Below are 71,853 nucleotides of genomic sequence, written 5' to 3'. Positions count from 1 at the left end.
TCCTGTCCTGCTGGGGCCAAGCTGCCCTTCCCCACCCCCAGCTCTTCTTGGACAGAGATGCAGCAACTGACCCTGTAGGCTTTCATGCCCAACTTCAAGGGGGCTGTGGGGCTCAAGCCCTTCTCAGATTCCCCTGGGGGGCTTATCTGGGCCCCACAGGCAGCAGCACCAGGCAGTGCCTGGCAAACACACAGGCTCACTTGAGGGGCTCAGTTGCAACCGTGTTATCCTACACTAGGTTCCAGCATGGGGTGGGTGGGTGTTTATGGAGAATAGGGAGCCTGGCTCCAAGGGCCCCTTGCCCTCACAAAGGGCCTCCCCCTGAGCCCTGAGGGAAGAGAGGTGAGTTTCAGCAAGACCCAAGGAAGCCTGGAAGACTCCAGGCTTCCTTGAGGCCTCCGGAGCAGACTGGCAAAACAGGGCTTATATACACTTCCGCCCACCCCCTGTCGACACCCACTGAGGGCAGGATTGGCTGCTTTGCACTAGGCAGCCAATCATAAGGCAGGCTTCAGAAGTCTGTCCTGCCTTGTGATGCGGACTCAGCTGAGAGCAGGAGACCCCAAGGAGCAGACAGAAGACCTGACACCCCCCCTTTCCTGGGAGCAAGCGACTGCAAGGCCTCTGCGTTGCCCCACAGACAAGGGCCAAGGTCTGAAGGCGGCTGGACTGGCCCAGTCAAGGGATTCCCTGATAGGAAATAGAAATAACAAGAAATTCTGCTTCTCTTCCTCATGGAGCTTTGCCTCCAACATCCTAACGGGGTTCGCATAACCTCTCACCCCCCTGAGAGCTCCAATATGGGAAGGTTCTGGTGCTTTAATGCCCAGGGAATGGCAGGTGGGGATGAGGATTTCTTAAATTTGTATGCCACCCTTCATGCTGGCCATTTCAGGGACAGAACCCTCGAGGGAAGAAGGCCTCCATTGTAGAGGTGGAAAGGAGCCCAGAGACCCCTTAGACCAGGGGTAGGCAACCTAAGGCTCATTGGCCGGATGCGGCCCAATCGCCTTCTCCTCCCTCAGAGGATCTGTGAATCAGTGTGTTTTTACATGCGTAGAATGTCCTTTTATTTAAAATGCATCTCTGGGTTATTTGTGGGACATAGGAACTCGTTCATTTTTCTCTCCAAAACATAGTCCGGCCCACTACATGGTCTGAGGGTCGGTGGACAGGCCCACGGCTGGAAGCGGTTGCTGACCCCTGCCTTAGACCCCTAGCGAGAGGCCGAGGGAGACGGAGCTTTGCAAGCAGAGGCTGCTGCTCCAGGAAAAGTCTGGCTGCTTCTCTGGGAGCCATTGGCAGCTGCTCCGCCCACCCTCGAGCAGCCTGCTGGCTGACGAGCTCTATTGGCTAGCCTGGAGCGTCAATCAGCCAGCTAGTGAGGGCGGGCTCATCTTGCGAGGTGCCTAGCCAGGTAGGCTGCACAAGACAAGCAGGTTAGGGTGAGGAAAAAACTTTTACATTTTATTTCTTATGCAGGGACTCTATGCCCCCGAAAGGGAACCGATCCGTCTTTGGAAGGCCAGGTGGCCACCCCAGCTGGGGCTTTGCTCCTGGTTGAGGCCCTTCTGGCTCCCAGGACTGTCTTGACGGTCAGGGAGCCTCTCTCAGCCGGCTCCGTCCAGCCAGGCCTTGGGCAGCCCCTGATTCCCAAGGAGGACCTCCGGGCTCCCTGGCCCTTCTGGCCTTCTTCTGGGCTGACATCGATTCTTCCTCTGGCCTAGACTCTCCAAGTGTCCCTCTTTCCCAGGGACTGTCCAGGATTTACAGAAGCCGCCTCGGTTCCGGATTTGACCCCAGAATGTCCCACCTTTTTTTAGAACGTCCCTATTTTCATCAGAGAAATGTTAGAGGGTATGGAATTATGTGACCCATAGCTGCCAAGTCTCCTGTATTCCCCGGGTAACCCCCCGTTTTCCCAGCTGTCCCCAGCCCGGTTTATTCTGGCGTGGCAGCCATTTTGGAACTGGGCAGAGCATGCTCAGAAGTGACTTTTTTTTTTTTTTGCTCAGCGCGACCTCTGGTGCAGCGGCCATTTTGGAACTGGGCACAGCAGCATCAAAAGTCACTTCTGAGCATGCTCCGCCCAGTTCCAAAATGGCGACAGCGCTACTTCCGGTATGCTACTTCCAGTCTGATCCCTTATGTCAGGGGTCCCCAGACTTACCGGCGTTTGGGCCGGTTCCCACCGCGCCGATCGCGCGGCGGGCCGGAGGGCGAGGGAGTGCGTGCCTGTGCGGGCCGGCGGGCGGGGGAGTGCGCGCCGGCGCGCTTCCAGGGTGGGAAAAGCGCCGCAAATCCTTTGTTCGCATGCGCGTGGGCCTCCCCCGACCCGGAAGTGCACCAGAAATGACTTCTTCCGGGTCGGGAGAGGCCCATATGCATGCGCACAAAGGATTTTCGGCACTTTTTCCCCAACCCGGAAGAGCGCTGCCGCGCTGCGCACCGTAAGAGCAGGCGGCGGGCGGCGGGGGTCGTCGCGGGCCGGATTGGCAGGCTTATTGGGCCGCATCCGGCCCCCGGGCCGTAGTCTGGGGACCCCTGCCTTATGTTGTGACCCCTGAGCCAAGGAGCAAAGTAACTATACAGTCTTTAGAAGTAATTTGATGGCAGCCCTGTATAGGGAAGTTGTTTAGTGTTTTATTATGTTTTTCTATATGTTCAAAGCAGCCCAGAGTGGCCCGGGGGAACCCAGTCAGATGGGCGGAGTATAAATAGTATAATAATAATAATAATAATAATAATAATAATAATAATAATAATAATAGGATGTCAATATTTCCAACAGAGAAATGTTGAATGTTGGAGGATATGTAATCAGCCGAGATGGAAATACACAAGGGGAATAACGTTTGTGTGTGAGGAGGAGGAGGAGAAAGAGGCATGAAGGAATATTTGGGCCCTTTCTTGGAGCACTGGCCCAACTTGTTGCTGTGCAAATGTGGAGCCCCAGATCTCTACTTTTGGAGAGAGGGTGGTATGGGGTTGGGGGCATATGACATGGAGCTGCTTGGCAGTGTGTGTTTTGAATGCAAGCTCACCTTCCCTTCAATTCCCATTACCCACCGTCACTTACTAGAGTCTTGGGGTTAGGGTTAAATCCACTATGGGTCCGAGAAAGATGAACAGAGGCAGGAACCAGTCAAAACAAGGCAGATCTTAATTTTATTGTTTCTCACCATACATGTTGCATGGAGGTGAGGACCCAGGACAAGTGTGTGTAACAACTCAAGACTTGAGAAATTTCCAATAATAATAATAATAATAATAATAATAATAATAATAATTTATTTTTTTATACCCTGCCCATCTGGCTGGGTTTCCCTTAGCCCAGAGGTTGGCAACCTTTTTGAGTCCATGGGTCCCTTGAGCAACCACAATCTTTCTGTGGCAGCCCTGTGAGGCTCAAGACCCCAGCTATGTCACCCCTTGCCAGCAGAGCTGGGAACCTCTCTTCTTTTTTCAGACACCTTCCTTTGTGGAGTGTTCCCTCTTCTCTTCTCTTCTGCTCTCCCCTCTTCTTCAGAGTCCTCTGGACATCCGCAGCTGCTGCCCCTTCCCTATAGAGAGGTTCCTCCTCACGCTGCCCCACAGGGGCCTTGGAAGCACCCCCTGGCCAGCTCCAGAGGAACCATTCGCCTGGGGAGCTTGTAGCCAGAACTGCTGCAACAAACAGCTGTGCAAGCCTTTGGGAGGCAGAGATGCAAGAAGGCATTGGGGGGGGGGGGGGAAGAGGGACAGAGGCCAGTGTTGCTCGCAGCACCCTTGACCATCATTCAAGGAACCAAAGGGTGCCACAGCACCCTTGTTGAAAACAACTGCCCACCCATCAAGCATCATACATACATCACAGAAAGAGGCAGTCTTGTCTCTTGTCATGATACCTGACAATGCTTGCTGGTTGCCCTTTCCTGGCCAGTTTGAGCCATTCCCATAGCTGTCAAGTTCTCCCTTTTTTAAAAGGGAAATTGCCTTATGCGGAATAGGCTTCCTCGCGAGAAAAGGGAAAACTTGCAAGCTATGGATTCCCTTGAAACGGCAAAAACCTCAGTTCTTGAATCGATTGTCGCAGATCTACCCCTATTTATGTGAGAGGTTTATAGCTTTTGAAGGATCAGTAAGTGAAAAGAACTATTGGGAAAGGTATTTCTTCAACTGCAGAGTAAATATCTGGGGTCATTAAGATGGTCCAGATGGCTTAGGGGTTGCTCTGTGAACTCAAAGAAAGTGTCTCTTTTTTCAGGGAATATTTTATCATTTTTGAATGGTGAAGGATTGGTTTCTCTCTAGGGTGTGTGTCTGCTATGTGTGCACCTGTGTAACACTCATGCCACCTTGTGTTGCCCAGCGCCTGCAAACCCCCTACTGTGACATCATAGAATGCTTGCAGTTTTTTAAAATAAACCCCACCAGCAACTGCTCATTGGGAGCAGAAGGGAGCAGCTTCTGTGAGTGAAGTGAAGGGCTGTTTCTCAGAGGAGGAAGCCCTGGGAGAGATCAGGGTTCAAATACCTCCTTACTCAGTTATGCAGCTCACTGGGCGACCTGGGGCCAGGTTGTGGGGATTTAATGAGAAGGCGAGAACTATGTATGGCAGCTTGGAGAAAAAGATGGGATATCAATTCAGATGTCCTCAGAAGGTGGTGGACTCTCCTTCTTTGGAGGTTTTTTATACAGTACACAGAGATTGGGTGGCCATTTGCAATGCATTCTTGAATTGGATTCCTGTTTTGCAGGAGATTGGACTAGATGCCCCTTGGGGTTCTTTCCAAATCAACAATTCTATAATTTTGTTTTATTGATTAGATTGGAAACCGCTTCGGGACTACTCTGTGATGCCAAGTTGGATATAAGCGCTGTAAATAAGAAAAGAGAGAGACACGGCGTCCTGTGATTGACCCCAGGCAGCTGGCAGAATGCACACCTTTCCAATGAGCCAGACTGTCTTACGTGAGGATATCCACCCCAGGGAAGAGCCACCTGCATGGAATCTTGAATGGATAAATCATCTAAAAGGAGGTGAGCAAATCTCCCCATGGGGAATCTGGTTGGTTTGGCCCCTTTTGCTTTTTTGGGCTCACCTGTAGCCTAGTAAAAGATCCCTCAGCATGTGGTGGTGGACAGGGGAGACATTAATCCTAAGCACCTCAGTTAAGAAGGCAACTGAAAGTGACATTGCTGAATTACTTTCCTGTTGTTACTTGATGGCGGGTCATAAATCATGCTGCTGAGTTTATAGAGACTTTATATATCCTATATAAAAAAGGGGGGGGAGAGAGAAATCCCAAACACTGACGACAGATTAATAATAGCCTGCTGGGGAGATAAAAATAGCAGAGGGTTTTCATGCCCACAGTTAGCATCAAAGTGGAACTTGGCTCCCTTTGGAAGATGCAGGAAGGTGCTCTCTGGTGCTCTGTGGCAGGAAGATGGGGATTTATCTTGGTGGATATAGTTGCAATACAGGGCATAGCTGTGGGTTTTCCTGTGGGGCATCCGGTTGGCCACTGTGAGAACAGGATGCAGGATTTTTTCCCCTTTTCCCCCTTTTTTATAATTTAAAATACTTTATTTAATATTAAACATATTAACTATAAAATCAACATAACTCAACATAAATCAATACAAATCAATGTAACACAAATGCAAACGCAAATCAAAATTATACAAATTATACAAAAAACCAAACTTATTAAGAAAGAGAAGGAAAAAGAAAAAAGGGGAAAAAGATAAAAAGAAAAGGGAAGAGAGAGGAAGAATGAAGAAAGAGAAAAGAAATACAATAAACTTCCCAGCATTTCCATATCGATTCCCTATTATAATGAGCACTACTATGCTTTCCCTTATAAACTTATCTTTTTATTCCTTATTTCATTTTCTTCTCCTATTCCTACAATTCCAGTAACCTTGTGTGAATTTAATCAAGGCAAATTACCCATCTAGAACTAATACCTTCGGCACAAAGATAATCCTCTACATATTCCCATTCTGGGCTGCCATTGCCAGGATCCAGTAGGATCCTGATGTTCTTCTGGCATTGTGGCTCCTATACCTGTCATAGCTGCAAACCTAAGATTTGTTGTCCAGGTTTCCTGCTGTCCAGACCTCAGAATGCCTCCATTGGCATGGACACTCCAAGGTGCACGAGGCTGGGCTGGATGCGCTTTGGTCAGATCCAGGATGGCTCTCCTTAAGAATGGAAGCGTTTCCCCATTATTTATTTTTTATATCGATTAATTGATCTCATACAATCTATACCAAATTTTTTTTAAATAAATAAATAAATCTCAAAGCGGTTTACTATGAACAATGAAACAATCACTAAAAGATTCACAACAATAATTTAAAACGTACAAAAAGTTCCGCAGTTCCCAACAGTAGACTTAAGTGAACTAAAAACTCACATCAACTTTCTGAGCACCTAGACGGGTTTGCCTAAACAACAATGTTTTTAGATGGCACCAAAAAGAATGCAGGGCGGTACCCACTTGGTATGGCTTATTCTGTGGTACTTGTTATACAGCGGTACCTCGGGTTAAGAACTTAATTGGTTCTGGAGGTCCGTTCTTAACCTGAAACTGTTCTTAACCTGGGGTACCACTTTAGCTAATGGGGCCTCCTGCTGCCACCGCACCACGATTTCTGTTCTCATCCTGAAGCAAAGTTCTTAACCCGAGGTACTATTTATGGGTTAGCGGAGTCTGTAACCTGAAGTGTCTGTAACCCAAGGTACCACTGTAGTTGGTTTAGTATGTTTAGCCTGGAAAGAGGAGACTGAGCGGAGATATGACAGCAATCTTCAAATATCTAAAGGGCTGTCACATGGAAGATGGAGTAAGCTTGTTTTCTCCCGCTCTGGAGGGTAGGATTCGAACCAATAAAATAACCTTCTGACAGCAAGAGCTATTTGACCAGGGGTTGGAAAAGTTTACCTCACCTGGGTTGGTTCACTCCCACGGAGATGGCTCCGTGAGCTGGATCGCATCTGTGTAGACACGATTTCCGGCATCTGCTTCTGTGCAGACGCGATTTCCAGCATCTGCGCATGTGCAGACGCGATTTGGCCTACAACTCCCATGATCCCTAGCTAGCAGGACCAGTGGTCAGGGATGATGGGAACTGTAGTCTCAAAACATTTGTAGGGCCGAGGTTGAGGAAGCCGGCTCCAAAGTCCTTGAGATGGCTGAGGTTACACGTTAAATAGATGCCTTTGTGAAGTACCCGTATATCTCTGGTGCCCAAGTTAAGAACTTAAGAGCCCTGCTAGATCAGGTAAAAGATCTATCCCAGCTTTCAAGAGATGCCAGCCAGCAGGACATGGAGACAATAGTTCCCTCTCTCCGCTCTTGGTGTTCTTGTCCCATCCTTCCTCTAAGGAGCACAGAGGAACAACAGCCCCATTTTAACTCCTAACCCTGTGAGGTGGGCTAAGCAGAGAGATTATTTTTATATTTTTATAATTTATTAGATTTATATACCACCCTTCATCAAAAGGTCTCAGGGCGGTTCACAAGATAAAAAATACAAGTTAAAAGCACAAATAAATTGTTAAAGCAAACACACACACACACCGGTCACATTTAAAAGGCTGTAGAATATTAATCAGCCCAAGACCTGGATGAATAGGAATGTTTTTGCCTAGTGCCTAAAGATATATAATGTTGGAAGCCACACAGAGTGGCTGGGGAAACCCAGTCAGATGGACGGGGTACAAAATTGTTGTTTTGTTTTGTTTTGTTTTGTTTTGTTTTGTTTTGTTTTGTTTTGGTCTGGTCTGGTCTGGTCTGGTCTGATCTGATCTGATCTGATCTGATCTGATCCTGGTTTGGTTTGGTTGTTATGGCACCAGATAAACCTCCCAGTGGAGAGCATTCCAGAAACGGTGAGCCACTTCAGAAAAGGCCCATTCTTATGTTTCCACCCTCTAGACCTCTTGAGGAAGCCCATAAAAAGGGCCTCAGATGATGATCGCAGGGTCCAGGTTGGTTCATATGGGGAGGGGCAGTCCTTGAGGTATTGCGGTCCTGAGCCATTTAAGGCGTTTTAGGTCAACACCAGCACTTTGAATTGGGCCAAGAAACTAAGTGGCACCCAGTGCAGTCAGGCTAGGATCAGTGTGATATGCTCAAAGTGTCTTGCCACAATGAGCAACCTGGCCGCTGAATTCTGCACCAGCTGAAGTTTCCGAACCATCTTCAGAGGCAGCCCTATGCGTAACACGTTGTAGTAATCGAGCCTAGAGGTTCGCAGAGCACAGACTTCAGCACCAAGTACAGCCCTATGTTCCCCATTGCAGACAGCCTTTGTCGTCTGCTATGAGCTTCCCTGGAGCAGCTCTTCTGCTTCTTGAGCCTAATGGTGGGTGAGGAAAGGCATATATTTGCATTCCATCAGCCTGGCATTTAGCAGGAGGCTGCCACTCCGATCAATTTATGATCTGCACCATGCTTGAACTTTAAAGCCAGCCAGGTGCTCATTCTTAACATTTTAATGCAGCAAGTTCACCTTATCTATCTCGATCTGGAAGTGCATTAAAATGTGGCGGGCAAGTGAATCTCCCCTCATGACATGGGGAAATAATTTATTCCAAAGCACCTCTTGGAGTTGGTTTTATTCCCCTTTACCTTTTAGGCTTGCTGGTGATGGATCAGCCAAGTCCTTAATACAGCTCATGGCCCTGCAGTTAAAATCCCAGAAATTAGAAACACTATTAAAAAAAAGGTAAAGGTACCCCTGACCATTAGGTCCAGTCGCGGACGACTCTGGGGTTGCACGCTCATCTCGCTCTATAGGCCGCAGACAGGTCATGTGGCCAGCATGACTAAGCCGCTTCTGGCAAACCACCTAAACATTAGGAAGAACTTCCTGACAGTAAGAGCTGTTCGACAGTGGAATTTGCTACCAAGGAGTGTGGTGGAGTCTCCTTCTTTGGAGGTCTTTAAGCAGAGGCTTGACAGCCATATGTCAAGAATGCTTTGATGGTGTTTCCTGCTTGGCAGGGGGTTGGACTGGATGGCCCTTGTGGTCTCTTCCAACTCTACGATTCTATGATTCTATGAACCAGAGCAGCGCACAGAAACACCGTTTACCTTCCCGCCGGAGTGGTACCTGTTTATCTACTTGCACTTTTACATGCTTTCGAACTGCTAGATTGGCAGGAGGTGGGACCGAGCAACAGGAGCTCACCCTGTCACGGGGATTCGAACCGCCAACCTTCCAATCGGCAAGCCCTAGGCTCTGTGGTTAAGTCCACAGCGCCACCCGCGTCCCTAGAAACACAATGGGCGGATATAAACTGCATTCTCTCTGGAGCCCAAGGCCCCAGGGGCTGACAGCAGCACCTGGGAAAGGCATATGCTGGGTGCCACCTGGACTTGCCCACTGTGATCCTTGAAACTGCAAAATACCCTTAGGCAGAGGAAGGAGTCGTGAAACTCAGCTCTAAACTTGGAAATCCACACCTTTGATTTCAGTGGTGCTTCCTTCCAAGGAAGGGCAGCTAGAGCTTCAAGCTTTACTCGAGGATCCTCCAGGGATTTCCCCATATGCAACTTTTGCCCTTGATGTTGGCATTTTGATCTCTTCTGGCTGTAGCAGTTCAGGGGTTTTGACCTGAGCTAAGAGCTCTGGGTTGGGCCAAAAGAGCAAGCTGGGGCAAAGCCTGTATGAATGCAAGGCAAGGCTTTCAGGATTCAGCAGCACTCTGGGCAGCTGCATGCAGGGCTCAGGCAGAGCACTAGTGTTGTTTCAGCAGCAACCAACCTGCAGCTCCTACCGTAAATCAGGTTTGTCTCTTGTAGCCCTTGTTTAGAGAGAGAGGGGTGAACCATATGGGAAAGGAGACTGCATTGCCTGGCTGGCATTTATTGCTGGGAGTTTCTGTCCCGAGGCGTAAGGGTATGAGCTCAGAGAGTTTTTTAATTTTTAAAAGATGGGTTTTTTTAATTGATTTTTTTTCTCCAAAGAATGCGCCTTAATAGACCAGACACACACAACAAAACTTGACTGTGCACTTAGTCCCCGTGCTGCATGTAAATGCACAGGAAGAAGGAAAATCCCAAACAATCACAGGGAACGTGTTGAAGTTTGCAGAGTTTGCTTACTTGGATTAGAATATGGCGTCTGAAGAGTCCTGGAAGTAGGTGAATACTGGCATTTCCAGTATTCTAGAACATAGAATAATGGTATAAGCAAGTTTGGCAAAGAGCTATCAAAGGTAAAAGAAAAGGTTGAGCTTTGGGCAACTTTTTGGAAGGGGAGAATAGGATAGGAACAGGACACCCAACAGCCATCATCCCCTCTCTGGCTTTGTCTAGCAGATTCAGAATTAAATGTCTCAACCCCAAGGACTCAGAAAAATCTATCAAAATATTTCTTCAATTCTACTTTTAGTTAAGTATTTTTATTTACCTACTTGATATGCGGGGATAAGCTCCCCCCCCCCCTGGCACGCCTTCCACCGCTTATGTATATACTGGTATAGGTCAACTTTTAACAGTTGGTAGTTTGTGGATCAGTTTATGACATTTATCTCGCCTTTCTTCCAAGAAGCTCAATACGACATGCATATTTCTCCTTCTCCCCATATTCTCCTCAAAACAACCTGTGAGGCTGGTTAGGCTGAGAGGGAGTGACTAGCCCAAAGTCACACAGTGAGTCTTAGGGCTGAGGGGAGATTGGAAAACTGCTCTCCCAGGTGAGAGTCCAGCACTCTAACCTCTAGGCCACACAGACTCTCCTAGAACCTTGGCACTGTGGCTGGGAATTCCATGTTCTCAAGGGCCGTTGCCTACAATGGAGCTTGTGACCGTTTAAACTGAGGTTCCTGCATCCTCAGCATCTCGAGGTTGGCAGAGGTGGCCTGTAGTGACCTTCGCTCAGTCACTACATTAGAAGATGGCGTCCCAAAGACTCCTGGAGGTAAGGGGAGGTTGCCATGGCCAGGGGACTTAACTTTGGAACCTAGATTAATGGTCTCAGACCGTCTCACCAAGTTTGGCAAAGAGCTATCCAAAGTCAACGAAATGGTTGAGCTTTGGCCAGGTTTTTGGAAGGGGAGAAGGAATGCCAAAAAGGAAAATTCAGTGTCCTATATTGCAATCGATTGAAGATTATTTTGAACAGAGGATTCCTTCTGATTTATGTACATGGGAATCTGGGAGAGGCTTCATTTATTTCCACATGCTGGATGTTATCTTTGTACTATAGTTTGGAGGGAAAGGGAAAAACAGAAGGAGACAAGAGAGCGTGAGCGGCTGGCCCAGTGGAGGGGAAGGGGGTGACAGATGGATCTGGTTTTCCTGCAGAGCTGAGGCAGGGAGCTCTGCTGCCCACCTGTCCACAGAGTTCATTGCAGGAAAGGGCTGCTCTCAGGTGCAGGTGAGGGAGAGACAGGAGGCCTGGCGGAGCTCTATTCCTGGAAGAAGGACGGGTGAGAAACAGCGCCATGGGCTCTGCTGAGACAGGCCAGCGCCCTCAGGCCTCCTCTCCCCCAACTGTCATCGGGCGGCAGCCATTTCATCAGGCTGTCTCAGTGGGAAAGATGAGAACAGCATTCTAGACATTGGGGCCTGAGCTTGTGAGTTGTCTTTTTCTCTGCCCTCCTTGCCCCCGTTCCTTGTGTGCTGTATTTCTGTTGGTCAGATTGTTTATTACAATAGAAGTCTGCCATTAGGGACTTTCTTGCATTTGAATTCATGGAAGGCTCTCTTGGAGCCTTTTTGGCTTAAGAGAGGGGTACAAATGCTCTAAATCAGGGGTGGCCTTTTGGGGGGTTCAGGTCAAAGTGTTGTTGAGCTTTTTGTTAGGAAGGAAAGCCCTGTTTTGGGGGTTGCAGGCCAACATTATTGAACTTTTTTTAGGGGAGCCAACAAAGTTGTTGAGCTTATTTGGGGGGAGTCAGTGATCTACCACAAACATCACGTGATCTAACGCTAAATCACGATCTACCTGTTGGACGTGCCTACTCTAAATGAATGGATGGATGAATAAGGTCTCTAAGGAAATGGAGGACAGAGATTTTCAGTTTGTTTCCCAACCTACCTCGTCTGCGCTTTCCTGATCAACACAAAAACATGAGTGGGTCTGATCCACTCCTCACATTCGGACGTTCCTGTTTCTCTTTTATCATGGACAGGGAATTGATTTCGACGAGGATCAAATATCGGAAATCAGCCTAGAAGATGGGGAGGATCTTCCTCCAAGGTAATGCTATGCTAAACCCCCTCCCCCATAATCATTTGCTTTCAAAAGCCCCCCCCTCCAATTCTATGCTGGTGGTGCTTGGGGTCTTTGAAGGAGGGGAGGCAATAAAGCCTTTTTACTCCTCTTTCCTCTCAGCATCCCAACCACAGGTTCTCCGGATGCGGCAGATGTTCTCCCTGAAGGCTTCAGCGAGGACCAGCTGAAGGCCAGACCTACGGATGTCGTCACCACGATGAAGAGCAGGAAGAAGATGGTCCAAAGGGAGGCACTCCGAGATCTTTCCACCCTCCTGCAGAAGATCCAGGAATATGTGAGTTTCTGAAGCAAAGCATTGCAACCATGCAGAGCTGTCAAGGCCTTCAGGCTGCCCCTTCTAGCCCCACCCTTCTCTTATCAGTTCCTTCTCTGGGTTTCTTCTCAGCCATCGGTAGCGCTTCCTGCATCCTCTCTTGGCCAACTGGTGGCTATTTCCTATCTGTGTGCCTTGGATCCAGACCCGGAGTGCAGGCAGCGGGCAGCTGCCATCTTCTGCCCATCCTGCGGCGTAAAGAAGGTTCTGCATCCCAGAATGGGGTGGGGTGAGCAAGACCCCAACTAACCCTTTGGCTTTCCTTTGCAGAGACGCTGGCACAAACATCAAGGAATCCAACACTCATCACCAGAGCTCAGAAGTTCCTCAATTCCACCGGAGGACCGGTTCCTGAATTGCTTGTCAATGACTGCTACTCTCTTGCCAGGGTAAGTCGCTGTCACACAAGGCACAGCGGTCTCTCAAGCCACATGTTCTGGGTTCCGCAGAGAAAGCACCTGGGCTTTCTGCTCCCCAGCCCTGCCCTCTGGGCACCTCTGACCTTCCTCTCTTGCTTCAGGTCTTTGGCGCCTTTCTCCCTGCGGAGCAACTCTTGGAAGCCATGTGTTTCCTGGCCAGCAACCTGGTTCTTGAGAGCAGATTCAACCACTTAGACATCTCCCACCTACTGCAAGAGTTCATCAAGCAGTTTAGCGACAAAGCAGTGGAGGTAAGGTGTCTGCAAAGGTAGGAGAGAAGAAGAATCTCCACCTTGATGTAGGGGAGGCAACCTCATGCCATTGAGTGGCCAGGACACCTGTTTGTTGGGAGGGGCCTGGCAATGTCAGGACAAGAAGCTCAGCCAAGGGTCCGGAAATCATGGGTTCAGGAATGGGGAATCCTCCTTCTGGGAGCAGCCTGGCAAGCTTCTTCTCTTGGCCCACAATGGAAAGGGAACTGGTTCCCTGGAGCTGCCTGGGACCCTCCGAAGGACCCTGAGTGGTACTTTGAAGGAAGATGGCTGTGGTGGCACAGGTCAAGGGTCCCTCTTTCTATGAGGGATGGAGGGATCCGCCTGCAGGCAGCCCCGCTTCCTTGTACTCTCCCAGCAACCTTCTCTTTTTCTCTGACAGGTGGAGGTGCTGCTGGAGGCCTTCTATAAGATCACCCAGGGGCCTACAGTGGAGGGCAGAAACATGGCCATCTTTGCGTTCTCCATCTTGACACACCAGCATCTGAACAAAGTGGTTGGATATCTCCTCCAGTTTCCCTTCAGGTATGGAGCCCTCCAGGTTCTACTGGGCTAAGGGAAAGGTTGGCAAGCTGCAGGGCTTGCTCAGAAAGCCCTGCCTGCCATTTCCTCTCTCTGGGGCATGGCAGCAAGCACAACACTGGAATCTGACCATTGCTCTTGTTTTTGCATTCACAGAGACTGCGAGAGAGTATGGAAGGAGGTTTTGACATCGGCCGACCAAGAACAACTGCTCCATCTCATGGCCGAGCAGCTTTACCAAAGCCCCTTGGCGGAATCTGCCACCCAAGTGGTAAGGACGAACCACCTGCTTTCTGGCTTCCTTCTTCCCAGGGGAATATCGAGGGGTTTCTGTATTCTGCAGAAAAGCAGGGAAAGTGACTTGCACCTCTCTCTCTTCCAGCAACATCTCACCAGCCTGTTGCACGCCATCCTCAGGATGGAGGAATACAAGGCAGCTGTGCGCCAGAACTTCCCACAGCTGCTGATCGCTCTCCTGTGGATGGTTGTCAACTTCCACTACGACCAGGAATTCCTTGGGTGAGGAGTGTGTTGCAAAGGGGCCAACGGAGTCCTTTCCCCTTCAACCTTTGGGGGTTTCCAGTCCAACCTGGTTTTCCAAGGGAGGCTCTCCTTTAGGCGGCTGCTAGGGAGCAAAAGGTCATTAATCAAGGACCGTTCTACACTTCCCACTCCAAATACAACATCTCCTAATCCCCATGTCACAGGATCGTTAGAATATATGGCTTATTCAGATAGAATTATCAGAATCATACGTAAGCACTAGCGCATTCTGTGGAATGTGCCTGGTTGTGATGATTTCCTCTTAATTGACCTTCGGGGGACCAAATCTATCAAGGAAATGTTGGTTCACACTGATATAACTCTTACTCAGTCCATCGGCAACTTTGGACCCACTGGCCATTACAAGTGTGGTAGATGTTCATCCTGTTAGGATCTCTTACTCACAAGGAGGACCCTGGAAGAGACTCCTGCCCGACTGGCATGTTCTCTCCCTCCTGGTCGATCGTTCGGCGAACTTCAAAAGCATCTTCAGCCCGAACAACAACTGATCCCAACTGACATCCGCACACTTACGGATCCGCAGAGTGTTTGCAATTGCGTAACAGAACTCAGTAGCACAGCATTTTGGCCAATCTCCCTTTATTTACATATAAACACTCAGAGCACTGCAACATGGCTCCCTCTCTCTCTAGCATCAGGCAGCAAAGAAAAAGAACAAAGGACAACAGTCCCACTTCAGGAAACACAGTAACACAAACATCCTGTTTCCGTCACTTCCCAGTGTAGAATGTAAACATGCACTGTCATGTGATAGACAACAATCCCATGAATGCAAACACGGGGAATGAATCTCTAACACATCCTGCCCATTTTCACTACAGATCAAAGAGATCTATGATGATAAGTCTAATTTTAGATTTTCCACACGTCAATTCAGTACATGTCAAACCAAAGATGTGGTTTACCTTATTCGATGTCCATGTAATTTATTATATATAGGTTCCACCACACGAGCAGTCGGGGTTCGCGTTGGCGAACATCGTTCCTGCATATGAAATGCCATTATGGAGGCACCTCTGGTTGAACATTTTATTTCCCATAAACATTTATTATTAGATTTATTATTTACCGTATTAAGGGTAAATCAAAATAAATCTGGGATTAGGCAAGATTTTGAACGGCGGCTACGTCAACAAGAAACTCGTTTTTTTTTCTGTTTAAATCAATTCATCCGGGGGGGTGGGGGTGGGGTGGGTTAAATTCTGAACTTGACTTTAATTGTTTCATTTACAAATTGCTGCCTGTATCATTTGTTGTATGTTTAAACCATTCAATACAATTCCTCTGTATATTTGTTTTTCATGGGTCTACTTTGTTTTTGTATGCTGTATATGTTCCTTTAAGCATATCGTTATTGGAAACGCCTGTGGCTTACTTCATATGTCCTGACCTATGCAATTGTTTTGCAAGTATCAGCAGTTACACTATCAAGTGAGCACTGATCCTTAGCATGTATCTTACTTACATATTCTGTTGAAAAATATCGGGTATGTACCTTTATTTATTCTGATTTGTATATTTTGCTTTATTTTACAATGTGTATGCAGGTAGCTCAGTTTTGTTATCATTTATCGGTTGTATGCCTTGCATCTTATTTCCAGCTGATGAAGACTATTATGAAACAGCAGTGTCATTCCGGAGACACTGTCCTTTTGAGGCTTTTGAGATGTCTTCTGTTGAAACTTTTGAAAAAACTATTGAGAGACTTTACTTTTGAAACTTTTGAGACTTCTTCTCTTGATACTTTTGAAAGACTTTGACGGTGCTCGTTACCACTCTGTTATATTGTATATAAGAACGTTGATTGGCTTACTCCTATAATTTGAATGATATCATTATTCTATTATATATTTTCGACTAACTATTTGCCTATGTGTTGTGTTTGCATTGTTGTGACCATCTCATGGCCGAGCAGCTTTACCAAAGCCACCCAAGTGGTAAGGACGAACCACCTGCTTTCTGGCTGCCTTCTTCCCAGGGTAATATCGAGAGGTTTCTGTATTCTGCAGAAAAGCAGGGAAAGTGACTTGCACCTCTCTCTCTTCCAGCAGCATCTCAGCAGCCTGTTGCACGCCATCCTCAGGATGGAGGAATACAAGGCATCTGTGCGCCAGAACTTCCCGCAGCTGCTGATCGCTCTCCTGGGGATGGTTGTCAACTTCTTCTATGAACAGGAATTCATTTTGGCTTTTAGGTTATGGAGGTGCAGGCCGCAGCTGCATGCTGTGACATTCAATCGTCCTTACAAGTTAAGACAGTATTGCCCAGATTTTCTGTGAATACTGTACACTTTATTTGCCAGTAAGTGCATTGGGGTGGGGGGCAGGACAGGAAGCAGCATTCATTTTACAGGCTTCCCAAAGACTTGTCCTGCAAGGAGAGTGGAACATAAAAGCACTCTTCAATTAATAACCACCATCAAATAAAGAGATTCCCACCATTATCTCGATGATTCTGGTTTGTAATGAAACACCTTTCAAAACGTATATTTCAACATTTTTTTTAAGCTCGTTAAATATCATTTCCCAAAAAGGCTTCACCTTATATATGTTTATTTAAAAACCCAGAAGCCTTCTTGATAGGTATTGCAGGTAGAGAAATACACAAGCAAGATAAAACATTGTTTTTATATGTAACAACTGCAGCAAAAATATTATTAGCCCAAAGATGGAAACAAGAAGAGATACCAACGAAAGAAGAGTGGCAGATGAAACTATTGGAATATTCAGAATTGGCTTAAATTGGTGGGGGAAATTCGGAGCCAGCAGGGCCAGACTTTTCTGAAAGACTGGAATAAATTTATGATATATTTGAAAGACAATTGTAAACAATTGACATTGCTAGTAGGGTTACAAGAAGTTTTGTAAGGTTAAATGATTATTAATTATTAGTAGCATAATATATAAACGATTGACAAAGGTTAAGATTTAATAATAATAATAAAATTACGAAAATGCAATAATAAAGATTAGGTGGGAAAACCAACAGATGGGGATGATGGTTATATAAAAATGATGTTATGTTGGGAAATATTTGTAAAGCCTAATAAAACTATTATAAAGAAGAAGAAGAAGAAGAAGAAGAAGAAGAAGAAGAGGAAAGAAACACCTTCAAAAACATACAGAAACACTGGGAAAGTAAGCTAGTGAGAGAAATCTCTACACACTTCCCTGGAGGGTTGTCCAGTCATCCCAAGATGGAGACATAGAGGCTAGTGGCTGGGGTTGCGTCTGGTGAGTTGGAAGGATGCTGGAATCTGGATAGGCAGGAGATTGTCTTGCTCTGAGCTGGACCCAGAACTTTGGCCTGGGGCATCCCTGGGAAGCTGAGGGGGAAGCAAGATCAGTTGGAGGCATGGGCGTACCCAGGATCAAAACTAGGGGGGGGGGCAAGGGGAGGGGCCAAGGCACGGAAGGGGAGGGGCCACAAAGTGGGCGGGGAAAGTGCAGTCAGAGGCGCCGGGCTGATGGGCAGAGGTGGAGCACAGCCCGACAGAGCGCACCGTGGCGTGACCTCCCTCCAGCTGGGAGATTAAGAGAGAGATTGAGAGAGAGAGAGAGAAAGAGAGATCTGGAACCGCGCAGACGCCCCTCCTTGCGACCCTGTTCTCAGCAACTGCCGACCCCTGCACGGTTTTGCATGCGGGCAGATGACGGAGCCAAGCTCCTCCCGCTGCCTCGCGATGGCCCAATTGAAAAGACCCTGGCCAAAGGCGGGTGCCTTTGTCACAGAGAGGAAAGCTGGGGAGGCGCCGGCAATAGTGCAGCCGCCGCTGCGCCAGGAAAGGGGGCAGCAAGGCAGGAGTTCGCCAGGGCAGGAAGGCCCCCCTGCCGCGCTCCCTGGTTCCCCGCCGTGCATGGCTTTGCCTGAGGGCGTGACGGGGAGCTGGAGGGAGAGCGCGGCGCGACGGGCGGGAACGGCGAACTCGCGCTCCGCTGGGCTGTGCCCCTCCCTAGAAGCAGGGCTGGTGGGCGGAGGCGGAGCCCAGCCCAGCCCAGCGGAGCGCGAGTTTGGCGTTCCCGCCCGCCGCGCCGTGCTCTCTGGTTCCCCGCCGCGCTTGGCCTTGCCTGAGGGCACGACGGGGAGCTGGAGGGAGGGTGCGGCGCGGCGCGGCGGGAATGGCGAACTCGCGCTCCGCCGGGCTGTGCTCAGCCTCTGCCCACCAGCCCTGCTTCTAGGGAGGGGCAGCCTGCGGCCCCCACTTGCCCCGCGGTGGGTACGCCCTTGTGGGGGGGGCAGCTGGCTTCTAGAGTAGGGCAGCTGCCCTAACTTGCCCCGTGGTGGGTACGCCCTTGGTTGGAGGGTTATTGCCATGAAACGCTTCATCCTAGCATCTATGTGCAAGCAAAGCCTAATATCCCAAAGACACCCCAGTCTTCATTCCAGGGAAACTGAGCCCACCCAGGCTAAGCGCAGGTAACCCTGGAGTCTCCTGTCATTCAGAGATGGGGATTAGTCTCTCTGGGCGTGCAGTTGTATGAAGTACAACTGAGTTAATGGCATGGCCAAAGTCAGATGGACAGAGGAGGGAAGTGCAAGGAGCTTCCATTTAACTTGTACCGTCACTGGCCTCTGTTGGGTGCTATCCCCACCATGGAGTCATATTAGGATACCTCTGAAGCCTAGAGGTTGTTATTTTTATATTGCATTTAAACCCCACCTTTTTCTCCAAGGAACTCAAAGTGGTGCATCGCTTCTTCCGACCACTGAGGCAGAGCAGAGCCATCCTGGTTGGCAACCACCAATATCCCTCTCCTCCATGACTTTGTCTAATCTTCTTTTAAAGCCCCCCCCCCAGGTTGATCACCATCACTGCCTCCTGTGGCGGTGAGTTCCGCAGTTTAACTATGCCGCGTGTGACAAAAAGAGTTCTAGGGTGACGCGATAAATGTTTTGTTACGATCCACCTGCAAGGATCTTTTGATGAGCGGTCCTGACAAGCACGGCTGTGGAACTTTGCCAAAGGTTTCGCAAGCAATGCAACCTGTTTTGTTATTGCTTTTTTTTTAAGCATTTGAATCGACTCTGCCGCTGAATAGAAGATGAATATGTAAAGCAAAACATCCCGTGTGCTGGCACGAAAGAGACAGTTTTGCTGATTTCACAAAGATTGGAGGTGGTGGTGGTGGTGGGAGGGGGGGAGGGAGACATGGGACTTTTGCAACTGCCGACCTATAAAAAGCAGCTCAGCCAGCAAAAGGAGCTGGGAATCAAGTCGATGCGTGCCTGAGATCCTGATGACATTGCCAAAACCCAGCTCCAGAGCTTGCATTTCTGCAGCTGAGCAGTCGAAAACAGATGCATAAAGTATCACATTATAGAACACACCCTATGCATATGGAATGAGGACTTTCAAAGAGCTGGAGAAAATATCTTATTTAAATAAAAGCACATCTCTTTGGTCTCACTGGCCTCCCCCAAGTCATATTTTTTTACAGGTCTGTCTTTTTTTAAAAAAAGCCAATGCACCCCAAGGAAGCTGCAAACACATGCAGCCATCACTCTTTGCAGCCTCCTTCAAATATTTCTTGCCTTGTGCTGGAAGCATAAAAACAGACTTGCAAGCAGTTTTCTCACCATTGAGGAAACTCGAAGGATTGCGTTCTGGTCAGGTGCTGATGTTCGTTCCTGTTTACAGACTTCCGCTTACTCTCTCCCCCCCCCCTACAGTTCCCAGAATTCATTAGGAAATTGGAGTGGAAGGGTAGGAGATCTGGGGCTCAGCGCCAAAGTTTAGGCACAGGGGTCAGCAAACTTTTTCAGCAGGGGGCCGGTCCACTGTCCCTCAGACCTTGTTGGGGGGCCGGACTATATTTTGGGAAAAAAATAATGAACGAATTCCTATCCCCCACAAATAACCCAGAGATGCATTTTAAATAAAAGCACACTTTCTACTCATGTAAAAACACCAGGCAGCACCACAAATAACCCAGAGATGCATTTTAAATAAAAGGACACATTCTACTCATGTAAAAACACCAAGCAGGCCCCACAAATAACCCAGAGATACATTTTAAATAAATAAAAGGACACATTCTACGCATGTGAAAACACGCTGATTCCCGGACCATCCGCAGGCCGGATTGAGAAAGCAATTGGGCCGGATCCAGCTCTTGGGCCTTAGTTTGCCTACCCATGGTTTAGGGCCTCAGGCTCCAGGAGCCACCCTGTAACAGCTCCCCTCCTGAGCGCTCTCCTCAGGTATGGGGAGGGAACGCTGCCTAAGAGCCTGTAATGCTGGGCACTGAGAGAAGACTTTCCTAAAATGGCTGGGACAAGGATTTGACTCCATGTAAGGAATGCTCAAGTCTAAAAACAACTCTCTCCCACCACTGGAAAACGTTGGTTTCTGTTAAAACCGAGGGCAGAATTTGTGGTTTTGGCAACAGCCAATTTTTACTGAAATTATTTCCAGGAACATCCCCAAAGTTAAAGTTCGGGAGGATAAAACTCACCACCCAAACAAGAACAACATGTCAGAATTTGGAAGCACATCAGTGGCAATCTTGCTGGCGCTCGGTATTTCGACACTTAAATAACGAGGTGACAAAAGGAGAGAATGGTGGTCAGTTTTGAGAGCAAATCCCAGTTAGTCTGTTACAGCAAACCTAAAGGGGAAATACTGTAATCTGTCAAGTTATAAAAGCAGCTTTAAAAACAACCCCCCCAAAAAACCCAAGAAGGAAGTATTTGGATGATGTAGCTGGTTCCACACCAAATAACTACTCCTGACCTCACTAAAAACACCCTCTGTGCATGGCATGCAAGGACCAGGGCATAAATGTTTCCAGGGACTCAACCTTTGATGTGTTTTCTGTCTGGTTCCATGGTTACCAAGACACTGACGTATAAATGAAGAATGCCACGCCATGGTTCCACACTGGCCTTGCCCACCTGTCCATGGAGCCAGCCAAGGGCGGACCCTTACGGTGGTGGCACCTAATTAAAGATGATAGCGAGTTGGGTCACAGGCATTTGGGTGGGCGGCCTCTGGAGAAAGCAAATTTGGCATTGGCTAGAAGTCTCCTTGGGGTGTTTCCCACCCAACTCAGTGCTAGATTACCTAACAGGCAGGCTAAGCATGTGCCCCAGCAAAGCGAACAAATGAGATACTGTTTCGTTTTTTATTTTTAATAAAGAATTGGATTATTATCATTTTTTTAAAGCATGGGGAAAACCAGATGAATTGTCAGCAGATGTGCAGGCCGCATTGCCAAAGAAGGCATGGTGCTTGGCATGCAGAAGGTGCCGCCTTCAATCCCTTGCATCTCCAGCTAGGGCTGGGAGAGACCCTTGCCAGAACCCCGGGAGAGAAGCTGCCAGTCAGTGCAGGCAATACTGAGGCTATGCTCTCACTTTCTCACTTGGTATAAGGCTGTTTCATACATTCGTAAGGTGGCCTGTGTTGTGCACTAATCTATCTATCTATCTATCTATCTATCTATCTATCTATCTATCTATCTATCTATCTATCTATCTATCTATCATCTATCTTTTTTGTATATTATTTTTTATTAGTTTTCCATTTAATAATATACAATCATATCCACTTTACTTCTCTGGCTCTTTAGAGCCCATCAACCTCCTTCCTTCCCACCTCATGGCTTTCAAAATCAACCTTTATATCATTGCATTTTATACGTTTTCCAATTCTAATTTCACTCATTACAAAAAAGACATTAAAATTTAGATTAAAATAAAAAAGGGAGAAAGTTTCTCATTACAGGTCTTCAGACAACCCTGCTAGTGATATTAATTGCTTACAGTAATCTTTCAAATATCATATAAATTTGGTACTCCAGTCCTTTTGGAATACTTGATCATCCTGGTTTTGGATTTTTCCTGTCAGCTTCGCCAGTTCCGCAAAGTCCATCATTTTCATCTGCCACTCTTCTTTCGTTGGTACTTCTTGTTGTCTGTCTATCTATCTATCTATCTATCTATCTATCTATCTATCTATCTATCTATCATGTTGATCTCCACCTTTGGTCAACAGGACAGGACTTGCTCGATGAATGCCAAGTTCCAGCTCTTCCATCTCAACCCTTCAACTCCATGAGTGAGCCAAGGGACTCTACTCCATGTCTGGATTCTTGGGACTAGAGTCAGAAGGGGTCATATGATTATCGAGTTGGAAGGGATCCTGAGGCTCATCTAGTCCACCCCCTCTGCAATGCAGGGATCTCAGCTACAGCATCCATGACAGATGGCCATCCAACCTCTGCTTAAAAACCTCCAAGGAAGGAGAGGCCACCGTCAGGTCCCTGGCTTAATCTTCACTTCCTCAGGCAGAGCAGCCAGCAAATTTGGCCTTGGTCTAAGGACAGGTGGCTTTGTGGCTAGTCCTCTTGGCAATACATTGTGGGGCAGAACGGCTGTCCACTGAGACGGTGTCCTTCCTCTTTTCCGCCCTCTGCTCACCAGCCTCCCTCCCTTTACAACACACTTGGCTAACCCCAGCCATGTTACCTGAGGTGATGAATCTGGTCCTGTCACCCTAATGCGATGTGACGGGAGCAGCAGGCCTTTAAATGTCAAAACTAATGCGACACAGCTTTTAAGATAACATGGATTCTTTGGGGGAGAATTGTCCCTTCTCAACAAAAGGGGAAGTCCTCCTTGCTCCTTCTCTATGAGGTTCGGTGTTTTTCTCTCTCCAAAATTTGGGAAAGGACAGCTTTTCCTCACAGGGGAATCGCTCCACACCCCTGATCATTTTGGTTGCTCTTTTCTGGATTTCCCCCCAACTCTGCAATACCCTTTTTTGAGGTGAGGGTTGTAGAGGGTTTGTTTGAAGAGGCAAATAGCACTATCCTCTTTTTCTAAAAACGTCTGGCTGCCTGGACCTTCAAATCAGCATTTATTGCAGAACGGACGACACATAATTTTTAAACCATCTGAGTTTTAATAGGCTGTAGCTCCGATTCATGTCTTGCACCAGGAACTTGTCACTTGCTATGAAGTGGCGCCGGGGCTGCTATGGCTTGCTTGAAAACCATAAGTGGACTCTTGCATTCTTTCAAAAGATATAGTAGCAACAACAACAACAACAACAACAACAACATTGAACTTTAGGAAGGGCTGTAGTCCAATCCCCCTCGAGGTTTGTTTGTTTATTTATTTATTCGTCCCATAAAATTTATGATTGCAAAACACTTCAAAAATAATTTTTAAAAAATGTAATTATCACTAAGAAATAAAGATGTATATTTGAAGCTGTATTGATAAGCTTAAAGTAACAAGGATTTCTCTGCAACGACATAGGAGAAGTGGCATTAGTGGTAGGTTCTAAGTCAGGGGTGCCCAAACTTTTTTCAAAGAGGGCCAGATTTGATGAAGTGAACATGCATGAGGGCCGACCAAAATTGTTTAGCTTTTGTGTTTTAGGATTGAAGTTGTTGAGCTTTTGGGGGGGATTGAAGTTTTTTGGGTTTCACCCCAGGACATATATTGCCATGGGGGCCGGATTAAATTGAGCAGTGGGCCAGATTAGGCCCCTGAAATGGACTTTGGACATGCCTGTTCTAAGTGAACAAGCTGAATTTTGCAATGAATGGTGTGTGGCCGTCCCATGAAAAAGTCTTACTTCTGGCTTTGCTAGGATTATTGTAGAAGGCTGTCAGAGAAAATGGAGGTGGGGGGCACCTGCAAGAGTTGTAAACCTGCCATCTCGGGACACCAATGGCTGAGATGACCCTTGGATCCCTTCCAACTTTACGACGCTGTGATTTGTGAGTCCTGAGGAGACGTAGGACTCAGCTACATTGGCAAAGAAAAAGCGCTTTGTATGCGTTGTATATGCAGTATAACTCTGTGACACCAGATGGCGCCGTGGAGTTCCGTTTTTGCCAACCCGGTTTCTCATGCAAAGTTTACAACCATAGCTGCCAAGTTATCCCTTTTTTAAAGGGATTTTCCCTTATGCTGAATAGGCTTCCTCGCGAGAAAAGGGAAAACTTGGCAGCTATGTTTACAACGCGTTTAACTGAAACACTTATTTGGTGTGTCTGGATCCAGCCCTAGTGGAGGATATGGGCTGGACAAGGACAGGCGGTCAGGGAGTTGGAGAAGATGATTTTTGACTCTGTGGCAGCAGGACAGCGTAGGGTTATCACTGGCAAAATATAGGACAGGGCGGGGCTGGGTGGTTGGTGACAATCTATTACAGCCTAACTTGGTGGCCCCTCTTGAATTCTCTCTCTCCCTCCCCCCCCTCTCTCTCACACACAGGTAAATCTGACTGTGTCTGGCTACCCAGAGTTTAAATACATGACTTTTCACACACCCTTTCAAACACAGGCATTTGGAGAAGATCCCAAACTTGGCAGAGAGAGAGGCAGAGAGAAAGAAAGAAAGTGAAAGAGAGAAGGAAAGAAAGAGAAAGAAAGAGAGAGAGAGACAGAAGATCTGAAATATGGGACAAAACTGTATCAATACAGAACATGGCATTTTACATTGAAATTCAGGGCAATCCTGAATTATACAGGACAGGTGGGAAGGGCAGTGTTGGGAGAAAGAGGATTCACGCTGGGAGAGAGTGGCGGCTGAGGAGTCAGATTCTGGGGAGGGCCAGCAGTGTAGCCCCCCCACAGCCCCCCTGGCCCCTCTATGGGCACTGCACCCATGTCACCCCCCAGCCACTGTTCCAGACTCGCCTCCAGTCCCAGTGTTGCCAGAGCCCCAGGGCCAGATCTAGATTTGATGAGGCCCTAAGCTACTGAAGGTAATGGGGCCCTTTATATGTCCAGCTGTCCTTTGTCAACAACAAATTGTCGCTGTTTTTTGTGTTGAATATATGCTTTATGGCAATTTATGTATCTAAAGCCTTTTGCACATAACAAAATATGTACCTATTTTATCAAAGTAATTTTGAACTAAAATACAATTAAGAAGAAGTATATTAATAGTGAAATAATTATTAAGCTCTAACTTAAAATGATGTTTTGTTCATAATAAACTAAATAATGCAAACACATTGGCATTTGGTAATAACAAAAGTTCCTTTAGAAACGCAATTTACAAAGACTCATAATCTAGTCTCTAGAAACTTGCTGTAGCATGAAATAATACAGTAATAGGTGTAAATATATGATGCAAACTACTAATAATTATACATAGCAGAATGTAGGCACCCTATATATAGAAATGAGCAAACCAGTAATATTTTACGGAGCAGGCTAGCAGGCAGGGCCCATTACTTACCCCAGGCATCCCCAAACCTGGCCCTCCAGATGTTTTGGGACTACAACTCCCATGATCCCTAGCTAACAGGACCAGTGGTCAGGGATGATGGGAGTTGTAGTCCCAAAACATCTGGAGGGCAGAGTTTGGGGATGCCTGACTTACACCATAGGAGCCTACACAATATTGCTGCATGTGGGTTTTATTTTATTTGTTTTTTATCTTATTTTTTTGGAAATGTACATCCAGGTGTTTTTTTTCCTTTAATTTTTTTGGGGGGCCCCAAGAGAGTGGGCCCCTAAGCTATAGCTTGTTCAGCTTATACGTAAATCCGGCACTGGATTGCGTCTTCTGGCTCAAGCTTGCACGAAGAGGAGAGGATAAAATGACCTCCTTGCAAAAGGAGGGCAAGGGGGACAGTGGAATGGTGCTTAAAACTCAAGGAAGAAGGAAGGATGTGAGTCATGGGCTTTGGAGATGGATATCACTTTACTTCTGCTTTTGATGCCTTCAGAGAAAGGGGGGAAAGCTTGTCCAAGCAAGAAATACTTTAAAGCATGGGCAGGCAAACTAAGGCCCGTGGGCCAGATCCAGCCTAATTGCCTTCTCAATCCGGCCCACGGACGGCCCGGGAATCAGCGTGTTTTTACATGAGTAGAATGTGTGCTTTTATTTAAAATGCATCTCTGGGTTATTTGTGGGGCATAGGAATTCGTTCATTTTTTCCCTTCAAAATATAGTCCGGCCCCCCACAAGGTCTGAGAGACAGCGCACCGGCCCCCTGCTGGAAAAGTTTGCTGACCCCTGTTTTAAAGGGTAGTGATGTCATGCGCCCCTGGGTTCAAAGTGGGAACTGTGTTCAGTGGAACTGGCCCTGTTATAGGTGCCACGTAACGCCCAGTCCACATTTGTAAACACTCAAACTTTTAGTTTGGAAGCACCTACCCTTTGGAACTCCCTGCTTCTTGACACCAGGCCTTTGGATGGCCCTTGTGGTCTCTTCCAACTCTATGATTCTATGATTCTATGCTGTAGTCTTTATGGCCTCTGCTGAAAAACTCCTTGTTTTAGGGACCCAGGTGGCGCTGTGGTTAAACCACTGAGCCTAGGGCTTGCTGATCAGAAGGTCGGCGGTTTGAATCCCTGTGACGGGGTGAGCTCCCGTTGCTTGGTCCCAGCTCCTGCCAACCTAGCAGTTCAAAAGCACGTCAAATGCAAGTAGATAAATAGGAACCGCTACAGTGGGAAGGTAAATGGCGTTTCCATGTGCTGCTCTGGTTTGCCAGAAGCGGCTTTGTCATGCTGGCCACATGACCGGGAAGCTGTACGCCGGCTCCCTCGGCCAATAATGCGAGATGAGCGTGCAACCCCAGAGTCGGTCACGACTAGACCTAATGGTCAGGGGTCCCTTTACCTTTACCTTTACCTGTATGTTTAGAAAGCTGACGCAAGTTTGAACCTGTTAATTCTCCTTATTGACAGTGCCTTTTTCTTCAGGGGGTACTTAAGAGTACACAGCGCCAGCCCCTCTTTTTGTTGTTAAAAAGTGTGGCGCTTACTGTAACAACTTCATGGTGAGTACTGGCACCTATTTTTCTAGAAAAAAAGAGCTCCACTTATTTATATATCTTTTTTGTAAGCCCCTCAGTATTATGTTGTTGTTTTACAGCGAAACAGTCTGTAAATTTATATGAAAGTTTACATTCTCCTGGGGCAGCTGTTCAGGGGAGGGCATGATGACAGACATAGCCCCCCCCCCAAATATCGAGACGGGGCTGAACATCCCCCCCCCCACAATCTTGAGGGGCCGGCGCTCGCTGGGCCTGCCCACGGCTGCCATGGAATTTATTGTACCCAGTGCTTTTTTTCTGGGGGTACACAGGAGTACGCATACCCTTCTAAACATTTTATAAATCTTTGTACTTTTGTCCATTTACTGTATTTATTTTCCCAGATTTGAACTATAAAATAGGGATTTTCTTGAGTCAAAATGGGAGTACCCCTAAACTTTTTTTTAATAGAAAAAAGCACTGATTGCTTCTGTCTTTCTGATGCACTCAAATTCTGCATGCAGAACAGCGGAATTCTGCAATTGGTGCCCATTATCATGAGGGCTGGGCTGAAAGTTCTCTTCAAGGAACTTCCACCTGAACTGAGGGCGAGAAGCGGACGAAAGCAGGCCTATTTTTCTCTCTCTTTCTTTCACTGCTTTTCCTTTTTCTTTCGCTGTTGCTCCAGTTTCAAGCAATAATGGCAGGCCTCCATTTTACCCCCCCCCCCCCCGCCCTCATGAATGAAGCTACATTGCCACCTAGCATTGTTCCGAGGGAAGTTGTGGGTAAAAACAAGCAGCGGCCAATTTGACAGTATGGTGGTACCTCGGTTTAAGTACACAATTGGTTCCAGAAGTCTGTACTTAACCTGAAGCGTAGTTAACCAGAGCGAACTTTCCCATTGAAAGTAATGGAAAGTGGATTAATCTGTTCCAGACGGGTCCGCGGGGTACTTAAACTGAAAGTAACTATTTTACTTTTAGAAGACAACTGAAGGCGGCCCTGTTTAGGGAAGTTTTTAATGTTTAATGCTGTACTGTATTAATATTCGGTTGGAAGCCGCCTAGAGTGGCTGGGGAAACCCAGCCAGATGGGCGGGGTATAAATAATAAATTATTATTATTATTATTATTATTATTATTATTATTATTATTATTAAAGTACTCCAACCGAAGCGTACTGTACTTAAACCGAGGTATGACTGTACTGCTTCTGCTGCCCCAGTAAGATCCAGACCTCATTTTTGCTGCCTGGAGAGCTGTTTTGGTTCAGAAAAACAACCGCCAGCATCATATCATTAAATACAGACGATAAAGAGTTTCTCACCCACATTAATCACACACCTTCTTGCTTCTAGGCCTGTTGACTGGGACAATCGCTGCCCCTCCCTTTGGTGCATTGGTAGTTAGGCATGCAAATAGATCTGAGGGGAAGATGGAAGCGGCTGCCAGCTTCTCGGGAAGGCACAGGTGGAAACCCCTCTTTACAGTCCCTAACTAAAGCCAGGGGGCAGAACTGCCTCTCTAGCGAAAGTTGGCAGGGACACAAAACATCCCAGGACTTGCTGTCAAAGCGATTATGGAAGAGGCAGGCAGAAAAACCACCTCGTGAGCATTTGGGGCATCATCGCCCCCGTAAACAATGCATTACCTATTTATCTCGATTAAATTTGCACCTCGGAAGACGCTCGAGGCAGTGTGCGTTGCGCAAATCAAATAACTTTTGCTTAGGGCTGCTTATTTTGCAAATCGGCTGATGGGAGGGGAGAGCAAAGCAATAACCCCAGCCATCCTTAACATCTCCCCCCCCCCAACCCCAGCTTCTTTGGCTTCATCCGGCGTTGCCCAGCCGCTTCCCAGAATGGGGGAGATCCCGGCAGCCTGGAGGACAATTTCCGCCAGGTGCCAGAGCAAACCAGAAAAGAGAAAGGGGTTGCGAAAGAGGCAAATGAGATCCAGCGGTGCGAGTGGGTGGGTGCCTGTTTCGAGGGAGGCCCGTGGCCTGGGTGCTGCCAGGATGTCTGGCTGTCCATCTGGGGAAAGGTCACAGCTCTCTCAGCGCAGAAGGCTGCTCTACAGCCTGTGCCTCTGAAGTCCAGTTGATGTGGAGCAGGACCAGGGAGAGGGCCACTGCTGTGCTCAGATCCAGCTTGTGGTCTTCCCAAGAAGAGATATCTGTTTGGCCACCATGAGAACAGGAAGCTGGGCTAGACGGGTCCTTCTCATGTCCTTATAATTCATGGGCGATCAGGCTACCAATGGTTATGATCCAAAATGGCTATGCTCTGCCTCCACAGGCAGCAATGCAGACCCCTCCCATTTACAGACCCCCTATTTACAGAATCCGTCCCACTTTGTTGGTTAGATCCTGGAATGTTCCACTTTTCCTTAGGATGCCCCTATTTTCATTGTAGGAATGCTGGCCATCCCTATTTTCATTGAAGGGTATGGCATTATGAGACCCCCGAGCCAAGGAAATACGGTAAGTAACTATGCAACCTTTAGAAGCCGTCTGAAGGCAGCCCTGTATAGGGAAGGTTTTTTCCTTTTTTTAATGTTTAATGTTTATATGTATGTTGGAAGCTACCCAGAGTGGCTGGGGCAACCCAGTCAGATGGGCAGGGTATAATTGTAAAATAATAACAACAATAACAGCAACAACTATGAAATAGGACATCCCTATTTCTATTGTTGACAAAGGACCGCATAGTTAAAGCTATGGTTTTCCCAGTAGTGATGTATGGAAGTGAGAGCTGGACCATAAAGAAGGCTGATCGCCGAAGAATGGATGCTTTTGAATTATGGTGCTGGAGGAGACTCTTGAGAGTCCCATGGACTGCAAGAAGATCAAACCTATCCATTCTGAAGGAAATCAGCCTTGAGTGCTCACAGGAAGGACAGATCCTGAAGCTGAGGCTCCAATACTTTGGCCACCTCATGAGAAGAGAAGACTCCCTGGAAAAGACCCTGATTTTGGGAAAGATGGAGGGCACAAGGAGAAGGGGACGACAGAGGATGAGATGGTTGGACAGTGTTCTCGAAGCTACGAACATGAGTTTGACCAAACTGCGGGAGGCAGTGGAAGACAGGAGTGCCTGGCTTGCTCTGGTACATGGGTCACAAAAGAGTCGGACACAACTAAACGACTAAACAACACCATTTTTATTGTGGAAATGTTGGAGGATATGAGTAATGCTTCTGAATACCAACTGTTGGAAGCTTCAGGAGGAGAGAGGTAGGGCTGTAACACACCTGGACATAGCTGGGATTTTGCAAAAACTCAACAACTTTTGTGTCCATTGAGGTATCTTGCTGGTCACGGTGAGGACAAGATGCCAGGCCAGGTGGACATTTGGCCTGATCCAGCAGACTCATCTTATGTTCTTATGTTCTAACTCTTGTACGGAGACCCCTTTTACCTGAATAGCCCCTCCTTCCCTCCAATGCTGTCCCCACCTGCAGAGCGCAGCCTGTTGAACCTTCATCAGATAAAACAGGCCAGGCTCTTTTCCAAAGACCTCAGTTCCTTTGATTTTTCTGAACTGTGCCCCGAGCAAGAATCCCGGTGTGCTAAAAAAAGAGAGCAAAGTCTGGCAATGGGTTCTTCCCACTACCAGCACTTATTAGTCTACTGCTCGCCAGCAGGATGTCAGCCAGCTTTCCTAGGTCAGTGGGTTACGCCCTCTCCTTCCAGCTGCTGATTTAAGGGAAGGAATCCCTGCCAAATTTCTCATCCTGATATTCTGGTGGGGCTTGTTTGTTTCCTTTCGTCTTGTTCTCTTCCTCTGCTCTTTAAAAGGGAGATGATATGCACACGTTGTGCCTTCATGACTTCAGTTTAGAGGATCTGCGTGTCCTGGGAGCAGCCACTTCTGAGGATGAAGAGGAGTCCCAAACGTTTTCTGACCATGTGCAAAGGGCATCGCCTCTACTGAAGGACTTTTTCTGTTACCAGCTCCTGGGAAAGAACTTGGAAATGTTCCTCCCTGCCTTGATGCAACGGTTTGGAGAGATTTGGTGCAGCTTCTCTTTCTCGTGGGGAAGAAAAGCGTGAGCTACGAGGCAGAAGCGGTGGAAAATTCAACTAATCCCAAAGGTATTTCCTCCTCCTGTTTTGCTTTCATCTAGCAAACTGTGTTTAGGGTCAGCTAAAACTTGAAGAACTTGAGGTGCTGGATCGAAAGAGAGCACTCTGGAAGTCCTTAGTTGTTCTGTCAGTTCGGCAAGACCAGTTTTGCTCAGATGGGAAGAAAGAGAATGGATGTTTGAAATGAGGCCGACTCGATCTTGAATTTTGATTCTCCCCCTGCCAATACACACACACACACACACACACAGAGAGAGAGAGAGAGAGAGAGAGAGAGAAGAGAGAATTTGGGTTTCAGAATTGAATTCTGGTATTTAAAAAGGGTTGTCTCCTGATTGGTTGTGCAAAAATGAAGTTAGCCCAGAATATTTGACTCAATGCCATTAGTTAGCTGATACCATCAAATGTGGTCTGCTGTGAAAAATTCACTGGAAGCCAGGTGTAGATGTTGAAATTAAAATGCGACCAGAAAAATATTTGGGACCCGGCTTTGCAGAGGAGAATCTGGGGGGGGGGGTTCCCTCTTGGTAGTATGCTGTTTTGCTAGTTGTCGCCCCCCCCTCCCTGCAACGTAGATGACGCTTCAGCATTCCTGCTCTGACATCTGTTCGCCTTGGATTCTGTTCTCCTTTTCTTCTGCCCCCGCTTCGTGCAGAGCTGAACTTCAAACGCCAAGCAAGCACATTTTCTCCTGTTCTGAAGTTCTCTGTGGTTGTGAAATAGTTTAATCGGCAATAAACCTCTGGAAGGGGTGTGTGCAGCATCGCAGAGACACAGTGACTTCACTGCGCTGTGTAATACAAAAACCATTTCCCTACTGAAAGCTGAGACAAGCAGGTGTTGCGAAGGCGTTTCCCACCAGGGTCCAGATTGCCTGGCTTCGGAGCTGCTTTCGCAACAGAGAATCACAGAACTGGGAGCACCACTAGGTCATGTAGGCCACCCCTCTGTCATTTTTTTTTTTAATTATTCATTTACCTTCTTTAACTTGTTGGACGAGAGCGAAGTGCCACGAGCTCCACCACTGCCCCAAAATCACTGGGAATCCTCTGCAGTCACCCATTGGCTTCTCCTGAGATGTCCAGAGGAAATCTTGACACACTTCTAAGTATACTTCCCCCACCTTAAGGACTAGAAACTTACCTTTAAATGAAGAAGCCTCAATGTCAGCTAACTTCAAGCCCTACTTCGGGGCTGCCATTGGTCACTTGAACAGCCATTATGGGACTAGATATGGATCTGGGGTGATCCAGCAGGTCTTTTCTGATGTTTGCATTTATTATTGAATGAATCTCGGCCCAGTATACCTGAAGATGCGTCTCCACCCCCATCGTTCTGCCCGGACACTGAGGTCCAGCGCTGAAGGCCTTCTGGTTGTTCCCTCCCTGCGAGAAGTGAGGTTACAGGGAACCAGGCAGAGGGCCTTCTCAGTAGTGGCACCTTCCCTGTGGAATGCCCTCCCACCAGATGTTAAGGAAATAAACAAATGGCTGACTTTTAGAAGACATCTGAAGGCATCCCTGTTTAGGGAAGTTTTTAATGTTTGATGTTTTATTCCAGGCATAGGCAAACTCGGCCCTCCAGATGTTTTGGGACTACAACTCCTATGATCCCTAGCTAACAGGACCAGTGGTCAGGGATGATGGGAACTGTAGTCCCAAAACATCTGGAGGGCCGAGTTTGCTTATGCCTGTTTTATTCTGTTTTTAATATTCTGTTGAGAGCTGCCCAGAGTGGCTGGGGAAACCCAGCCAGTTGGGCGGGGTATAAACAGACAAACAAACATACAAAATTTCCCAAGGCAGCTTTTAAATTTATTCCTCCCCCTCTGCCCAACCACTACTGTGTGATGGAGTGGGGAATTAGTGTGCCTAGCCATGCATGTGAGCGTGCGTACCTGTGTTTCACAGAACCATAGAATTGTAGAGTTAGAAGGGGCCCCAGGGCTCATCTAGTCTAACCCCCTGCAATGCAGAAATCACAAGGGCGTTTTTATTTCTTGTGTGTCCTGTGTGCGATTTATGGGTGTGACCATGCTCGTCTTTGTTTTGGTCACGCCCTCTGCTGAAACAGCCTCCCCCCCCCCCGACATTTGGCAGATGGGAAATGTATGTGGCCCTTGGGTCAGAAAAGTTCCCCCACCTCTCCGTGCAGAAAGATGCCCAGCTCTAGTTCCTGCATCTCTGGCTAAAAGTATGGAGTAGAGGGAGATGTCAAGAGGCTGGAAAGTCATTGCCATAAGAACATAGGGAGCGGTGTTATACTGAGACAAGGGGTCGCCCTTGCTCCGTATTTTCTGCTGTCTTGCCTCGTCTCTCCAGGGTTTCAGACATTCACTGCCCCAAATCCATCCTCGTGCATGACTCATGACATTGAAAAAGAAAAAGTTTCTATTCCTGGAGCATTCTAGCATCCTGTAGTCGTCATTTGTTGGAGAAAGCGGAAAGCATTGGCTTTGCATCAGGTGGGTTTCTCAAATGCTGGCACGAGAGCCAGCCTTGTCACAGAGAGAACGCAGGAAGCCTGCCTTCTATCAGGTCAGCCTGTTTCCTGCTCAGCCCAGGATTTACTCAGACTAGCAGCCAATCTCCAGAGCCTCAGGCTGCTGTATAGGGTGTGTGTGTGTGTGTGTGTGTGTGTGTGTGTGTGTGACTCTGCCAGATGCAATTTCTCATTCCCCCAGCCTTAAATTCAGCTCTCCACATCAGGTGGTGAATCGTCCCCCTGCCCCTTCTTCTTAAAGTCCTCAGGAAACCTCACCAACATTTAAGTGCGAATCCCTCCTAATATACATACTTTTGCAGACCTTTCAAGTCTCGCTATTTTCCAGGGGCAGCCCCAGATTTACAGAAGCCGTCCCGGTTTCTGATTTGATCCCGAAATGTCTCACCTTTCCATAAGGCAGCCCTATTTTCATTGGAGAAATGTTGGAGGGTATGGAGTTATGAGACCCCCTGAGCCAAGGAGATAAGTAACTATACAAGCTTTAGAAGACATCTGAACACAGCCCTGTAGAGGGAAGGTTTTTTTAAAAAAATGTTTAATGTTTTATTGTTGTTGTTTAGCTGTTTAGTCGTGTCCGACTCTTCGTGACCCCATGGACCATAGCACGCCAGGCACTCCTGTCTTCCACTGCCTCCTGCAGTTTGGTCAAACTCGTGTTTGTTGCTTCGAGAACACTGTCCAACCATCTCGTCCTCTGTCGTCCCCTTCTCCTAGTGCCCTTCATGGATCAATGCCTTGTCGTGTCGAAGGGGCTTGAATAACTCAGAGAAGCTATGAGCTATGCCATGCAGGGCCCACCCAAGATGGACAGGTCATAGTGGAGAGTTTTGGCTAAGCGTGATCCACCTGGAGAAGGAACTGGCAAGCCACTCTAGTATCCCTGCCAAGAAAACTCCATGGACAAAGACAACAAGCATATAATGTCTTATTATGTTTTTATATATGCCCCAGAGTGGTTGGGGCAACCCAGTCAGATGGGCAGGGTATAAATAATAAAATCTGAGCTCAGTTTGTTTCTGGTACAAAAAATAAATTGCTAGGCTCAGAGGTACCCTATCACTTCATTCTAATTATATGTGCTTTGCACCTTGCTTGGGCTGGTAGATCTTTTGGTTCTAGTAGCAAACATTCCACCCCTGCTGTGCTGGGCTTGTCCAACATTGGTTGTGTGTTCTTTTCTTTTATAAAATTTTTTATTTGGTTTTACAAATATTAATTTTAGCAATCCAAATTACATATCCATATTTAGAGATTTCTCCAAATCTCTAGACTTCCCACCTTCCCCTCCATGGGTCCTATTCTACACCCTCTTAACTGCATATTATTTTACAATCCATATATTGTACTTTTCCATATTGTCTATGACAGGCATGTCCAACAGGTAGATCGTGATCTACTGGTAGATCACTGGACATCTGCGGTAGATCACTGGTAGATCATTGGCTCCCCCCCCCCCCAAAGAAGCTGAACAACTGTGGCTCCACTAAAAAAAGCTCAAAATTTTACCTCCTCCCTGAAAAAACTCAATAACTTTGACCTGAACCCCCCTTCCTAAAAAAAAACTTTGACCTGAACCCCCCAAAAGGGGGTAGATCACTGCCAGTTTTTAACTCTGTGAGTAGATCGCTGTCTCTTGGGAGTTGGCCACCCCGGTCTATGACATTTGCTACATTACAAGTGTTATTAAAATCCGGCTAATGTTTTCATCTGTTTACAGTGAAATTATAAAATTTCCCCATACTTTATTGAAGTTTTTGTCTTCTTGGTTCCTGAGCCTTCCAGTCAGTTTTGCCATTTCAGCGTAGTCCATCAGCTTGATTTGTCATTCCTCTCTTGTCAGGACTCTTTCTTCTTTCCAACTCTGGGCTAATACCGGTAACATGCGTGCAGCTATTGTCGCATACAAGAAAAGTATTTCCTGTTCCTTTGGGATGTTGGTACCTACAGTTCCTAATACAGCGGTACCTTGAGAGCCAGTGTGGTGTAGTGGTTAAGAGCAGTAGACTCATAATCTGGGGAACCGGGTTCGCGTCGCTGCTTCTCCACATGCAGCTGCTGGGTGACCTTGGGCTAGTCACACTTCTTTGAAGTCTCTCAGCCCCACTCAACTCACAGAGTGTTTGTTGTGGGGGAGGAAGGGAAAGGAGAATGTTAGCCGCTTTGAGACTCCTTCAGGTAGTGATAAAGCGGGATATCAAATCCAAACTCTTCTTCTCTTCTTCTTCTTCTTGGTTCTCAAACTTAATCCATTCCGGTAGTCTGTTCCAAAACCAAAGTGTTCCAAAACCAAGGCGCGTTTTCCCATAGAAAGTAATGCAAAATGGATCCATCCGTTCCAGACTTTTAGAAACAACCCCTAAAACATCAATTTAACATGAATTTTACTATCTAACAAGACCATTGATCCATAAAATGAAAGCAATAATCAATGAACTGTACTATAAAATAAATAAAACAGTATTGTAGATGATGAAAATTAAAATTATTATTATTTTCTTACCTTGCCCGATGATAGTCATTGTTTGGATGGGGGGCTTTTATCCACTTCCGCAGTCACACAATCAATCAATCAATCAATCAGTAGCTGAACTGGGTTCCACACAGTCACAAAAAGAAATTACCGGTAACCAAAAAAGCCTCAAAAACAAAAACGCAAAATAAATAGCAAAAAAAAGCAAAAGCAAAAAGCACCAAACTTGATCCTTTCTGGAAGTCCATTTGACTTCTGAAAGGTTTGAAAACCAAGGCGCAGCTTCTGATTGGTGCAGGTGCCCCAGAAACAATAGCCGACAGCCGCATTGGACGTTCGGCTTCCGAAAAGCGTTCGGAAACCGGAACACTTACTTCTGGGTTTTCGGTGTTTGAGAACCAAGGCATTGGAGAACCAAGGCATTTGAGAACCAAGGTACCACTGTAATAATGCTTCTGGTTTGTTTGTTTTTTACAAAAGTTATGTAAAACATTTTTTTCAATTCATTATATATCATTTCCCAGAATGCTTTCATTGCCTTACACGTCCACCACATATGATAAAAGGTACCTTCTTTTTCTTTACATTTCCAGCAGGGTTTTGTACTTGTCTTCTACATTTTTGCTAACTTACTAGGAGTCAAATACCACTGGTACATCATTTTCATACAATTTTCTTTCAGCGTACAACATGCCGAGAATTTCAAATCAGTTTCCCATAACCTTTCCCAATCTGAAAGTTAAATAAAAGGTAAAGGGACCCCTGACCATTAGGTCCAGTCGTGACCGACTCTGGGGTTGCGGCGCTCATCTCGCATTATTGGCTGAGGGAGCCGGCGTATAGCTTCCAGGTTATGTGGCCAGCATGACAAAGCCGCTTCTGGAAAACCAGAGCAGCACATGGAAACGCCATTTACCTTCCCGCTGTAGCGGTTCCTATTTATCTACTTGCATTTTGACGTGCTTTCGAACTGCTTGGTTGGCAGGAGCTGGGACCAAGCAACGGGAGCTCACCCCGTCACAGGGATTCGAACCGCTGACCTTCTGATCAGCAAGCCCTAGGCTCAGTGGTTTAACCACAGCGCCACCTGGGTCCCTACCCAAATCCCTCGACCAGTGTAAACATTGGCTGTGTCTTCTGGTGTGGACAACTGGTTGTGGTGACCCAAAGAACCCTGCTTGCTGCCCGACGAGGCCAGAACTTGCCCCTGGCAGCAAAGATGTTGACCACAGCCTCTTTGGAGAAGTGAGGCGCCATTCCTGCAATGGCTGCTGCTGCTGACTTTGCACGACAGCTGTGGAAAGAAGGAAGACTTCACCACAATTTCTTAGAATAATAAAGCCACTTCCTCACTGAGATGCCAGTACCAGCAGAAGGTGCTTTTGACTGGAAGCTCTGCAGCCTATATCCAAAAGTCCCTCTCTGCTTTTCTCTCTCTCTCTTAAATAAAGGGACACCTTGATTTGTTGGCACCAGACAACACCCGTCCACTTCAGCAGTCCTCGTAAGAAATGCTGGTTTCATTCCAACGCAGTTGGCCAACTCTGAGCAGCTGTTGATATAGCCCAGGATCAGTTCCTCTGAAGGGTGGACCCAGGAGTCTGGCATTTCCTCACTGCAGGTAAGCTGATTTTCCATCTCACCTCCATCTATTCTAGGGTCTATGTGATGATGGGCTGGACTGATCCTGATCCTGGTGGCCTCACAGGAGCTAGAGATTGGGGTAGTGATGGGTTGGTATCCAAAAGGGAGAGAAAGAGACTCTCAGAGTCCCTTCTAATTCTGTGTGACAGACAGGCAATGCACTTTATTTAGTGGTGGCTATAGAACAGGGGTCCCCAACCTGTGGCCCACGGGCCAGAAGCTGCCCAGACGCCAGAAATCGCTTCTGCATAGGCACGGTTTTTGGCACCTGGGCATGCGCAGAAGCAATTTCCGGCACCGTGGACATGCGCTGACGCGATTTCTGGCGTCGCGCTGCACCGGCCTGGCCCACAGAGGATCTCCGCGGGAGTGATCCAGCCCATGCCTGGTAAGGCTTGCTATAGAGAATGGTAACATTGGGCATTTGCTGGTGTCCCAATATGCCCCCCCAATGCCTCAGCATTCTAACTTTGCATTCCCACATTGCCTGAAACACCAAAGAAATTTAGACAAGGCAGGAAAAGATTTTCCATTTCCATCCCCTGCCTCTCGGGGGTTCAAGGGATCTCACTGAGAACAGCACGGCCAAGAGCCCTTTGAATCTCAGGCCAAGGCTGCCAACTATCAGAAGAGAGGATAGCTTGGGGCAAGACATATGCCTTATATACGGGTTCAATCCTTTGGCATTTATGGCAGAAATCTTAGAAAGCAGCGCGAGGGAAGTCCATTTCCTGGAGATGTTGAAGAACTGTTTTGACCCGCAGAAGACGATGCTAGGGCACATGCACCGACGGTCCTAGCCCAGTGTGCAAGGCATCTTAGTAGACAATGCTATCACTTCTAGATCCATCCCTCTCATTACTGGTCCTTTTGGCATTGACTGATGGACTCACCTAAGGACTCTCTACTGTCAAATTTCATAGAATCATAGAATTGTTGAGTTGGAAGGGTCATCTAGAGAAGGAAACACAGCTTTAAAAATCCCTGACCTCTGTTTAAAAGCCTCCAAGGAAGAAGAGATTGCCACTTTCCAAAGGAGTCCATTCCACTGTTGGATAGTTCTTACCCTCAGAAAGTTATTCCCAATGTTTCATCAGAATCCCCTTTCTTGTCATTTGAATCTATCAGTTCAGGTCCTACCCTCTGCAGTAGCACAAAAACAAGCACATCTTCCATGTGACAGCCCTTTAGATATTTGAAAATATCTCTTTTTTATATTCCTGGTTGAAGTTTTTTCTCAGCACTTTGGCTGAGAAAAAGAGTGGTTTTCTTTTTCTCTTGCTGGGGGAATGGAGGGGATGGGAACATGTAACCCAATCCCTTCACTTAAGTCAGATGGCTTGTGGTCCGAAATCACCACAACTGCAGCTTACCCCTTTAAATCATGCTTTGCACTCCTAAATTAGCTCTTCATCTCTCCCACTCAACCGTTTCCCCTCACGGAAAGGTCTTTCAAATAGGTATCAAAAGCTTGTACTTCCATGAGCTTGAACTGCATGTTTGCCCATTTAGATATTTTGATTCAAAAGTAGTGTTGGGTAGGGACGGGTGAAAATGTCCATTTTGGTATCTCTCAATTTCTCCTTTCTCCCATATTAAATTTAGTTCATGTCAAAGGTCTGCACAAAAATGTGTACGGACATTCGTGTACATTTCTACTAATATTTTTTATGCAATTTGCTTAATATTGCAAGCATTTTTTTCTTAATATGATTCTTAAAAAAGAAATGAAAAAGAAGCTCAGATAAATGCTTCCATATTGTCTCAGTGCTTTTTTGGAGGCAGAGGGGGGCGTGTAATGAAAAACTGAAAATAAATGGAGACCCGAATGTTAGGAATTATGTTAATATAAGCCAATACGAAAGACGTGCATATGAAAAACAGAAAGTTGGTGGAAAGAAAGAGGTGTGTGGCAGTAAATTTAAATTTTGTACGCATTTTTGTTTGTTTGGGGAACTGCATTGCAAAATTTGGAGAAGTGTATGGCTGCCTTTTGGTTTGCGTGTTGGTTTGGGAAGCGTGAATTATGTCACTTTGTGTTAGGATGCAAATTTCTGAACAAATTTCTGCTCCATCCCTAGTCTCGCAAGGGAGGACTATTTCCTAAAACTCACTAAAGTTATGTACAAATTCACTTTCTTCGTTAAAAAAAGAAGAAGTTTTGTTTACTGTCCCTTAGTTTCTGGTCTGCTGCTGCTGCTGCTGCTGCCCCATTTTATCTTCACAAACACACACAACGTAACCGGCTGCGCGCAAATAATACTCTTCAATGTATATTTCACAATATCAAAGGTTTTCTCATACAAAATCAGCATGTAAAGATCGACAAAGTAAATGAAAATCCCAATAAACCAGTTCATTCATAAAGTCCCAAATTAGAGCCGTTTCTAATCCACATATGCCTCTGTGTATTCAAGACAAGGATTTCCGGAATAATCATCCTGTTTCGCCTACCTGGGGTTCATCAGTGGTACATCTTTCTACATAATATAAATGAATACAATATGGCATTTTAACATCTTTTTAACGTAACCAAGGTTTGGTGTTGGTTTGCCCCATTTTATCTGGCTTGTCTTTCTCTCATTGAGAAGTCTTTAAGTTCCTAGCCATTGAGAAGCCACTTGAATGGATGGTAAGTGGGGCCTTCCCAAGGCCTCCCCCCACTGTGGGTCGTCATCATATTGCTGACAACATACTCCAAAACTCTGGATAACCCCATTCAGTCGTTTCATGTAGATGTTGTTGTTGTTTACTTGTTTAGTCGTGTCCAACTCTTCGTGACCCCATGGACCATAGCACACCAGGCACTCCTGTCTTGCACTGCCTCCCGCAGTATTGGAGCCTCAGCTTCACAATCTGTCCTTCCAGTGAGCACTCAGGGCTGATTTCCTTAAGAATGGATAGGTTTTATCTTTTTGCAGTCCATGGGATCCCCTTCATGGATCAATGCCTTGTCGTGGCGAAGGGGCTTGAATAACTCAGAGAAGCTATGAGCTATGCCATGCAGGGCCACCCAAGATGGACAGGTCATAGTGGAGAGTTTTGACTGAACGTGATCCACCTGGAGAAGGAACTAGCAAGCCACTCCAGTATCCCTGCCAAGAAAACTCCATGGACAAAGACAACAAGCATGTAGATGTTAGGGTTAGGAATAATGACAGGGAATAAAATCAAACCCTGAAGTCTCCACGGGGTTGAAGAAGACTCCTCAAGCATCACCCTCTGGAAACAACCACCCAAGTAGGACCTGAACCGCTGCAAAGCGGTGGGGTACCACGCCACCCCTACAGTGATAGATTTGCGTATAAGCTAAACAAGCTATAGTTTAGAGCCCCACTTTCTTGGGGGCCCCATAAAGGTTTAAAGAAAAACAAACCTTGGTGTACATTTCCAAAATATAAGTAAAAAAACAAATTAAATAAAACCTACATACGGTACAGCAACAGTGTTTTGTGTTGTGTAGGCTCCTATGATGTAAGTAGTAGGTCCCACCTGCTAGCCTGCTCCCTAAAACGTCACTGGTTTGCTCATTTCTATATATAGGGTGCCTACGTTCTGCATGGACGGGTTGCATGGCAACATGAGCAAATGGCTTTAGATACCTATTAGGTCCATAAATTATCACGTAGCATATATTCAACACAAAAAACAGCGACAATTTGTTGTTGACAAAGGACAGCTGGACATATAAAAGGCCCCATTACCTTCAGTAGCTTAGGGCCTTGTCAAACCTAGATCCGGCTCTGGGGCTCTGGCAACACTGGGACTGGAGGCGAGTCTGGAACAGTTGCTGGGGGTGACATGGATGCAGTGCCCATAGAGGGGACCGGGGGTGGGGCTACACTGCTGGCCCTCCCCAGAATCTGACTCCTCAGCTGCCACTCTCTCCCAGCGTGAATCCTCTTTCTCCCAACGCTGCCCTTCCCACCTGTCCTGTATAATTCAGGATTGCCCTGAATTTCAATGTAAAATGTCATGTTCTGAATTGAACCAGTTTTGCCCCATATTTCAGGTCTTCTGTCTCTCTCTTTCACTTTCTTTCTTTCTCTCTGCCTCTCTCTCTGCCAAGTTAGGGATCTTCTCCAAATGCCTGTGTTTAAAAGGGCCCCATCAAATCTAAATCCGGCCCTGCACCCCTAACTCGGACAGCCACCCCAGAAGGATCCCATGGCTGTTGATATCGAAAGCCGCTGAGAGGTCAAGGAGAATTAACAAGGTCACATTTCTCCTCTGTCTTCCAACATGGCAGCCCCATGTAAACTGGATTACAGTAAGGCTACTAGGCTATGGCAAGGCCATCTCAGTCCAGGAATGGCCTTAGCTGGTGTACCAGCTGAAATATACACTCCATGCTGGAGGTGATAGTGCTGCATTGATGAGTAGCCCCAGGCTACAAATTTGCTCCTTCGAGGAGAGTGTGACTCAATATGGAACACAGGCTGTTTACCTAATTCCCATAGTTCTGGTTACAGGTAGGTAGCCGTGTTGGTCTGGATCGAAGTAAAATAAAAAAATTCCTTCAGTAGCACCTTAAAGACCAACTAAGTTTTTATTTTGGTATGAGCTTTCGTGTGCATGCACACTTCTTCAGATACAGTGAAATGGAAGTTTCCAGGCACTTATGTAGAGAAGGGGTGGGGAGGGGGGATCACTCAGAAGGGTGGTGGAAATGGGTGATTGACTGACTGATAGCTGTTGATGACCGGAAACGACTGCAAATGGTTTTGCATGAAAAAGCAAGGGTGGAGATGGCTGAAGATCGCTTATCATGTATAATGAGATAAGAACCCGATATCTCTGTTCAAACCATCCAACATACCATCTCAGGACTATTTAATTGCTCATCCTCTAACATTGTGTATGCCATCAAATGCCAACAGTGCCCTTCAGCTCTCTATATTGGACAAACAGGCCAAACCCTACGCCAAAGGATAAATGGACATAAATCTGACATCAGGAACCAGAAGACAGAAAAACCAGTAGGAGAACACTTCAATCTCCCAGGACATTCTATACAAGATCTCAAAGTAGCTGTCTTACTACAAAAGAATTTCAGAAATAGACTGGAAAGAGAAGTTGCTGAATTGCAACTTATCACCAAGCTCAAAACCATGGAGGGACCTGGTTTGAACAGAGATATCGGGTTCTTATCTCATTATACATGATAAGCGATCTTCAGCCATCTCCACCCTTGCTTTTTCATGCAAAACCATTTGCAGTCGTCTCCGGTCATCAACAGCTATCAGTCAGTCAATCACCCATTTCCACCACCCTTCTGAGTGATCCCCCCTCCCCATCCCTACCCCTCCCCACCCCTTCTCTACATAAGTGCCTGGAAACTTCCATTTCACTGTATCTGAAGAAGTGTGCATGCACACGAAAGCTCATACCAAAATAAAAACTTAGTTGGTCTTTAAGGTGCTACTGAAGGAATTTTTTTATTTTACCTAATTCCCAGACAGGCTAACCACCTGCCCACAACATCTCTTTCTTTTTATCAGGATTTATTCTGAAAGATTTCCTTTAAGGTCCCCCTCTAAAGACAGGGAAACTGAGGCGAGGTTTGGCGTGACTTACTGAAACCCCCCTGCTATTTCCTGGTGAAAGTCCAATTGCTTTAAGGCCAGGACTTTCTTCTTTTGTGCAATACAAAAGACTCCTCACGTTTCAGTGTAAAGGGATGGAAAGGTTAAGAAAGAAAGAATGTAGCAAAAAAAAAAAAAAGCTTACGGGGATTTTCTTTTGCAGAAGTGAAAACAATGTATTTGCAATGGTTAGACCAGGAAAGCAAAGCAAATGGAGGGGGGGGGGAATGAAGGAAGTGTCGAGATTTGTGGAAGGTTAGTTGCGACCGACAATTTCAATTCTCTCCTTGTTTGTGTTGTTAAAAGGACATCTGTTCATAGTTCCCTCTTGCAGATTTCTCCGGGAGAGTTTTCATCAGGGCTCTGGTATTGAGGAAACGAGAGTTTCCTCATTTAACATCAACATCTTGTGCTCGGATTTCAGCCCTGTGACTCTGGAGGATTTAGAAAACACACGGAGGAGGAAAGAGTTGGAAGCAGCCTGACTTTCAACCAGCTGTGCATTTTTAAAGGCTTTTGTGGGGGGGGGGGTCAAGGCTTACGCAAAAGAGTAAGCCCACTTTGTCAAGAGATCTGGAGACTGGTTTGAAAGAGGGATTGCCATTTGGGGTGTGAATACTCTTCCTGCTTTTGATACTCTGATAAACAGGTCTGCCTGACTTTTATAGTATATCTGAAGCCTGTGACACCACTTCGATGGAAGGAGGCCAGGGTGTGTGTGTGTGAAAGAAATGTATTTTCGCGTGCGCCCAGTCACCAAGTGGCACGAGATTCCAGGGTTTCCCTGTGCTTTTCCAGAGATTGGTGTCTTTGGAATGAAGGTCACTGGTTTGATTGATATTTTATTGCATTTCTATGCTGCTTTTCATTCAAATGAATCTCAAGGTGGCTTACAAACAAGAAACCACTCTGTTAGCCGCTCCACCTCATCTCTATAGTCCGTTTCACCCTCCTTATCAGAGATGAGTCCGATCACGGTTGTGTCATCTGCAAATTTGACAACCCTATTTCTAGGGTGGGCAGCGACACAATCACAAAGAGTATAAAGGAGCGGACTAAGCACACATCCTTGTGGTGTTCCTGTGTTAGTCCTAAGCATGTTAGACATATATTTTTTTTTAGTTTTTTAAAAAAATCTTTATTAATTCATATTAAAATCCATACAAGGAAAAAAGAAATATACATTTCGTTTGTACAATAATAAGTAAAACAACTTCCGAACTTTAACACATCGCTTTCCTTTAGATTTTCTCCATTACTTGCGTTACTTTCCCCTAAAAACAAACACTAAATTTAGATTCCCTCCTTATCAAATTTCCCAATAAGAACCCTTGTGGTCAGCTAGTCAAAACAGATCACCAGCTCTGTTTTAATATCATTTTTCTTAAAATATTCCTCTACATATTCCCATTTCTTTTTGGAACTTTGTTTCGATTTGTTCCTAATTGCCGCTGTCATTCTATCAAGGTTCATAAATTCAATTAATTTTAACTGCCACTCTTGAATTGTGGGTATCTCTTCTTTTTTCCATTTCTGACCGATCAGCAGTCTTGCTGCTGCACAGGAGTAAAGAAAAATATCTATCCTATCCTCTGGGAGGTTTCCAGGTACCAGACTCAATAGAAAATATTCTGGGTTCTTTTTAAAGGTGATCCTTAACATTTTTTTCAATTCCTCGTAAACTTTTCCCCAAAATTCCTTAATCTTAGCACATCCCCACCAACAATGCATATAATTTCCCCCTTTATTTTGACATTTCCAACAATTAGTTTCTTCATTTTTATATATTTTGGACATCCTTTCTGGTGTTAGATGCCACCTGTAAACCATTTTAAACATATTTTCTTTTATTCTAGCACAGGCCGTAAACTTCATTGTAACTCTCCATAGTTTATCCCATTGGGCTTTATAAATTGGCCTTCCTAGGTCCTGGGCCCATTTAACCATGACACATTTACTCTGGTTTCTCTTCAGATCGTATAAATTTTTCGCCTTTTAGCATGTTAGACATATAAGGGCCCAACCGGACCCTCTGGGAGCGATCTGAAAGAAAGTCCAGTATCCGCCCACAGAGTGATAGTGGGAGCCCCAGATTTCCCAATTTAGTTATCAGACGTCGCGGTAGAATGGTATTGAATGCCGAGCTGAAATCTACAAAAAGCAGTCTGGCATAGCTCCCCCGCTGCTCCAAATGTGCAAGAACAGCTTGGAGGGCAATTGCCACGGCATCCTCTGTTGATCTTTTCGTTTTGTAGGCAAATTGGAATGTGTCCAATCCCTCTGGTAGGCAGGCAATGACATAATTTCGTACCAGCCTTCTATCACTGTGCCATACAGAGCGTGCTCACGTACGGTTTATGTGTGTGGTACGGAAGCTGTACTTCCCAGGACAGAGCAGGGCTGTGTAGAATTATTAAAACAGCAGAGAGCATTATTGGCTGCCCACTCTCTACCTTAGAACAAATCTATACCACCAGGTGCCATAGAAAAGCACTAGACATATCAAGAGATCCAATGCACCCTGGTCACCATTTCTTTCAGCTCCTGCCATCGGGACAGAGATATAGAACTATGCAGGCAAGAACAAGCCGTCCCAGGAACAGTTTCTTCTCTAGAGCAATTTTGGCGTTAAATGGAAAGCCTGGACTTTGAAGTCATCTTATTTTACTTGTTATTTGTATTATATTTACTGTTTTTAATTAGGTTTTGTAATTTTGGATTATGCAGAATGAGTGGATGTAGCAACCGAGTAATTTCACTGTTCCCGCAAGGGGACAATGACAATAAAGATATCTATCTAGAAACAACATCAAAGTAGTTGCAATCTATAAAACCCTGTTAACCAAACAGCAGCAGAAAAATAAGCTGAATATCACAATGACAGCAAAAGTCACATCATCGAAACATAGAACCATAGAACTGTAGAGTTGGACTCATCTAGTTCAACCGCCTGCGATGCAGGAATCTCAGCTAAAGCAACCAATGCGGATGGCCATCCAACCTCTGCTTAAAAACCTCCCAAAAAGGAGTCTGCAACCTCCCAAGGGAGACTATTCTGCTGTTGAACAGCTTTTACTGTCAGAAAGTTCTTCCTGATGTTTAGTCGGAATCTCCTTTCTTGTAATTTGAAGCCATTGGTTTGAGTCCTACCCTCCAGAGCAGGAGAAAACAAGCTTGTTCTTCTATATTATTTTCAGAGTCTGATCCTTAACTCTCTCTGTAGCAACGTCAAACATCCTATGGGATGGCAGGCTTTCAGTTGGGAACACCTGGCTGGTCAGAATAACGGGCATGTTAGGAACACAGTATTCAGGAAGCCAATGACCAGCAGTTGCCGTGGGAGACTTAAGATTACGGAACAGAAGAACATCAGCCTTGAACTGGTTCTGGGAGCTGCCCTCACCCTGGCTCTGGGCATCATCAGCCATTGGGGGTGCCAGGCTAATGGGCAACCCCTACACACCACAGAAATCTGGGGATTGTTTTAAGAACACAGTGAGATGGAAACCAGAGTGGCACTCATGTTATCTGATGAAAGCCCCTTTGGAAAGTGATGCTGACTAGTCTATAAAGCAGAGGTCAGATCTACCCCATCTGTAAATTTAAAGGCTTTTTGGTGCAAGAGTGCACCGTTGGTCATCCGTGTGGAGCAAGAGGAGTGATCAGGGCTGGCTGGGTCTATTCTCTAAAGGTCAATATGTCCAAACCAGCTGTGGAAGACGGTTGCAGCTGTTTGTTAACTGGGGTCTGTTTGCTGCTCCAAGGAAATGCTTTTGGCTCCGTAACTGTCCCAGGATGGATCCAGGGTCTAGCTTCTCCACATGCCAAACCTTTTGCAGGCTAGGCGGGGGCGGGGGCGGGGGGGCGGGCGCAGAACACAAGATTTTTGGGATGAAGAACATCTGCAACCTTTTGTGTATCCTCCTCGTTTCAGCCACCTACTCAAAATGTGTGCTGCATTTGTACTGAGCAGGCAGTTAACAGAAAGATCATGGCAGAACAGGCCATTCTCTTCCAGTGCCAGACGGTAGAACCTAAAAATTCTGCATCGACGTGCCCCGAATCCTAATGCCAAGTTGACGCTAGAAATAGTTAATTCACAAGGACACCAACTCTTCATTAGTAGTTGTTGGGAGATTTTTGGGGGGTGGGGAGGGGTTTCCAGTGCTGAACCCAGTGCTGAACCTGCCGCACCTGCTCACCCTGTATTTAGATTGCAGGAAAAACTCTGGCCCTCCTAATCTTGCTGGAGCCCATCAGCCCCAGGCAGCGTGGCCAATGGTTAAGGATGAAGGGAGCTGTTAAGGCTTCTTCTTCTTCTTCTTCTTCTTCTTCTTCTTCTTCTTCTTCTTCTTCTTCTTCTTCTTCTTCTTCTTCTTCTTCTTCTTCTTCTTCTCCTCCTCCTCCTCCTCCTCCTCCTCCTTCTCCTCCTCCTCCTCCTCCTCCTCCTCCTCCACAGTGGGGACATAGGTTTCCAGGCGGGAGTTGATCACGGTGAGGGTTTGCCAAGCATGCCTTCCTCTTAGCACATTTCTCCCTTACGTCCTGAGTTCGAGTGTCTTCAAAGCCCATGACACCTTTGGCTGTTCTCCAACTGGAGCATTCGCAGGCCAGTGTTTCCCAGTTGTCGGTGTTTATCCTACATTTTTAAAGATTTGCCTTGGGAGAGTCTTTAAACCTCTTTTGTTGACCATTATGCTTTCCATTTTAAAGTTCAGAATAAGAGCAGTTGCTTTGGAAGACGACCATCAGTCATTCGCACAACATGACCAGTCCAACGAAGTTGATGTTGAAGAATCATTGCTTCAGCACTGGTGATCTTTGCTTCTTCCAGTACAAAGTATTACTTTTTTGGACACAGTGGTAAATCGGAATTGTAGAAACGAACTGGCTGTACAAACTACCGTCACTACCCAACAGTTCTCATTTAGCCTGGAGAAGAGGGCTTAGGCACCCTTACCTTTTGCCCTGCTCTTTCCAGTCACAGGTCCTTACTTTAAAGCTCCATGTTTGACTTTAAAGCTCCATGTCTGAGAGCCCCCACACCCCAGAGCTCCCCTTGCAAAAAGCTGCTCTTTAAAGCCGAAGTGCAACAAATGGCAATTCGGGGTTTTGGAGGATTGCCATTTGCTCCAATTCAGCTTTAGAGAGTGGGTTTTCGTTGGGAAAGAGTGAACAATGCAAGGACAGCATAAAGGACAAGTAAGTGTGGATAAGCCCCAAGAGGTGATGTGATAGCCATCTTCAAATACATGGTTCTACCCCTCCTCATGAAATCTCCACAACAACCCTCTGGAGTAGGTTAGGCTGAGAGGCCGTGACTGGACCATGGTCACCCAGTGAGCTTCATGGGCAAGGTGGAATTTGAACCCAGGTCTCTCCCAGGTCGAGGTCTGATGGTGTAACCACTACACCTCAATATATTGGCTCAGCCTGTCCTCTAGACACAGCATTCCCTGTCCCTTCCATTCCTCTGTTGTCCCATATTTGACGCACCTGTCAGCACCAAGCCATCTTTGCCTCCTCCCATGACCGCCCTCTGTCCCTGGAGAAGCAGCCTAACATAGACTTACGGAGGGAAGGCTTGGAGTTTAATTTGTGTGCATCGCGACCCACACTTCAGGTGGAAAACAGCCTTTCCTGATTGAAAATCTCCAGAGATAGGAGCAGTGGGGTGGGGGCAGGAGATTTTCTCTCCATCTGTGTGCAAAGCCCCCTCTGGCATTTATCAAGGGAAGCATGAAACGACGTTTTGTCACCCTCTATCTTTCCAGCTGGCAAGTCGGGGCTTGGAAGGTGCTTGGCGGATGCCGGCAGTTTACCAATGTGTTTCAGAGCTGCCTGGAGGAAACTACAGAATAATAGAGTTGGAAGGGACCCTGAGGGTCATCTAGCCCAACCCCCCTGCAACACAGGAATCTCAACTAAAGCACTCCTGACAGATGGCCACCCAACTTCTGCTTAAAGGCCTCCAAGGAAGAAGAGCGCCACCTTCTAAGGGAGCCCGTTCCCCTCTTGAACGGCTCTCGTTGCCAGGAAGTTCTTCCTAATCATAGAATCATAGAGTTGGAAGAGACCACAAGGGCCATCCAGTCCAACCGCCTGCCAAGCAGGAAACACCATCAAAGCATTCTTGACATATGCCTGTCAAGCCTCTGCTTAAAGACCTCCAAAGAAGGAGACTCCACCACACTCCTTGGTAGCAAATTCCACTGCCAAACAGCTCTTACTGTCAGGAAGTTCTTCCTAATGTTTAGGTGGAATCTTCTTTCTTGAAGTTTGAATCCATTGCTCCGTGTCTGCTTCTCTGGAGCAGCAGAAAACAATCTTTCTCCCTCCTCCATATGACATCCTTTCATATATTTGAACATGGCTATCATATCACCCCTTAACCTTCTCTTCTCCAGGCTAAACATACCCAGCACCCTAAGCCGTTCCTCATAAGGCATTGTTTCCAGGCCTTTGACCATTTTGGTTGCCCTCCTCTGGGCATGTTCCAGCTTGTCAGTATCCTTCTTGAACTGTGGTGCCCAGAACTGGACACAGTACTCCAGGTGAGGTCTGACCAGAGCAGAATACAGTGGTAATGTTTAGTCAAAATCTCCTTTCTTGCCGTTTAAATCCGTTGGTTCATGTCTGCCCCTCTGGAGCAGCAGAAAAAGCCTGAACTCTCCAGCAAGTGTTCTTCTGAGGTACAAGAACATAGTGGAATGAAAGATGTTCCTTTCCAAGGGCGTGCCTGGTATTGCTGAGTCAAAAGGACGTATGTAGAGAGCAAAAACACACACCTCCCTCTGTGAGCCAGGGGGCTTTTTCAAGAGGTCTCTCCTCTCCTCTGTTGTTGCCTTGAGGACTTTTTTGTAGACCCAACACAGAATGATGCAGAAACAGGATGAGGCGGACTTACAATTGAACACCTGCAAAACTGATCTGTCTGTACCGGGAGGCAGCAAACAGCAGCAGAACCACTTTCCAGCTTAGCCATGGGCGAGGCCACTTGGAAAAACCAGAGTGCTGATCTCTCCAGCTCTTGTGCAGCAGCCAAGAGATCGTGGGGTGTGGGGGTGGGGTGGGAGAATCCACCTTCCCATGCTTTACAACCCAAGGATTTCACGGCGTCCACTCGTCTCTCTGAACGAACGCAGAGTAGCAGGCGCCTCCCATAAAAATGTATGAGCTGGGTGGATGAGATCAGCATTGAAAGGTTTTAATTAACGGCCGGCTTGGATATTTATTGAGGAGGAAATTGCCACTCCCAGCCAGGCGCTTGCTACTGAGGGCTGCTAAATCGGGACGGGGAAACGGTTAGAAATCTCTTTCATCTGTTCATTGGATACCCAAAAGTTCTAGTGTTGTGAGAGAGGAAGGAAAACCTCTCTGTGCCCACTTTCTCCATGCCAGGCTTAATTTCATAAACTTCTTTCATGTCACCTTTTAACAAGACTTGGGGAACGACCAGCAACACTCCTGCAGGTGATTTCGGTGAGCGAGCTGGGATAGAAGGGTTCGGGGTATCCTTAGGGTACCCTGGACCTAAATTAATAAATTAATACAGTGGAACCTTGGTTCTCGAACGCCTTGGTACTCTAACATTTTGGCTCCCGAACACCGAAAACCTGGAAGTAAGTGTTCCGGTTTTCAAACGTTTTTCGGAAGCCGAATGTCCGGTGCTGTTGTTGGCTATTGTTGCCAGGGCGCCGGTGCCAATCAGAAGCTTCGCCTTGGTTTTTGAATGTTTTGGAAGTCGAACGGACTACAGGAATGGAACCAAGGTACCACTGTACAAGGAGCTCAAACCTGCCTCCGTAGTAGATGGGCAGCCAGTATAGAGAGTATTAAGAATGGTGTCCTGTGTTCTTGAGCAGATGCTCTCATCAGCAATCTGGCACCTATATTCTACACCAGCTGGAGCTTCCAAACCGGGCCCAAGGGCAGCCCAACATATAAAGCACTGCAGTAATCCAGCCTGAAGTTTAATAGCACATGGGCTTTAATATTTTGTTGGGAGCCACCTAGAGTGGTTGGGGCAACCCAGTCAGATGGGTGGCTAATAATAATAATAATAATAATAATAATAATAATAATAATAATAGGCTGCAGTGGTCAGGGTGTTGCCATGTCATTAAAGTGAAGTCTCATCTCGACCTCAGAACCCTGGATTTTGGTCCTGTTTTTCTTTTCTTCCCCCTCTGTTCCAGATATCTTTTGAGCAGAGCCAGCAAAGCTAAGTTCACAAAAGCCTCCCCCCACCCCGAAACTCTGCACACACCCTTATCTCCATTCTGGAAAGTAATGACTTTGAAAAACAAACAGAGAGAAGTCTATATTGTATCTTGAAAGATAAACAGACTCTGGGGCTTAGAGAGCTGCGACAGATTGCTGGTACCTAATGGGAAAGCGGGATGGAAAAAAAGAATGGGAGAAACATACCAGTCCGTGGTTGAGGTCATATAGAGGATCTGGGGCAGTGGGTCCTTGCCATTTTGGATAGAATGAGGAGTCCTCTGAATTCTGCGCTTCTCAAGTGGCGACTCATATATTCAAATGCTCCTTACAAGATTTATTCTTTAAAACATGAACACACACAAATCATCTCACTTCAGTCTATAAAGTAGCAAGTCAGGGAGAGGGACACATGAAACCTTTCTCCCTGCTGTGCTAGATTTCTCTCTCTCTCTCTTTTTAAAAGTATTTTTATTGAGTTTTGCATAGAGAGAAAAAAAGAAAAAAGAAAAAGAAAAAAGAAAAAGAGAGATACAAAAATTCAAAAAAGACAATGTATATCACCTCTTACTTCTTCAAACCTCTTCCCTTCCCCTTCTTACAATCCTTATTAATAATTAACTCCTACTATTTCCAAATCTTATCTAGACATCATAAAATTACGTCTTAAATCCCATTTCATAACCTTATCCTTAAATAATTCTTATTCATTGTATATAGAAGAGTGAAGGAAAGATAAAAAGAAAAAATCCAGAATAAAGATAAAAAGACATACAACATTATCATATTTTCCCATTTCTAATCCAACTATTTCGGACTTCCTCATTACCCCTTCTTGAGTTCCTTATCAATCACTAATTATTGCAGTTTTCAAATCTAAGATTACCTTCTTTTTTCCAATTTATAGCTTCTTTTTAACCATTTACCCATCATACTTCTCTTTACCTTTATTACCCAATATTATCTAGCCTTTTACCCAAAAATATTCATAATTAATTTTCCAATTCTTCTTCCCCCTTTTTCTTCCCACCCTGCTGTGCTAGATTTCTCCATGCAGGGAACATTAAATATGCGCCTTCTCCAGTTTCAACCTAAAGCTGTGCGGTCCAGAATTCTGTGGTCTGGTCTACCACTTTGTTTTGCATCAAGGGTAGATTGGCTCTGAATTTTAAGCCATTGTGGTGTTAAAAACATCACAGTCAACCAGAAGGCCTTGGATCAAGAGACCTGTGCTAGGCTTGATATGAAAACCCTCAAATTCAGTGAGCATTATTTTGCCTCAGAATTTGGTGATAGCAAATCTGGATTTGTCTTAAGCATCTCTTCGACTGCTCACCAAGCACACAGTTTTAGATTTCTGTCTAGGAAACAGGTTATATTTTTGGCAGTCTTCTCAGCCATCTGAATGCCAAACCCTTCCAAATATTGTTGTGAGTGGGTGGGGGTCAGTTTGGATGATGCCCCGAGTCCCTCCTGATTCTTCGGATCCTGTATCTTTGGGGGGTAGAAGGTATATCCTGAAGACACCACAGTCTCAGTAGACCTTCATCCCAAGGAAACTGAACCCCGGATAAATGCAGGAATCCTTGGGAGTCTCTTGCCACTCAGAGTTTGGGCTGACGTGCAACAATATCTTTCCGAATGAGAATGGAGTCTTTGATGGAGCCAGGGAGGGACAACTATAGCATTCCAGGTAGAAAATGAGCAGTAGGATGGCCTGATGGGAGGAAGTTAACAGGAATGGACGTCCCCAGCTGTCTATTTGGTGAACATCACACGAGGCCGTTGCAGTCATGTTGGCCTCCTGCTTCTACCACATCTTGTGCAATTTTGTTTTGTTGTTTTGTTGCTCGGGACATGACTGTGTCTTTCCCACTCCTGGGGAACATGTCATCTATTTGAACCTGGAGGAAAACGGCTGTACCGTAGGTTTTTCTCAAGGCGTTAGGGTGAAATGGAGAATAGAGTCAACAGGTGTTTGAAGTCCAAATGGACTGCAACTCATAAGGACATTAAGCATGGGCCATCTAGTCCAGCATCCTGTTCTCACAGTGGCCCACTAGATGCCCTTTATGGGCCATTGGCCTGATCCATCATCAGGATTCGATCTCAAGAGCATAACCAAATGCGGTTATTAGCCACCCATAGCCCTCTCCTTCTCCATTAATTCGTCCAGTCCTCTTTTAAAGCCATTCAAGTCGGTGGCTATCACTGCTTCCTTGTGGAAGCAACTTCCATAGTTTATGCACTGCATAAAAAAAGTACTTTCTTTTTCTCTGTCTTGAATCTCCCAACGTTCATTGGATGTTCACAAATTCTCTCTCGAGAGAGGAAGAAAACGGGTTTCTTTTCCTATCAGACCAGAAGCAGTGAAAGCAAGGCAGATCTTCATTTTTCTGTTGCAACAGAGTTCCCTCCCCTCCTAGCAAGGAGGCAAGAGAGACCCAGAACCAAGAAGAAACATCTCTTTTAAAGGGTTTACATTTTGGCATGGAGAAGGAGGACACCCCCTCTACAAACTGTCAGAAACTGCATCACACATAAGGTGGGGTTCCAAATTCATAGTTCCAGACACAGTTTACACAAAACATTAGCATTTGATAAGATAATCAGGATACCCGTCAGACATCGCTCAATGCGGAGCATCTGGGCAAACAATGACAATTAATACAAAGGAGGTTCATAGATATAGGAGAGGAATCCCTTCAGGAACGTCCCCTGATTGCCATCTGCCTCTGTTTTCTCGGGCAAGGGGGATTAAGGAGGCAGAGAGGAAATATTGAGAGTCTTGAGAAGAGCCAATATGGCTTTGGGATTCCTCTCCTGTACTGTTTTAGACATATGGTCTATAAACTTGTGTATGTGTGTTTACGGTTATCAACATTTATTCTATATTTGAATTCCTATAACGCTTTTGTACTTTTTGCCACTTCTCTCTTTTCGTCCATGTAAGGATTTCATCCCTTCTGGCTTTGGGCGTGGGGAATTCAGACTTCAGGCCTACTTCATCTTTCCAAGGATGAGATAGAATCATAAAATCATACCGTAGAATCATAGAGTTGGAAGAGACCACAAGGGCCATCCAGTCCAACCCCCTGCCGAGCAGGAAACACCATCAAAGTATTCTTGACATATGCCTGTCAAGCCTCTGCTTAAAGACCTCCAAAGAAGGAGACTCCACCACACTCCTTGGTAGCAAATTCCACTGCCCAACAGCTCTTACTGTCAGGAAGTTCTTCCTAATGTTTAGGGGGAATCTTCTTTCTTGTAGTTTGAATCCATTGCTCCGTGTCCACTTCTCTGGAGCAGCAGAAAACAACCTTTCTCCCTCCTCTATATGACATCCTTTTATATATTTGAACATGGCTATCATATCACCCCTTAACCTTCTGTTCTCCAGGCTAAACATACCCAGCTCCCTAAGCCGTTCCTCATAAGGCATTGTTTCCAGGCCTTTGACCTCCTCTGGACACGTTGCAGCTTGTCAGTATCCTTCTTAATGTAGCCAACAAAATGGGCCCTGGCTGATGCCATAATAAATGTCTTTAAGCTGCTTCCATATCTTGAAAGGTGGTTGCCTTTGGATAGATATTTGCCTTAAAAGACCATTCACTTTCTTCTGACTAATGGATTCTGCCCCACCCCCCAACCCCGTAATTGAGCTAAATTATAGGCCTGCAGTCAAATTCAGCATTTCCTGTTTCTTTGAAGCTCACCTATGAAAGTTGGCCTTCTTGACCTCCGCAGCCCATGTATATGAGAGACTATTAATGGAGAAGGCTAGCTTGCGGTGGCTCTGCTCTGTCTCCACAGTCGGAGGCAGGAATGCTTCTGAAAATACCAGTTGCTGGAAGCCACAGGAGGGGAGAGTGTCGCTCTTGGGCTCGGATCCTGCTTGCAAGTTTCTCATCTTGTTGGCTGCTGCGAGAACAGGATGTTGGGCTAGGTGGTTTTGATCGTTTTGGTGGCCCTTTCCTGAACTTTCTCCAGCACCCTTTCTGAGGTGAGGCAACCAGAGAACACAGTGTTCCCAACTAGGCAGCCACACCAGAAATCTGTATAATGTTATGGATTCTTCCACGAGGGCCAAAAGAAATACAAAGGCTCATTCAGTACGGAAGGTGATGTAACTGCTGGAGACGTGCTATCTCCATGCCTTAATGTCTAAGTACGAAGCGTTTGACGGCAGAAAGTCTGAAAGCAGCTGGCTGCGAGGAGGAGAGGGTGCTGGCTGCATCGAGTTCCGTCCAGGAAGGAACAGAGCCATCTCTGACTTTGGGAAAGGAACCACACCGTTGGCCGCTGGGCTTTATGAGCAGTGTCAGGAATTCAGGCCAGCCAGTGGGAGTGTAAGACCTCCAGAGAGATGTTCTTTCCACATCTGCTTGCGATTGCCGTTAATTACCGGTACATGCCCGGACTGCCTCGCAGCCAAACTCCAATGACAAAGTCTCTTTGCGTGCTTAATCTGGCTTGTTGCTTTCGAGTTCTGATGTTGGTACCTTTCTGCTTCCACCCCACCAGGGCCATAGCACTGTCCGCCAGTGCCTGGGGTGCGGGGTGGCTCACATGGAGTGGGTGGAGCATGGAGGTTGAAGAGCATCCTCTACACTCCCCAGCCCTCGCCACCAACGGGCAGGTGCTCACACACTGGATCTCTGTGGGGGGCACCTGGTTCATGCCCCCTTATGTGCACCCGGGGCAATGGGCCCCCTGGCACCCCCAACACTATGTCACTGCACGCCATCCCTCCCCACTCTGGAAAGTGGCCGGATTGCAGATGCAGAAGGGACAGGTTGAGACAGGCTTGTGCTTTAACTAGTTAAGGAAAAGGTCCTCCATCTAGCTTGGGAAGGATGGGGGGAACGCCAGCCCCACCATCAGAAAGGGACGTGATGGAAGAGCTGCAAATTGCCAGTTGTTTGATTTATTATTAGTGGATTTTTACTGCCAGGTGCCAAGGTAAGTTGGCCAGCCTTGGATATAAGGAAGTTTGACTTTGGGAGGGAGATGCCCGTGTGTTGATCCAGTTAGATTGCGGAACTAAGTAAAAGGTTAAGGTAAAGGACCCCTGGATGGTTAAGTCCAGTCAAAGGCAACTATGGGGTCTGGCGCTCATCTCTCTTTCATGCCAAGGAAGCAGGTGTTTGTCCACAGACAGCTTTCTGAGTCATGTGGCCAGCAGGACTAAACCGCCTCTGGCGCAGCAAAACACCATGACGAGTGCCAGAGCGCACGGAAACCCCGTTTACTTTCCTGCCACAGCGGTACCCATTTATCTGCTTGCACAGGCGTGCTTTCAAACTGCTAGATCGGCAGGAGCTGGGACAGAGCAATGGGAGCTCACCCCGTCATGGGGATTCGAACCGCCGACCTTGCGATTGGCAAGCCCAAGAGTCTCAGTGGTTTAGACCACAGCGCCACCCACTGAACTAAGTAGGACCAGGGGGGGCAGTGCCCAAATCTCCCTGCTCAGCCATGAAGTTCACTGGGTGACTTGGGCCAGCATTTCCCGGCTTGCAGGGGGTAGGACAAGATGGTCCTCAGGGCCCCTTCCAACCCCACAATTCTATGATTCTATGTGTGAATGTTAAAGGATAGCTTTAGTTCCCCTTCTTGTGTTGTTTAAGGACGTGTGAATTAGCTATGCATTAAAATGCAGCCCAACCCTACTACAAATCATGGGGGATTGCAAATCATGGGGTAGATTACAGAATAAGAAGTAGGGGTGGAGGAGAAAATCGGTCCATTTGTGCAATGGATGCTCTCTGCCTTACCATTCACAGGCAACCAAGTGTTTTGTCTTTTCCATTGGCACTGAAATGTCGGAGACAAGAAGGCCCCCTTTGGCACACAGACTGAAAATGCTGCTTCAATAGCCTGTTTTATGCTGCTCCACTGTAAAACAAGAAAACTTTCCCTTACGAAAACCTTGTTGGAGTTATTCCCTGGCCCTGTGACATGGGTATTCTCGCTGCCTGCTTGTTTCTCGCTGCTGCTAACATGGTGTCTGGCCCTGATGGTGGGCAGCAGCTGACTCAGGAAGTTGGAGGCTTCTAATTTGGGACGCACTGTCTGGTGGTTCAGCAAATATGCTGAGGCAGCCTTATGGGTGAGAGAAGAACTCTGGCAAACTGTGACAAGTCAGAGGAATGACAACCAGACAGCCAGCCTGCCTTGCCATGTAGGCACAGGGGGTGTAGTGGTTAAGAGCGGTAGACTCGTAATCTGGGGAACCGGGTTCACATCTCTGCTCCTCCACATGCAGCTGCTGGGTGACCTTGGGCTAGTCACACTTCTTTGAAGTCTCTCAGCCCCACTCACCTCACAGAGGGTTTGTTGTGGGGGAGGAAGGGAAAGGAGAATGTTAGCCGCTTTGAGACTCCTTCGGGATATCAAATCCAAACTCCTCCTCCTCCTCCTCCTCCTCCTCCTCCAGCTTTGCCCTGACATTGCCAGCAACTGCAAAATTGCAGGATGGGGGAGATGATGGGACCATAAACCATGGGAACCTCTTCTTTCTTCACAGCTTCCCTTCTGGACACTGTCTAATGCAGACATGTTTATACATTTCCATGGAAAAACTCCAAATAACTTCCAGTTATATTCACAACCACTGATAACAAGAGTGAGAGAGCTGGTTGTGTGTAGCTTGAATATTACAATCTGGTGGAAGGAAGTCCAGGAATGTAGGGCTTGGAATCTTCATTGGATATATGCAGTCTTATATCTTACAGTTTTATATGCAGTAAAACCAGTATATCTTCTCTGTAACTCTTCAGGCCCGGCTCTACGTAGACCCCCAGTGGGGCAGGGCACCATGGCGCCGGCCCGCCAGGAGGGCGCCGCGAGCTGCGCCCGCCCGCTGGCCGGCCGGTCCGCTGCGCAGCTGCGCGCGGCGCCCACCTGCCCACCGCGCTGGGAAACGGGGCGGAAGGGCGCCGGAGAGATCCGGCGCACCATGGCGACAGGGGCGCTTAAGACGGCGCTATAACTCTTACTTCCTTTCGCAAAATTATTTTGAGGCATGTATTTTTAGGACTCGCTCTATTTTGTACGGCTGCAAGTTGTTTTAATTGGTTTCTAATATTGTGTTTTAATTCTGTAACCCACCCTGGGATCTTAGGGTGGAGATCGGGCAATAAATAAATAGAAGCCCCCTAGTTCTGGCCTTTGAAAACATCAAGCAATTTCCTAATTACTGGTGTTCTGTTGCCACCATAAAGACACCATTATCTCTTGATAGCTTGGCCAAATATGAGACGTGCTTGGAACAGCAAAACCTTATTACTCGAGTAAAAGCTGGATACAGCAGCTTCTTGTGTTATTTGTTTCTAATACCTGTGTTTGAATACTTTGTATTTCAACATATAATTAAAACACTATTCCTAATGCAAACCTTAATGCTAATCCTATCCCCTAATCATCAGGACCCACAACAACCACCCTTCTCCTCCCCCCCCCCTAAAATCCTGCTCACTCTTTCCCTGCAACCTGCTCCAGCTGTCACACTCCACCCTTAGCCAATCAGCACACAACGCTCCTCTTACAAAGATCTCCCATGAAGCATTTTACTGTGTATCTCTTGTCCCATCTTGTCCTTTGCCTCGGGTAGCAAAATGTCTTGAGCCAGCCCTTGCTGCAACTCTCCCTCTCCTTTATCAGTTAGCCTCTCTTGTCTACAGCTGCAGTCTTTAAATCTGTTCAAGCATCATGTTCACCTATGCAGGCAACATACAGGTGATCAGGGCAAGCAGGGAGCAGTGGGCCTGCTTCTTCTTCTGTGTCCTCCTCCAAACTTCGCCCTCCAACCTGTGCAGTGTGGTTGGGCCTAGTGGCATGGCTGTTAGACTTTAGAGGACTCATCCCCACTTGCATAGAGGCATTACACGTAAGTAGCATGCTTGAATAGGGCTCCTCCTTCTCCCCAATCATTCGAGGAGTCTACCTCCAGGGCCAAATTTAGGGGGCTCCAGCTGTCCCTGCTACTCTCTTTTGGAGTATGCCCTTCAAGTGGTGCTTGCACAAAGTTAACTTTTTCACCAATCTGTGTTCCAACAGGTCATGGATCTACCTGATAATTTTACAGACTACTACGACGATACAAGCCGCTACCGGTACTACAATGACGACTACTACATCACCACTGATGAAAGCCACCGGACAAAGGAATCAGCCCAAGACTTTACATTCATCACTCGAATCTTTGCTCTCCTAATCTTCACGGTCACTTGCATCCTGGGCCTCCTGGGCAACGGCTTGGTCATTGCCGTCATCACGCTCAAGATGAAGAAGTCGGTCAACGCCATCTGGTTCCTTAATTTGGCGGTGGCCGACTTCCTCTTCAATGTCTTCCTGCCCTTGAACATTGCCTACACTGCCATGGGCTACCACTGGGTCTTTGGCCAAGCAATGTGTAAGGTCAACACCTTCCTTCTTATTCTCAATATGTACACCAGTGTGTTCTTGTTGACCATGATCAGCATCGATCGCTGCATCTCGGTGGCTTTTCCAGTCTGGTCTCAAAACCACCGGAATCCTAAGATTGCTTGGTTCCTGTGTGCCCTCATCTGGGTTCTAGGCTTTCTGTTGAGTTCTCCCGCCCTTCTTTTTCGGGACACAGCAGTGCATCAAGATCGTGTCATTTGTTTTAACAACTACTCTTTGTCCAGCCTTTCAACTCAACACCATCTAGGCGATAAGAGGCATAAGACAGTCACCATTCTGCGATTCCTGGCTGGTTTCATAGTACCAATGACTGTCATCACAGTGTGTTACATTATCATTATTGTCCGTCTGAAAAGAAACCGCCTCGCCAAGTCCAAAAAGCCCTTGAGAATCATCATTGCCATTATAATGACTTTCTTCTTCTGTTGGTGCCCATACCATGTGCTCAACCTCATGGAAACCCAGCACCACTTTCTCAGCAAAGCCATCCTTGAGAATGGAATACCAATTGTCACGGCCATTGCTGTTTCCAACAGTTGCATGAACCCTGTTCTTTATGTCTTCATGGGCCAAGATTTCAAAAAGTTTAAAGTGACTGTCCTGTCCAGGCTGGCCAATGCGCTGAGTGAGGACACTGTCCATTCAACTATTGCCCGCAGGAGCTTCACAAAACCCTCTTCAATGACAGAAAAGGAGACAATTTTAGTCTGAGCTGTAGAATATACACATCTGTTGGTCTGCTCACAGAGGCAAGGAGGAGGTTGGATATTTGCAGAGTGGGTTTTCCAACCACAAACTGATATTCCCGGCGCTTCTAAATTTTCAGTGGTTCCAAAAAAGGGGTTATGCATCATATCAATACAATCCTGTCATTCATCCTCATGGGATGAATTGCAAAGGCCATCCCATAAACATTTGCACATAGTCATCCGTGCAAGCTTCAAGGTCAAGTCTTCAAAATTAAACTTCGCTGCATCAAGCTATCCTTTAGTAATGAAAATGCAGGAACTATGGAATAAACTCTGTTGTTCATGCTCCCTTGCTCCAAACATTTGAAAGTGTAGGACAGATTTTCAATAGGCTGGAGCAGAGAGACGACTGTAGGCTTAGTTTTTTAAATAATAATAATAATAATCTGATTGCAACTATGTATGTTGAAGACAGCACAGAAGCAAGCAGGCAGTGCTGCTTCCAAAGCAAGATTCATATTCTCAAATTCGTTTATTATTTTATTTATTTAGACCACTTGTACCCTGCTCTTCTGCCAAATGGCTGCCCCCGAATTCATGCCCCGACTGGCCTCTTAGCAACTCCACCAAACCATGTACAACTGGTGTAGCCAAAATGACAAAAAAAGCAGCACTCGATTATTCTAAATATCTGCAGCATAGTTCAGCTCACAGTGCATTCGCCCCCAAAGCCAAATTCTCACGGGAGAGCCATTTTTCATATCAAAATGGGAACAAAATGGGATCTGTAGCCTGGCATGCTGCTGTTCAGAAAGCTAGTCAGCCATGCTCTTTTCAATTATTTGTACCACACTCATCTGGCTGGGTTTCCCCAGCCACTCTGGGCGGCTTCCAACAAAGATTAAAATTGTATTAAAATGTCACACATTAAAAACTTCCCTAAACAGGGCTGCCTTCAGATGTCTTCTAAATATCAGGTAGTTGTTTGACATCTGATGGGAGGGCGTTCCACAGGGTGGGTGCCACTGCCGAGAAGGCCCTCTGCCTGGTTCCCTGTAGCCTTGCTTCTCACAGTGAGGGAACCGCCAGAAGGCCCTCATAACTGGACCTCAGTATCCGGGCTGAGCCATGGGGTGGGGTGGGAGTGGAGATGCTCCTTCAGGTATACTGGGCCGAGGCCGTTTAGGGCTTTAAAGGTCAGCACCAACACTTTGAATTATGCCTGGAAACATACTGAGAGCCAATGTGGGTTTTTCAGGACCGGAGTTATGTGGTCTCGGTGGCCACTCCCAGCCACCAGTCTAGCTGCCGCATTCTGGATTATTTGTAGTTCCCAGGTCACCTTCAAAGGTAGCCCCATGTAGAGCGCATTGCAGTAGTCCAAGCGGGAGATAACCAGAGCATGCACCACTCTGGTGAGACAGTTCGCAGGCAGGTAGGGTCTCGGCCTGCATACCAGATGGACCTGGTAGACAGCTGCTCTGGATACAGAACTGACCTGCGCCTCCATGGACAGCTGTGAGTCCAATATGACTCCCAGGCTGCGCACCTGGTCCTTCAGGGGCACAGTTACCCCATTCAGGATCAGGGAGTCCTCCACACCCGCCCGTCCCCTGTCCCCCAAGAACAGTACTTCTGTCTTGTCAGGATTCAACCTCAATCCATTAGCTGCTGTCCATTCTCCAACCGCCTCCAGGCACTCACACAGGACCTTCACCGCCTTCACTGTTCCGTTTCCCCTCCCCCTGGTGTTCCTTCCCCAGCAAACAGTGCAGCATTCTGAACCCCCTGGGCACGATCCGTCATCATGTGGCTCTGCTGCATCCTAAGGATTCCCCACCCCTCTCCGGAATTCATTTTAACCTTCTGCCAGGGGGCCCAATTTTTCGCACGAGACCATTTCCCCAGACCCTCCAGGTGAAACCACAGGCATTTGACAGTCAGCTGGGGCTACTGGCTGATGTCTGCTGATGGGTGGGGTGGGGTCCAATCCTGCTGGGTGCTGCTTCGCCCATTCATGCACCGCACAGAATGCACTGGCTAAACAGACACACACACCCCACTGCCCCGCCATAGGTCCGTAGATGGGACTGCCCACCTGTAAATCACCTGACATCAAGACTGGCCCATGGGGTGGGCTTAGATAAAGGTCGGGCCCCTCCAGGGTGCAAAATAGTCTCCCACTTCTGGTGCATGAAAATGGCTCAGAAATTGAAACTGGAGCTAAAGGAAGGACCATCTTTTGGGGGAGCGTCCACGAGGGTGCATTTCTCCTGCCAAATTCAGGCCAAAGGTTTTTAAGACCTGCTTCAAACACACAGCCAAAGATTCAGGCTGAACCTTCTGCCCCGTACCTGTTTCATTTTTGCTCTTTTGAGATGCCAAAGGGAGAATCATGGTTTTTTAATGATGGGCAAGAGGGTTTTATGGTTAGAGCAGGGGCGGCTGAACCTGGGGTCTCCAGGTTGAAGTTCTAGTGCAGCAGCATTGGGGGGGGGGGGGCACAGGTCTTCACCACTGTACCAGGAGAACTATTATAGATCAATAAAACAGGTTTTGTAGATCTGTGGAGCAACATAGCTCCATTCTCTAAACACCAGAGCTTTGCACTGCTTACTTGTTTTCAAAGTTATCTGACAAATCATGAGGGCTAGGTACTTGAGTTTCAAAAAAAGAAAGGCCCCAGCTGATTCTACCACATGGACAACTGGTTCTCAGTGGTTTGAATCTCCCACATGAATAGACCTACGTGAGATGACCGTCCCTGAGTTCTCTAATACATATTCAGGAAATGTCACCCCCATCCCCCACCCCCAGTGGAGGATTTGATTCAAGTGGAAGGAGTGCGAAGTCCCAGGGGTATAAATCACGCTTCAGGGATTTGTTGTTTTATGGAGCCTGTCGGGGAACTTTCTTGCTCTTCCTGTTGTCTTTTCTGTTAATATTTCATAGTCCATTAATAAATCTTTTCTACAAAAGGTGGGCTGAGCCATTCTGTCTACCCAATTTCATGTGCAGTTAATTCGGGAGATAATTCACGATTTCACCGATGGGGCTGTGGCAGCGAGCAAAAAACCAGCGGTGGGATTATATAAAGATCGATTTGGCCGGCGCAATTTCTGGCAAAGAATTGTGGCTCAAAGGTACATTGAAAATGTGCTGCCCTGAGGTGACTGTCTTGCTCCACCTCATGGGCAGGCAAGCCCTGCCACCTCCATACAGGAGGCCCCAAACCTTGTGCACAGTTTACTTATGCGATCGCAGCCTTGCATGCTCCGTTGAAATAGAAAGAGGGCGATAGAACTGCCAGAAGGGGTCACATGAGAGATCTCATGAGAGCCTTCAGAGACCCGAGGGTTAAAAAAAAGCTCTTTCTGCACGTACAGCTGAAAATGCTGGCAGCATTAAGATAAATTCGCCAGAGTAAATCATTTTTGATGGATGTAAAAGTGGAAAATTGATTTGAAGGCTTATAGTAAAATATGCAGGCATTTATGGTATGTAAAATGGAACCGTGGAAGGAGAAGAAGGGAAGTCACTGGATACTTTAAAGTTTGTAAAATGTTTATTTGAAACTGTAAAACAGAAAATTCAATGGAAATTGTTACAAATAAATAAATAAACAAATAGCTCTTTATGGAAGGCAGAAGTGCCAATGTGCATAAAATTTTGAGGGGACCCAGGTCAGGTAAGCCTGCTCTGGTCAGACCTCACCTGCAGTACTGTGTCCATTTCTGGGCACCACAGTTCAAGAAGGATACTGACAAGCTGGAACGTGTCCAGAAGAGGGCAACCAAAATGGTCAAAGGCCTGGAAATGATTCCTTATGAGGAACGGCTTAGGGAGCTGGGTATGTTTAGCCTGGAGAAGAGAAGGTTAAGGGGTGATATGATAGCCATGTTCAAATATATGAAAGGATGTCATATGGAGGAGGGATAAATATATGAAAGGATGTCATATGGAGGAGGGATGTTCTCTGCTGCTCCAGAGAAGCGGACACAGGGCAATGGATTCAAACTTCAAGAAAGAAGATTCCACCTAAACATTAGGAAGAACTTCCTGACAGTAAGAGCTGTTCGGCAGTGGAATTTGCTACCAAGGAGTGTGGTGGAGTCTCCTTCTTTGGAGGTCTTTAAGCAGAGGCTTGACAGCCATATGTCAAGAATGCTTTGATGGTGTTTCCTGCTTGGCAGGGGGTTGGACTCTATGATTCTATGATAAGCCCAGGTAGCAAAGGGATCTTGGCCCCTAGAAGTTGGTTTCTATGCTGCACTGAGAAAACCAGGCTGTGGACTGGAAAGAGCTTTCCAAGCTCCCCACCTTGCCAGCCAGCCCCCAGGCATAGGAGCCGACTCCTAGTGGTTGAGGTCCCTTCAGCCCCACCCCCTAAAATATTTGAGAGGGGCACTCTCTCAATTTAATGGGCATTGCCCATTCAAATGATGTGTGTCTGCTGCTTCGTGCGATTGATTATAAACCTTCCGGGTCTCCACGGGGCGCTGCCGTCCGCTTTTCTGTTGCGCAGGGAATGTGCAGCAGGTCTCTCTCTTTTTTTTTTTTAACCATCATTTTTTATTTTATTTAAACATTTCTAAGTTAGGTACATACAGCAGTAAAATTAATATATATACAGAAATAAAAACAAACATACAAATCTGTGTACCTTTCCAATAAACTTACATTTGTACAATCAAACTTTGGTTGTGTCATATTTATCTTTACTTCTCTTATAGCGTTCATCTTCTCCACTTGTTCTTTCGAACTGGACTTCCTCCTGTTTTCTTTCTTGGTTTTATTTATAATTTCACCGTTTTCGGTGCCATACTCTTTCTTGCCTGTCCATTTCCCTTTATATATATATATATATATATATATATATATATATATATATATATATATATATATGTGTGTGTGTGTGTTCTTTCTATTTATTCTCATCTGTGTTTAACACATAGTTTTACTTGTATTTTTTGTGGACAATGGCTTATAATTCTTTGTTGTATTTTAAATGTAATTCTACTAGTGTTTTTAATCATTTGACATAATCCTTCAAATATTTCCTAAACTTATTCCATTCTTTTCGGTACCTTTGTTCTTTTTGGTCTCTTAGACTTCCTGTCATTTTTGCCAACTCTAAATATTCTGTCATTTTCTCTCTCCACTCGTCTACACTTGGGACCTCTGGTGTCTTCCACTTTTGGGCTAAGACGATTCTCGCTGCCGTAGTAGCGTACATGAAGAGGTTTTGGTCTTCCTTCTTAATCTCCCTCCCCAGTATACCCAACAGCATTTCTTCAGGTTTCTTTGGGAAAGTGTAACACAATAATCTTTTTAATTCGTTGTAGATTAATTCCCAATAGATCTTTACCTTGTTGCACGTCCACCAAAGATGGTAGAAATCCCCATCTTTTATATTACATTTCCAACATTTCTTATTATTTGTTTTATATATTTTAGCCAGTTTGACGGGCGTAAGATGCCACCTGTACATCATTTTCATGATGTTTTCCTTCAATATTATACAGGCAGTGAACTTGATCTGGTGGTTCCACAACTTTTGCCATTGATCTATATTTATAATATGGCCCAGGTCCACTGCCCACTTAATCATACATTCTTTTGTCGCCTCGTCTTTCGTGTGCCATTCAAGTAAAAGATCGTACATTTTGGACAGTAGTTTCTCGTTACCTTCCACTAATTCTGATTGGAATTTAGATTTTTTGTTTTCAAATCCGTGGTTCTTCCTATCTTTCATGAACAGGGCATTAATTTGATGATACTGCAGCCATCCTATTCCTATTTCTTTTAGTTGTTCGTATGGCTTAATTCTCCAGCCTTCTTTCGAATCTATGAGGATATCATCATACCGTAACCAATTTGCCTCCATGTTTGTCTTTTTTATACTTAGGACCTCTGTTGGCGACAGCCACCTTGGAGTTTTCCTTTCTAGGAGATGTTTATTTCTAACCCAAACCTCATATAGTGGTTTCCTAATTACATGGGTTATAAACCCTTTATGTCCCATTTTTTTCTCATACCAAAGGTAACTGTGCCAACCGAACACGTTGTTAAACCCCTCGAGGTCCAGGAGGTCAGTATCTTTAAGTGTCACCCATTCTTTCAACCATGTAATACAGGATGCCTCATAATACATTTGGAGATCTGGTAGTGCGAAACCGCCTCGTTCTTTTTTATCAATTAGGAGTTTATGTCTTATTCTAGGCGGTTTCCCCTGCCATATATATTTCGAAATCTCCTTTCTCCATTCTGAGAATTGCCCGGTACCTTTTATAACCGGTGCCATCTGAAATAAGAACAGGAACCTTGGCAAAATGTTCATTTTCACGGTGGCAATCCTGCCCCATAACGACAGCTGTAGATTCTTCCAGATTGCCAAGTCCTTTTTAATTTCGTTCCATGTCTTATTATAATTGTCGTTGAACAGATTAATATTTTTGTTGGATAGCCAGATTCCCAAATATTTTATCTTTTTAACCGAGTCAATACCAAATTTTTCTTGCAACTCAGTCCTTTCACTCTTCGTCAAATTCTTTGTAATCATTTTTGTCTTTTTCTTATTTAACTTAAAGCCGGCTAAGTTTCCAAATTTTCCCAATTCTCTTAACAACTCTTCCATACTAGATCTGGGTTCTTCTATCGTTATCACAAGGTCGTCGGCAAAGGCCCGTTGTTTATATTCTTTATTTCCGACTCTTATCCCCTTTATATCTTTATTTTCTCTTATCTTGTCCATCAGGACCTCTAATACTAATATGAATAGCAAGGGTGATAAGGGGCACCCTTGCCTCGTACCTTTGGATATATCTATCTCCTCCGATAATGTGTTATTTATAATTAATTTAGCCCTTTGCTTTGAGTAAATTGCTTCGACGGCCCCTCTAAATTTACATCCCATTCCTCTTCTCTCCATTAATTTCTTCATGAATTTCCAGGATACATTGTCGAACGCCTTTTCGGCGTCGACAAATACCAGAGCCGCTTTTTTATCAAATTTCACCTCCAAATATTCAATAATATCGATTACGTTCCTTACGTTGTTTTTCATGTAACGGCCTGGTAGGAAACCTGATTGTTCTTTGTGTATTATTTCTGACAAAACCTTTTTCAATCTATTCCCGACAATATCCGCAAATAGCTTATAGTCTAGATTTAACAATGAAATAGGTCTGTAGCTCTTTACATCTAGTAAATCTGAGTTTTCCTTTGGTATTAAGGTTATATGTGCTTCCTCCCAGGATCTAGGTATCTGTCCTCCGTCCAGAATCTCATCCATCATTAATGTCAATATTGGTGTTATTTCGTCTTTCAATTCTTTGTAATATTTTGCTGTAAACCCGTCTGGGCCAGGAGCCTTTCCTATTTTCATTCTACTGATTCCTGCCTGCACTTCAGCCGCTGTTATTTGGGCATTTAACATACTGACCTGTTCTTCTGATATTTTACCAAGTTTACATCCTTCTAGATATACTTCAATCTCTTCCTCCTCTTCTTTCCCTTTCCGATATAAGTCTTCATAAATTTTTTGAAAAGCTTTCCTAATTTCTTTTGGGTTTCCTGTCACCTTATCTTCCTTCCGAATTCCATGTATGTAGTTTTGCTTTTGTCTTTTCTTAAGTTGCCAGGATAATAGTTTCCCGCATTTATTTGCGTATTCAAAGTTCCTTTGTCTTAACCATTTTAATTTCCATTCTACTTCAGGTCTCTCTCAACCACAAGCAGCGCTAGGTGCCTCGGCTTTTAATATGCAGAGCGTTTAGCACGCTTTTTGCTAATTAATCAAAGTGTCAGAGGAAGAGGGCAAACCTGGTTCCCTGGAGGAAGATGAGGAGGCAGCCCAGGCCATTACTTGCGGAAGCAGCTGCCTTGCACTTCACCGAGAGGATGAGGGAAATACTCATGAAGAACCGATTCCCTCCAGGAACGGTACACGAAACTTCAACTGAGGCTGCAATTCCATGGGTAGCTGTAGCTCTTTCGGTCTGTTTATTTGCTTCAGTTACCGATCAGTCACTTTTCGAGGCTGTGCCCTCGGAAAGCAATGTGCAGGACTGGGTGGGCAGAGAATCATAGAATTGTAGAAGGGACATCAGGGGTCATCTAGTCCAACCCCCTGCTGCAATGCGGGATTCGCCCCGACAGGCGTGGCATGCACATGTACATACGAACAGTCCCAGATGGTTGCAAAATCTTGTTCTTCATTTGAGTCCAACCAGTGCTCCGGGGGGGTGGGTGGGTGGGTGGGGGTGGTGTTGCTCAAGGGTTCCAGCCCCTCTTTTTGTTGTTATTAAAAAGTGTGGCACTTACTGTAACAACTTCATGGCGAGTACCAGCACCTATTTTTCTAGGAAAAAACACCCAACCATGATGGAGAAGAATGTCTGAGGAATTTACTGGCCCTGCACTCATTTAAATGCACATTTCAAAATGCATTTGGTAATGTTTTTGAGCCAAAAGGTAACATGGGAGGGGAGTCGTCGTTTTCTAGGACCAAGGCGAAACTCTCCAGCTCTCTTGTTGTTTTAGCTTGTGGATGTTGTTAATGTAAAGGTAAAGGTACCCCTGACCGTTAGGTCCAGTCGTGGACGACTTGGGGTTGCACGCTCACCTCGCTCTATAGGCCGAGGGAGCCGGCGTTTGTCCGCAGACAGCTTCCGGGTCATGTGGCCAGCATGACAAAGCCGCTTCTGGCGAACCAGAGCAGTGCACATAAATGCCGTTTACCTTCCCGCCAGAGGATCTACTTGCACTTGACGTGCTTTCAAACTGCTAGGTGGGCCGGAGCTGGGACCGAACAACGGGAGCTTACCCTGTCACGGGGATTCGAACTGCCGACCTTCCGATCTGCAAGCCCAAGAGGCTCTGTGCTTTAGACCACAGCGCCACCCACGTCCCTTGTTGTTAATGTGTAACTATATGATATTTATAGTGCTGAAATTCTGCTTTTGTATCTGTTGTTATATTTGCTAGTGTGTTATTGTTTTATTATGAAAGATGGAACAAACTCTGGAGGTGGGGTAGGATCTGAACCATGGATTCAAATGACAAGAAAGGAGAGTCCAGTTAAATATCAGGAAGAACTCTTTGATGGTAAGAGCTGTTCGACAGTGGAATGGACTCCCTTGGAAGGTGGCAGCCTCTTCTTCATTGGAGATTTTTAAGCAGAGGTTGGATGGCTATCTGTCATGGATGCTGTAGCTGAGATTCCTGCATTGCAGGGGGTTGGACTAGATGACCCCTGGGGGTCCCTTCCAACTCTCCCGCTCTATGATTCACTGATTCTATGCTGTTATGAAATTGTTACAGCACTTTGATTTTTGGAATGGATTCCTGTTTTCTTGGTAGTAAGCCTCTTTGAGCACGGAAAAGCAGCAAACAATATTAGGAATGAATGAATGAATGAATGACACAAACAGGCACTGAGAATTCTCTTTAGAGACTGTTAGTCCTTTCTTATGGGATGGCAGCAGTGCCCCTGGATTCTGCTTGGGAGCCTCCCAGAGAAAGAACTGCAGTAAAGCTCAGTTTCACAATACAGTGGTACCTCTACTTACGAATTTAATGTGTTCCGAACACACATTTGTAAGTCGAAAAAAAATGTAAGTCGAATCCCATAGGAATGCATTGGGAGAAAAAATTCGTAAGTCGACGCAACCCTATCTAAAAATTCGTAAGTAGAAAAAATCCTATCTAAACCGTATCCAAGATGGCGGGTGGAGCTCCATTTGTAAGTAGAAAAATTTGTAAGTAGAGTTATTTGTAAGTAGAGGTACCACTGTATAAATATAGAGCTTGGCACAGGTTCTTGTGGAGATCTTATTTTCCTGGGGCATACTGATGTCTAACACCCCACCCACGAAAGCTCATGCCAATGACAAACTTAGTTGGTCTCTAAGGTGCTACTGGAAGAATTTTTTTAATTTTTTTTTGACCCCACCCACAAAGCAGACATGACTGACATTCATTCTCTCATGCTCCAGGAGACCACTCCAAAATAAGCTCTTGGTGACAAGCCAGGACTCAAAGGTGCCACTTATCCCCCCAGAGAGATGAAGCAGAAGGTTTCTGACTAATGGGAATCCTGCAGCTGGAGATAAAGGAGCTTATCTGATTGTTCCACCTTGTATTGATGCTTGACAGCACAGCAGTGCGCTAGGAGCAGTGTCAACAACAGGGAGTGTTTTCCCTTGTAAGGAAAAGAAGGAAGGAGACGCTATGGACCATCCCTGAATTGCCACTTGAAGGGATTGCTCAAGAAGCACAACCGTTTCTCAATGGCAGTCTCAAGCGTTACACTCTGAAACTACCTGCCTGTTGGCATTAGGGAAGCACCTTTGCTGTCTTCTTTTCAGCACCTGTGCAAAACATCTTCCTTCCTTCCTTCCTTCCTTCCTTCCTTCCTTCCTTCCTTCCTTCCTTCCTTCCTTCCTTCCTTCCTTCCTTCCTTCCTTCCTTCCTTCCTTTTAAATTTGTATACTGCTCTGTACTGGCAGGGGAAGAGATTTGGGAATATGCATTATTGATCTGGAGGATCAGGGTGTATATTTCCACAGAGGTGTGAACATTTAAAGGAATTTAGAGGATACCCTTGAAATATGTCTCCCTCTGCCCCTTTCACGGTTCAGTAAAATATATAAAGAGGGGGAAGGATGGACACATTTCAGTCTGGGAAAACCTATGCAGATAGGTAGAATGTCAATGTGTGTTTTTGTTTTTAGCTGATTGCTGATTTTCTCTTTTGAATGTTCTAAAGAGTTGTAGTTTCATTGTTTTATTCTCTTTGTAAACCTGTTTTATTCTCTTTGTAAACCACTTTGAGGGTTATTTTTTTTTACGCTCAAGCAGTGCATAAATTTTATGAAATAAAAATATTACAGAGAGAGAGAGAGAGAGAGAGAGAGAGAGAGAGAGAGAGAGAGAGAGAGAGAGAGAGATCTCAAGCTTTTATAGCTAGGAGATGCTAGTGGGCTACATGGAGATGGCGAAATTGACGGCAAAAATAAGCGACTGAAAAGATGGAATATTTGGGGAAGAGTGGAGGCCCTATTCAGATTATCTGAGAAACTATTATAGCCAAATGAAATCGCAGGCAGGACTGGAAATATAAGCAAAGGAATG

The 71,853-nt window shown here is 46.1% G+C and overlaps 1 protein-coding gene across 4 annotated transcripts; it reads left to right on the top strand.

The window, feature by feature from the left end:
* Nucleotides 1-30,758: 30,758 nt before the first annotated feature.
* Nucleotides 30,759-63,695, top strand: CMKLR1 (chemerin chemokine-like receptor 1). Of its 4 annotated transcripts, none has more exons than XM_035120426.3 (3): nucleotides 30,762-31,162; nucleotides 37,580-37,749; nucleotides 59,642-63,695. In XM_035120426.3, exon 3 carries the CDS (start codon nucleotides 59,645-59,647, stop codon nucleotides 60,737-60,739), a length of 1,095 nt encoding a protein of 364 aa, XP_034976317.2. In that variant the 5' UTR covers nucleotides 30,762-31,162; nucleotides 37,580-37,749; nucleotides 59,642-59,644; the 3' UTR covers nucleotides 60,740-63,695. The 4 variants fall into 4 exon arrangements, with proteins under 4 accessions (XP_060132311.1, XP_034976317.2, XP_060132310.1 ...); XM_060276327.2 differs by having other exon boundaries at nucleotides 34,373-37,749; XM_060276328.2 differs by lacking the exon at nucleotides 37,580-37,749 and having other exon boundaries at nucleotides 30,759-31,162.
* The last annotated feature ends 8,158 nt before the right edge of the window (nucleotides 63,696-71,853 follow it).

This window comes from Zootoca vivipara, chromosome 6 (assembly GCF_965207765.1).
Source record: "Zootoca vivipara chromosome 6, rZooViv2.hap1.1, whole genome shotgun sequence".
Classification (NCBI taxonomy): Eukaryota; Metazoa; Chordata; class Lepidosauria; order Squamata; family Lacertidae; genus Zootoca; species Zootoca vivipara.
The sequence above is the reverse complement of the archived record's forward strand: the minus strand, read 5'-3'. Positions and strand labels throughout refer to the sequence as shown.

Excerpts from the sequence above, each read along its gene's own strand:
- CMKLR1 (XM_060276328.2), top strand. The coding sequence starts at position 59,645 with ATGGATCTACCTGATAATTTTACAGACTACTACGACGATACAAGCCGC.